At 39.6% G+C, this 72,089-nt stretch overlaps 1 protein-coding gene, 2 long non-coding RNA genes and 1 other non-coding gene across 5 annotated transcripts; 1 reads left to right on the top strand and 3 right to left on the bottom strand.

Annotated features, from left to right (window-relative positions):
* Positions 1–19,513: 19,513 nt before the first annotated feature.
* Positions 19,514–44,244, bottom strand: LOC134326649 (tripartite motif-containing protein 16-like). 2 transcript variants are annotated; one of them, XM_063008833.1, is made up of 7 exons: positions 42,884–44,244; positions 42,671–42,766; positions 37,866–38,099; positions 37,274–37,433; positions 31,582–31,629; positions 30,370–30,381; positions 19,514–20,304 (listed from the first exon to the last, which is right to left on the bottom strand). In XM_063008833.1, the coding sequence occupies exons 1-7, from the start codon at positions 43,484–43,486 to the stop codon at positions 19,766–19,768; spliced, it is 1,692 nt and encodes a 563-aa protein (XP_062864903.1). In that variant the 5' UTR covers positions 43,487–44,244; the 3' UTR covers positions 19,514–19,765. The 2 variants fall into 2 exon arrangements, with proteins under 2 accessions (XP_062864903.1, XP_062864902.1); XM_063008832.1 differs by lacking the exons at positions 30,370–30,381; positions 31,582–31,629 and adding an exon at positions 36,985–37,044.
* A 16,918-nt stretch (positions 44,245–61,162) lies between these two features.
* On the bottom strand, positions 61,163–62,551 carry LOC134326661 (uncharacterized). The gene is made up of 3 exons (XR_010014552.1): positions 62,448–62,551; positions 61,741–61,867; positions 61,163–61,242 (listed from the first exon to the last, which is right to left on the bottom strand). It is a non-coding gene; the product is annotated as an uncharacterized LOC134326661 (long non-coding RNA).
* A 435-nt stretch (positions 62,552–62,986) lies between these two features.
* Positions 62,987–64,411, top strand: LOC134326662 (uncharacterized). The gene is made up of 3 exons (XR_010014553.1): positions 62,987–63,090; positions 63,671–63,797; positions 64,293–64,411. It is a non-coding gene; the product is annotated as an uncharacterized LOC134326662 (long non-coding RNA).
* A 1,577-nt stretch (positions 64,412–65,988) lies between these two features.
* trnai-aau (transfer RNA isoleucine (anticodon AAU)) lies at positions 65,989–66,062 on the bottom strand. The gene has a single exon. It is a non-coding gene; the product is annotated as a tRNA-Ile (tRNA).
* Between the last annotated feature and the right edge of the window lie 6,027 nt (positions 66,063–72,089).

Below are 72,089 nucleotides of genomic sequence, written 5' to 3'. Positions count from 1 at the left end.
TGGAAACCTCCACACTGTTGGTCCTCTGGGGTGAGGTGTTCCTCAGAGGTGACGTGTTCCACAGGGATTAAAGATCCTTCACCTGAAATTCATCAATATGAGAAGAAGAAACTCAACAACTGGAGGAAACTGAAGGTTGTGGGTTTAGTTACCACAAATAAATACTACTTACATTTAATCCAGACTGGAGTGTATCAGCACTTCTCCACAGTATTATTAAAAGATCTGACAGGCAGACAGACAGATAGACAAATGTACTTTATTCCCTATTAAAGAGAAATCCAGGAAAACTCTTTCAGACTGTTTTAACTGTTTATTTTTAATGCTGTGAGGCTGTAAACAGAGTGAAAATGTTGAAACTATTGTGGGACTGAGCAGCATCAGGCAGAAAATACTTCTAATAGAACATTTTGGGTTGGTTTCACAGACAGGGATTAAGCCTAGTCCTAGACTACACAGCATTTTGAATGGAGATTCTCTATTTAAAGCTAAATGTAGTCCTGGACTATAAGCCTTAATCCCTGTCTGGGAAACAACCCTTTGAGTTTGGTGGAAGTGGTTTTGTGGCCCAAAGTGAAATTATTAAGTCTGATGTTCTTTACATCTAGTTTCTCATCCACTCCCAATAACAGTGCTGTACTAATACTTTTAACTTTTACTATAAACCTGTAAAACAACCTGTAAACAAAGCTACAAGAACTCGCTGTTTCTATCAAACATTACAAACTGTAAACAAAGTAAATGTGACGTGTTTATATAAAAATGTTAGATTTAATAATGAATAAACTCTGAATCCGTTAAAGATTTGAGGAGTTAAAGCTCCTCAAATCCTCACAGTGATGTTTTATTATAAACTCTAATTTTATTATTAATTAGAATGTAGTTAATTAAATATAAGGGTTATAATTAAATACTATTTACTTACAGATGAGGTTCTACAGTACAAACAGCAGCTTCTTGTTCTTCTTTCTTGTTTTCTGTAACAAAGTAATGTAACGCATTACAGTTAAATCCACAAAGTTGAATCAGTTAATCAATACTTAAGAGAAACGTTTCGTCACTCAATCCGAATGACTTCTTCTGAGCTGGTGGTGAAGAACCCCAACCTTATATGCAGTTGATTTGCATAACGACCGATCACCGCCCATTGCATAACAATGGAACTGGTGATCAGCATGGCTGGATTACTGACCGGGCCAGTGGGGCCAGTGCCCAGGGGCCCTTGAGGTCAGGGGGCCCCGGGGGGGCCCTGGCCCAAAACATTTTGCGATGCCTATCAACATTTATGATACAACATATTTTTATTTCCGAGGGCCATCCATTTTAAGGATCCTCTGACTATTAGGGACTTCGACCCCAGGGCCTCTTGGGGGGCCTAGCCATGCTTTTGGGGCCCCTAGCCATGCTTTTGGGCCCTAGCCAAATTACTTCTCTGTTATAGTTGACTCCACTCCAGACCTTGCTCATGTGGACCAACTTACTTTAATTTTCAGGTTTGTTAATAATGACGGACATGTAGTTGAGCGTTTTCTAGCTTTTGAGCCTATTGAAAACCATAGTGGGGACAGTTTGGCAGAGTGTGTCGTTGCTATGGTGGAGAATCTGGGCCTAGACTTATCCAACTGTAGGGGCCAGTCATATGATAATGCAAGTAACATGTGGGGAAAGTACAATGGAGTCCAAGCTCATCTTAAACAAAGAAACCCTTTGATTTGTTATGTCCCCTGTGCAGCACATTCACTGAATTTAGTTGGTGTCAATGCTGTTGACAGTAGCCCAGAAGCTGGACGTTTTTTTGACTTTGTACAGGCAATGTACACATTTTGTGCATCATCTACACACAGGTGGGGAAAGGTTTTCCGTGATACTGATATCAAACTCACACTGAAATCACTGTCAGGTACTTGATGGAGCGCACGAGCTGAGTCAACTAAGGCTCTTTGGAAATATTATGCACAACTGAGAGAGGCATTGAATGATATGTCTAAAGATATGGAGGAGAAATGTGTAACTCGAAGTGAAGCCTCTGCACTCTGTGACAAATTGGACACGTTGGAGATGGCCTTCATGGCATACTTCTGGGACACAATACTACAGAGGTTCCAAGCCACAAGCCTGCAGCTGCAGAAGCATGATATTGACATATGTACAGCTACACAACTTCTCTTGTCTTTACGAGACTTTGTGGCAGCACAGAGAGATAACTTTGAGGTGTTTGAAGGGGCAGCTTTAAATGTCACCACTGCTGTCTCCCAAGAGTACAGGCATGACCTCCAGCGTACAAAGAAGCGCAAAATTATGTCTGATGATAGTGCAGAGCCAGGTGTAGCATTTAACGGAAAGGACAAGTTTCGGATCGAAACTTTCAATGTTGTCATTGACAAACTTGTGTCCTGTCTCAACCACAGTTTGAATGCATACACACACTTAACTGAGCTATTTGATGTTCTTTTCATGCCTGACAATATGTCCAACAGTGAGCTCACTTTAAAGGCTAACTCACTCGCTGCAGCATATCCTTCAGATCTGAACATGAGCCTGGCAGATGAATTGATACAATACAAATCATTCATAACAGAAAAAGAAAAATGTCCTAGTAAAATGCTCAAAACCATGATAAATTTGAATTTACAGTCAACCTTTCCAAATGTCTACATAGCACTTAGACTTTTTTTGACTGTGCCTATCACAAATTGTAAAGGGGAGCGTTCATTCTCCAAACTGGCTCGTATTAAGAATGAACTCAGGATCTCTTTGCTCAGGGGCCCAGACTATCCTTAATCCGTCCTTGGTGATCAGGTCCATATGCAATTCACAATGACCATTAATTACACATGATTGGGGTAAATGTGTGTCTTTTACACATGATTGGGGTAAATGTGTGTCTTTGTCTCATGTAGCTTTGATGAAGAAAAAGTCGCTGGGTCAGTGTCAGTGGTGTATAGTAATGAAGTAATAATACTTCGTTACAGTATTTAAGAAGTTTTTTGAAGTATTAGTACTTTACTGGAGTATAAAAATTTTCGGCAACTTTCACTTTTACTCCACTACATTTTCTAAAGAAATTGTGTACTTTTACTCCGTTACATTCGCTGTATGTAAATTCGTTACTCGTTACTACAGAATGAAAGTAAATGATGTGAGATGTGTGACGGACTGCAGCTGGTTTGGTGAATCTGCGCTTGTAAGTTAGACGGTGGTTAAACACATTAATGCGCATGTGCAAACGTTCTCTAAAAGCTATCAGAGTTTTCTAAAAGTGCGTCGTTCACATGCAAATATGGACATTTCAGAAGCTCCCTGTCCAACACACTGATGTAAGTTAACAATGATTAACAAATTAAAGCTGCAGCATCAGCAGTTTTTTATATTATTAGCATTAACATTGTTCATATATCTACCTACCATTTTTACCGATTACTAAATTTGTTTGGAATTCATTGACTGCAAAACAAATGAAGACACGTCCATTATTTTTAAAAACTCACCTGCGGACAAATATTTCCTCAGATAACTTCTGTATTAAACACTTTAATCATCTCAACAAGAAAATCAACTTATCCAACTTATTATTAATGCTTTTTCAGCTGTTGGCTTCAAGTTAGAAATGGTGTTTTCTTAAAGTAAGAATACCAATATTTTTTAGATTAACACATGCCATTCAGTGAGTAGATACAGCCCAAAGAAGATGATTTAAATACAGCTTATTTTACTCAAATATTTTGATTTAAATTAATGGTTGAACAGATCATTAAAGGGATAAAAGTGTCACACGTTTTGTTAAACTCTCCTGAGTTTTGCTTTAAATTAATTATGCCAAAATTATTTTTTTGTTATTGAAATATACTACCCAAATAAAAAAATGGGACTCGCATTCTAAAAACGTTGGAACAGGAACATTTAGGGCTAGTAATAAGTCATGATTAATGTCATGATTTCAAACAGGTTGACTTCAAACCGTTGATTATGATCATGAATTGGCATAAATCATGTACAGATGAAAGGAAGAAAACAGGTTAATTGTTAAGGTGGTTTACAGGATTAAAAGAACAATCTTTATATTTAAAACAACCACTTCCATTTATACTAACATTTACTTTTATTTCTACTTTTAATACTTAAGTACATTAAACATCAGATACTTTTAGACTTTTACTCAAGTAATATTCTAAAAGGTGACTTTTACTTCTATCTAAGTACATTTCTGGTAAGATACTTGTACTTTTACTCAAGTATGGCCTTCCGGTACTTTATACACCACTGGTTACTAGCCTAAAAATCTGCTCAAGTAAAAAGTAACTCATTTAAAATGTACTCAGAGTAAATGTTACTTTGTTACTTTTTTAACAAGACAAGTGGATATAAATCTCACAACAGTTGTTTTTAATTAAAATATATTAGAATAAACATGTTAATACAACATTTAAAACATTTAGGGATGTGTAATGTGTCATTTAAGTTCCATAAAACATTTTGAACTGTATAACCACTAGTGATGTGTCGTAGAATGATTCGATTCTATTGAACGGCCCTTTAAACTAAAATATTGGAACCGATCTGCACTGCTGGGAGTCATTATATACAGTGGGGTCAAAAAGTATTTAGTCGCCGCTCAGGTGGCGCAGCGGTAAAAACATGCGCTGCAACCAGAGCTGGATTTCGAAGGAGCGTCGTTTCGAATCCAGCTCTGCCTTCACCGGTCGAAAGGCTGGGCGGCTATATGAACAACGATTGGCCTGTTGTTCAGGTGGGGGGCGGGACTTTAGACCGGAGGGATACTCTCTCAGGAACGGGGTGGTTGCGCCCTCTGCTGGTTGGTTCGGGGCGCCTGCATGGAGACGGGAGGGGGTGCGGTGGAGTGTGTGATCCTCCGTGCGCAATACTCTGACGCGCTCCACTCGTCAAGTGTGGGTGATAAGACGGTCGATTGGCTGTGCACGTATCGGAGGAGGCGTGGATTGGCCTCGTCAGCCCCCAGTCAAGAGCAGGGACCGGGATAGTGAGAGATTGACTGACGGGGATGAAATTGGATGCGCTAAATTTATAAAAATAAAAAGTATTTAGTCAGCCACTGATTGTGCAAGTTCTCCTACTTAGAAAGATGAGAGAGGTCTGTAATTTTCATCATAGGTACACTTCAACTAAGAGAGACAAAATGAGAAAAAAAAATCCAGGAAATCACATTGTAGGATTTTTAAAGAATTTATTTGTAAATTATGGTGGAAAATAAGTATTTGGTCAATAACAAAAGTTCAACTCAATACTTTGTAACATAACCTTTGTTGGCAATGACAGAGGTCAAACGTTTCCTGTAAGTCTTCACCAGGTTTGCACACACTGTAGCTGGTATTTTGGCCCATTCCTCCATGCAGATCTCCTCTAGAGCAGTGATGTTTTGGGGCTGTCGCTGGGCAACACGGACTCCACAAATTTTCTATGGGGTTGAGGTCTGGAGACTGGCTAGGCCACTCTAAGACCTTGAAATGCTTTTTACGGAGCCACTCCTTTGTTGCCCGAGCAGTGTGTTTGGGATCATTGTCATGCTGGAAGACCCAGCCACGTTCCATCTTCAATGCTCTCACTGATGGAAGGAGGTTTTGGCTTAAAATCTCACGATACATGGCCCCGTTCATTCTTCCCTTAACACGGATCAGTCGTCCTGTCCCCTTTGCAGAAAAACAGCCCCAAAGCAGGATGTTTCCACCCCCATGCTTCACAGTAGGTATGGTGTTCTTGGGTTCTTCTTCTTCCTCCAAACACGATGAGTTGAGTTTTTACCAAAAAGTTCCATTTTGGTTTCATCTGACCACATGATATTCTCCCAATCCTCTTCTGGATCATCCATATGCTCTCTGGCAAACTTCAGACAGGCTTGGACATGTACTGGCTTAAGCAGGGGGACACGCCTGGCACTGCAGGATTTGAGTCCCTCTCGGCGTAGTGTGTTACTGATGGTAGCCTTTGTTACTTTGGTCCCAGCTCTCTGCAGGTCATTCATCAGGTCCCTCCATGTAGTTCTGGGATTTTTGCTCACCGTTCTCATGATCATTTTGACCCCACGGGATGAGATCTTGCGTGGGGTCCCAGATCGAGGGAGATTATCAATGGTCTTGTATGTCTTCCATTTTCTTACAATTGCTCCCACAGTTGATTTATTCACACCAACCTGTTTGCCTATTGTAGATTTACTCTTCCCAGCCTGGTGCAGGTCTACAATTTTCTTCCTGGTGTCTTTCGACAGCTCTTTGGTGTTGGCCATGGTTGAGTTTGGAGTCTGACTGTTTGAGGCTGTGGACAGGTGTCTTTTATACAGATAACGAGGTCAAACAGGTGCCATTAATACAGGTAACGAGTGGAGGACAGAAGAGCTTCTTAAAGAAGAAGTTACAGGTCTGTGAGAGCCAGAAATCTTGCTTGTTTGTGGGTGACCAAATCTATTTTCTTATTTTCCACCATAATTTACAAATAAATTCTTTAAAAATCCTACAATGTGATTTCCTGGATTTTTTTTCTCATTTTGTCTCTCATAGTTGAAGTGTACCTATGATGAAAATTACAGACCTCTCTCATCTTTCTAAGTAGGAGAACTTGCACAATCAGTGGCTGACTAAATATTTTTGGCCCCACTGTATCTTGTGATTTTGGGAAACTTTTACTGTAGGAATTTAAAATAATAGAATGGTACTTAAAGTCTCTATTTGATTGTGTTTAAAGTCCAATAAAATTAGCAAATCAAATTGTCATCAAGAGCCCCCCTTGTGGAAAGTTATTAGATTGTTTGTGCAGATGTTTAGACGTGGCGTGTGCATCTCTATCCACCGTCCGCTCTTCTAAACATCTAAGGAATTCCCACAAGAAAAACAAAAGCAAAATAATGAAAATAATTAACACAAAATGGACAAAACATTGTTTTTTAGGGACGGAACAATTGATACCGAGGCTTTGAAGCTTGTTTCACTTTTGTAACACTTGACTCAGTGTATCGGGGCTTGTATTACAGTTTTTCTCAGTCGCTTTGGTGCATTTCTCACATCACTATTAACATTTGCACAACAGTAAGTGCATTTCTCAAAACAATTAGTACAAACTGCAAAACCTAGTTGATAACCTGCAAAAGCGTGTCACTTCCTCAAAATAAATAGTTCATTTCTCAAAAGCAAGTATTCATGTCAATGAAAATGTCAGTGTCATCAAAATAAAAAGTCCTGACACCATTGTTTATGAACAAGATAGTCAAATGGCTTTGTCATGTTTTCATTGTGATAGTTCACTCTGTAAGTGTTTTTCAATGCAAAAAAGTCAGATCATGGTGACACTACCTGAAAATGCTCAAGACAGCACTATACACTATTAGCACACCCATTTGAAATCTACATTTAAGTTACACATTACTGTATTTAGTGAGGTAAATGAGTACAAGACACTCAATATGTATTTACTGCAATTCTACAACCCCAATTCCAATGAAGTTGGGACGTTGTGTAAAACGTGAATAAAAACAGAATACGATGATTTGCAAATCCGTTTCAACACATATTCAGTTGAATACACTACAAAGACAAGGTATTTAATGTTCAAACGGATAAACTTTATTGTGTTTTTCAAATATTCACTCATTTTGAATTTGATGCCTGTAACACGTTCCAAAGAAGTTGGGACAGGGGCATGTTTACCACTGTGTTACATCACCTTTCCTTTTAACAACACTCAATAAGCATTTGGGAACTGAGGAGACTAATTGTTGAAGCTTTGTAGGTGGAATTCTTTCCCATTTTTGCTTGATGTACAACTTCCGTTGCTCAACAGTCCGGGGTCTCCGTTGTCGTATTTTGCGCTTCATAATTCGCCACACATTTTCAGTGGGAGACAGGTCTGGACTGCAGGCAGGCCAGTCTAGTACCCGCACTCTTTTACTACGAAGCCACGCTGTTGTAACACGTGCAGAATGTGGCTTGGCATTGTCTTGCTGAAATAAGCAGGGACGTCCCTGAAAAAGACGTTGCTTGGATGGCAGCATATGTTGCTCCAAAACCTGTATGTACCTTTCAGCATTAATGGTGCCTTCACAGATGTGCAAGTTACCCATGCCATGGGCACTAACACACCCCCATACCATCAGAGATGCTGGCTTTTCAACTTTGCGCTGATAACAATCCGGACAGTCCTTTTCCTCTTTGGCCCGGAGGACACGACGTCCATGATTTCCAAAAACAATTTGAAATGTGGACTCGTCAGACCACAGGACACTTTTCCACTTTGCGTCAGTCCATCTCAGATGAGCTCGGGCCCAGAGAAGCCGGCGGCGTTTCTGGGTGTTGTTGATATTTGGCTTTCGCTTTGCATGGTAGAGTTTTAACTTGCACTTGTAGATGGAGCGACGAACTGTGTTCACTGACAATGGTTTTCTGAAGTGTTCCTGAGCCCATGTGGTAATATCCGTTACAGAATGATGTGGGTTTTTAATGCAGTGCCGCCTGAGGGATCGAAGGTCATGGGCATTAAATGTTGGTTTTCGGCCTTGCCGCTTACTTGCACAGATTTCTCCAGATTCTCTGAATCTTTTAATGATATTATGGACTGTGGATGATGAAATCCCTAAATTCCTTGCAATTGCACGTTGAGAAATGTTGTTCTTAAACTGTTGGACTATTTGCTCACGCAATTGTTCACAAAGTGGTGAACCTTGCTTGTGAACGACTGAGCCTTTCGGGGATGCTCCCTTTATACCCAACCCTGACATTTACCTGTTTCCAATTAACCTGTTCACCTGTGGAATGTTCCAAACAGGTGTTTTTTGAGAATTCCTTAACTTTCCCAGTCTTTTGTTGCCCCTGTCCCAACTTCTTTGGAACGTGTTGCAGGCATCGAATTCAAAATGAGTGAATATTTGCAAAAAAAACAATAAAGTTTATCTGTTTGAACATTAAATATCTTGTCTTTGTAGTGTATTCAATTGAATACAAAGTATTGGTTGAAAAGGATTTGCAAATCCTCGTATTCTATTTTTATTTATGTTTTACACAACGTCCCAACTTCATTGGAATTGGGGTTGTAATTTGTTCACAGCATTGTGCTAAAGCAAAGTACAAACTTATTTACAACCATCATAAGAAACACCCTTTGGGTAGAGCTGTGCACAACTGTAAACAATATTGCAGTACATATTGGAACTGAATTGGAACATACAACATACTGATTTTGACAACTAGTTCAACATTTTTGTATGTAATGATTCAAGCAATGAAATGAGGACTATTAGTTTCATAGGGAATGACTATTCAGCATTCATAAGTATAGTTCATTTTGACTGACATGACATAAGCAAATGATAATGTTATAAAACAGCAGAGAATTGTATGGAAGCAATTGATGCATGTCCAAAAGCATTTGCAATTTGTTGGAAGGAATGAGAAACTGCTACTATGATGTGCACAAATGACTAAATCTTGTGGAGGTTGAACTAACAGTTATGAGAATTTTAATTCTGATCAGAGAAATGCACCAAAGCAATCGAGAAAAACTGTAAACCAGCAGGAATGTCTGGGACTGATTGTAAGCTTTAGTACTGTGTTTTATCTTACTCACTATATAAGAGACAATCAAACCAGGGTTACCAACCGTCATGTAAAATACAGAATCCTTCTTTATTTGGAGACTAAATGCCGCGTTCAGTATTGAACTGATACTTTGTTCCGTATTTTTATCAATGGGAGATGGGGTGATGTGTATGAAACAGAAGGAAACTGCTGCTATGGGAATTAGAAAGTGTTTGGTTATTATATTAAGTAGTGTTCACTTTTATTCTTAGTAACGCGGTGTGTGCGCAACATAACCTGTTTAATACACCGCTGTATGAGTAGCGTAGTGGGCGGGGGGACGGGGGCACCTTACACAGTCATGAAAACAAAAGTTTTATTTATGGTGTTTAACATTTATTATTTTCATTCTTTATAATAATAAGTCAGAACCATATTTATGGCAAAAAACGCAGTCTGCCCAGTGCGCTACTCATACAGCGGTGTATTAAACAGGTTATGTTGCGCACACACCGCGTTACCAAGAATAAAACTGAACACTACTTAATATAATAACCAAACACTTTCTAATTCCCACAGTAGCAGTTTCCTTCTGGTTCATACACATCACCCCATCTCCCATTGATAAAAATATGGAACAAAGCGCATCCTGTATCAGTTCAATACTGAACTCCAAATAAAGAATTATTTATACAGAAGTATTTTACAGGACGGTTGGTGACCCTGGTTTGATTGTCTCTTATATAGTGAGTGAGATAAAACACAGCACCAAAGCTTAGAATCAGTCCCGGACATTCCTGCTGGTTTAATACAAGCCCCGATACACTGAGTCAAGTGTTACAAAAGTGTTACAGTGTTAATTTTCTTGTGGGAATTCCTTAGATGTTTAGAAGAGCGGACGGTAGATAGAGATGCACACGCCACGTCTAAACATCTGCACAAACAATCTAATAACTTTCCACAAGAAAAACAATAGCGGATCAACTGGATAAAATGATTTCCACAAACTAGACAAAACATTGTTTATCGTTACCATCACAAACTCGGTTCACTTTACCACTGAGAAACAGTTTGATTGACAGCAGGTAAGCAACACGCACTTCCGGTGTATTGTACCTACCTTTTCCGTCAGAAATCAGCGGCCGAGAAGTGCAAAACTAATTAACATTTTAGAAAACAAAATTACATATGCCGAAAACAAATTTACAAGTGCTGAAACACTTTTACATATGCCAAAACAAATTTACAAACACTGGATACCCAAGCACTTGTAAATTTGTTTTTGTTTTCTTGTAATTTTGTTTTCTGAAATGTAAAATTGTTTTGCACTTCTCAGCCACCGTACAGACTTGCTAATGGAGATATTTTACTGCTAAGCTGCTGTTCAACTCCAGTCCAGTTGGTGACGCTGGTGCGTCTTAAGTTGTTCTGCCAACCGCCATTAAACATCATAAGAAGAACAAGAAGCTGCTGTAAGTAAAATATGTATTTAATTATAACCCTTATATTGAATTATAACCACATTCTAATTAATAATAAAACTAGAGTTCATAATAAAACATCACTGTGAGGATTTGAGGAGCTTTAACTCCAGTTTTATTTAAACACACAAACTATTAGCTGCTCCGCTAACTGTTAGCACCACACATGATTCAGTACTGAAGAACCGATTCATTTGAACCGATCCATCAAAATGAATCAATTGAGCGGAACTTTTTCATGATTAAATCTCACATTTTTATATAAATACGTGATATTTTTGAACTTTTTTATATAATTGAACTTTGTTAACAGGTGAATTTTGTTTATAGTTGAACTTTGTAGTTAAACTTTGTTTACAGTTGAACTTTGTTTACAGTTGAATTTTGTTTATAGTTTAACTTTGTTTATAGTTGAACTTTGTTTACAGGTGAACTTTGTTTATAGTTGAACTTTGTTTATAGTTAAACTTTGTTTACAGTTGAACTTTGTTTACAGTTTAACTTTGTTTACAGTTGAACTTTGTTTATAGTTGAACTTTGTTTACAGTTGAATTTTGTTTATAGTTGAACTTTGTTTACAGTTGAACTTTGTTTATAGTTGAACTCTGTTTACAGGTGAATTTTGTTTATAGTTGAACTTTGTTTATAGCTGAACTTTGTTTACAGTTGAACTTTGTTTATAGTTGAACTCTGTTTACAGGTGAATTTTGTTTATAGTTGAACTTTGTTTATAGTTTACAGTTGAATTTTGTTTATAGTTGAACTTTGTTTACAGTTGAACTTTGTTTACAGTTGAATTTTGTTTATACAGGGTGGGCCATTTATATGGATACACCTAAATAAAATGGGAATGGTTGGTGATATTAACTTCCTGTTTGTGGCACATTAGTATATGGGAGGGGGAAAACTTTTCAAGATGGGTGGTGACCATGGTGGCCATTTTGAAGTCGGCCATTTTGGATACAACTTTAGTTTTTTCAATGGGAAGAGGGTCATGTGACACATCAAACTTATTGAGAATTTCACAAGAAAAACAATGGTGTGCTTGGTTTTAACATAACTTTATTCTTTCATGAGTTATTTACAAGTTTCTGACCACTTATGTGTTTAAATGTGTTTAAAGTGCTGCCCATTGTGTTGGATTGTCAATGCAACCCTCTTCTCCCACTCTTCACACACTGATAGCAACACCGACTGGCCCACGACGACCAATCCACTTTCCAGGAAACTGTTCATCTAGGAATGCTCGGACCTGACACCCATAATGTGGTGGTGCACCATCTTGCTGGAAAAACTCAGGGAACGTGCCAGCTTCAGTGCATAAAGAGGGAAACACATCATCATGTAGCAATTTCAAATATCCAGTGGCCTTGAGGTTTCCATTGATGAAGAATGGCCCCACTATCTTTGTACCCCATATACCACACCATACCATCAATTTTTGTGTTCCAACAGTCTTGGAGGGATCTGTCCAATGTGGGTTAGTGTCAGACCAATAGCGGTGGTTTTGTTTGTTAACTTCACCATTCACATAAAAGTTTGCCTCATCACTGAACAAAGTGTTCTGTGTAAACTGAGGGTCCTGTTCCAATTTTTGTTTTGCCCATTCTGCAAATTCAGTGCGCCGATCTGGGTCATCCTCGTTGAGATGCTGCAGCAGCTGGAGTTTGTAAGGGTGCCATTTGTGAGTAGCTAATATCCGCCGAAGGGATGTTCGACTGATGCCACTCTCCAGTGACATGCGGCAAGTGCTACGCTGTGGGCTCTTGCTGAATGAAGCTAGGACAGCCACTGATGTTTCTTCATTAGTGACAGTTTTCATGCGTCCACATTTTGGCAAATCCAACACTGAACCAGTTTCACGAAACTTGGCAAGCAGTTTGCTAACTGCAGCATGGGAGATGGGTGGTCTCGTAGGGTGTCTTGCATTGAAATCTGTTGCAATGACCCGGGTACTGCATTCACCAGACATCAACACAATTTCTATCCGCTCCTCACGTGTTAACCTCTGCGACATGTCAATGGCTGTAAACAAAGAGAAGCTTGTAAATAACTCATGAAAGAATAAAGTTACGTTAAAACCAAGCACACCATTGTTTTTCTTGTGAAATTCTCAATAAGTTTGATGTGTCACATGACCCTCTTCCCATTGAAAAAACTAAAGTTGGATCCAAAATGGCCGACTTCAAAATGGCCGCCATGGTTACCACCCATCTTGAAAAGTTTCCCCCCTCCCATATACTACAGGAAGTTAATATCACCAACCATTCCCATTTTATTTAGGTGTATCCATATAAATGGCCAACCCTGTAGTTGAACTTTGTTTACAGTTGAACTTTGTTTATAGTTGAACTTTGTTTACAGGTGAACTTTGTTTATAGTTGAACTTTGTTTATAGTTGAACTTTGTTTACAGTTGAACTTTGTTTATAGTTGTACGTTGTTTACAGTTGAACTTTGTTTACAGTTGAACTTTGTTTACAGTTGAACTTTGTTTACAGTTGAATTTTGTTTACAGTTGAACTTTGTTTATAGTTGTACGTTGTTTACAGTTGAACTTTGTTTACAGGTGAACTTTGTTTACAGTTGAACTTTGTTTACAGTTGAATTTTGTTTACAGTTGAACTTTGTTTATAGTTGTACGTTGTTTACAGTTGAACTTTGTTTACAGTTGAACTTTGTTTACAGTTGAATTTTGTTTACAGTTGAACTTTGTTTATAGTTGTACGTTGTTTACAGTTGAACTTTGTTTACAGTTGAACTTTGTTTACAGGTGGTTTGTAGAGTTTTATAGTCACAGTCAGGTGAAAAGTGTAAGCGAGTGTCCTTAATTGTGTACTTAATTATCACTGCACCATCTACACTAAACATGTTACTGTACCTCTAAACCATGTATTACGGTACCCAAAGCGTTAAAGAGGGTAAAACTGCTGTTTACAGTTTAATAAACATTATTTACCGCGTTCTGATGCACAAAATCCACTCAGTTCAAGAAGAGCATCGACTCTGTTATTAATGAAATACATTTCAGACATTTTTACTGGAGGAATTTGATGTGATCGGATCTCAAACTCATGTGAAGTGTCTGTTCGGTTGTTAATACCACTTTTTGAAGAGCAATAAAATAAACAAAACAAATTGTTATCAGGTGTCACCCAGACATCCATGAAGAACACTTACTCTAGTACTAATCTTGTGGTTTTGAGATAATTTTACTGTAGGAATTCAAAATAACTTTTTGCTGCCTGGTGCCACAGTAGCTTCAGTTTATAACAATAACAACAGCCCATTACAACAGTCTAAAGCAGGGGTGCACAACATACGGCCTGCGGGCCAGATCCGGCCCGGCAAAACTCTCGATCCGGCCCGCCAAATAAAGTGCTGATGCATTTTTAAATAAATGATGCTGTCACTTTAAATTCACCGGGTAATTCCATGAACTTGTAAATGATGTAAATACAAGTTACCTCAGCGGTACCGTGTGTTTGTCCAAACCAAGTACGAGTAAAAAAAGTAAAGTGGATCTCGAGCAGAGGAAATTTAACCCTGAATGGACATACAGGTATTTTCTCATGTCTGCTGTGCTTGCGACCACATTAATCAGCTGGTGTCAGAAAGATGCTGCAGTATCTCCCACTGACCAACACATTTCTTCTAACTACCTGATTTGATATAACTGTATTTAGTGCTGGGCGATTTTCACAATTAATTCGAATGAACGTTTTCACATGATGTTAGAAATGTGACAATCGCGATTGTTTACATACTTTATATTTTAATTAAAATACCAACATGTCATGAAGCAGAAACTGACCAGACGCTCGCGGAATATAAATCAGGGAAAGTTTAATATCAAAAGGGCAAAAACAGTGTACAAAATCCAAAACCAGAGGATAAACAGACAGGCAGGAAACGGAAGACAGCAAGGATTATACACGGTAATGGTTAGATTTGGAAATAAGGACACAAACACGATCGGCAAAACTTCACAACGAGACTCAAACAGAAGAGTTTAAATAAGATTCATGGAACCGAACACAGCTGAACTGAATCAAAACTCCGGAGACGGTGAGCGCGATCAGGATTGGCTGACCGGGGACATGTTATAGTCACGTGACAGTCCAGGGGCTCATGGAAATTGTAGTTCATATGGTTAGACGTGGAATGTGCCCCCTCCATCCACCCCCCAATCACAAGAGGACAAAATCAAAGCTGAGCTGGGTGTTTACTTGATGTCCCCCAGTGTAGATACTGATACAGACTCACTTATATGGTGGAAACAGTAAACAAGCTCGAGTTCCTTTTAAAAAACCTGTAAAGAACTGTTTGTGGTTTTGCACTTTTCTTATGCTGCACATTATTTAAAGTGAGTTGTTTGTGAGTTTTTTATATAAAGGATATAGCTAATTAAGATGTCTATTTTGTTCAAATTATTGTTAATTATTGTTATATTGTTATAAAGTTTGATTTCCTTGAAAGGATAATTATAGGTGGTGCTGTTACTATTTTTGCATTTCTGCCGTCTTTTAAATAAAAAAATTTCAATTGCACTATACAAAAACAAAAAAGAAATTGCAATCGAGACTCGATAATACACTTGAAAATAATCGAATTTTTTTTTTTCAGTATCACCCAGCCCTAACTGTATTACAAATTCATGTGGACAGATCTGTAAAAATGAAATGTGTGGCCCTCTGGTTTAGGTGTTTATGTGAAATCGGCCCTTGGTATAAAGAAGTTGTGCACCCCTGCTCTAACCAATTGAGCTAATCCATTAAGTTTTTTTTTTTAAATCTTTGTACATAATTCTACACTAACTACATTCAACCAGCTGCATGGCAGCATAAAAAACATTTGAGAGTCTGCACACTTTCAGTGAAGTAGTGATGGGAATTTCGGCTCCTTTAAGAGAGCCGGTTCTTTTGGCTCGGCTCACTAAAAAGAGACGGCTCTTTCGGCTCCCAAGTGGCTCCTTAGATTTTTTTGTTGCTTAAATTAATTTATTACCAAATTACATGTAAAATGAATTACTAATGTAAAAAAACAACAACATTGTATTAAATGTTTATTATTTAAATTGCTTTATTTATATACTCAACATGGAACAGAGTGCTCCAACAATAAATTATAAAATACAAAAACAAAGACCCATCTCAATTAGACAAAAAGATCTGATTGTGTATATTAATTGTACATTTGCATCTAGAGTGGGACGGCACGGTGGCTAAGTGGTTGGCACTGTCACCTCACAGCAGGAAGGTCCTGGGTTCGATCCCCAGGTGGGGTGGTCCGGGTCCTTTCTGTGTGGAGTTTGCATGTCTTTCCCATGTCCATGTGGGTTTCCTCCGGGTGCTCCGGTTTCCTCCCACAGTCCAAAGACATGCAAGTGAGGTGAATGTTCCTGTCATGAATGTAACCAAAGTGTAAAATGTGACGTTAAAATCCTAATAAACAAAACAAAATAAACAAGCATCTAGAATGAAACAGCATAACATCAACGAAGCATCACTCACACTCAACAAAATATAAATGAAAATGTGCAAAACAAAAAGAAAATCCAGGTGACTGTATTTGTAAGTATTTAGTGAAGATTAGCATTCAGAAAAACCAAGGAGCTCATCTTTGATGGGTTGATCCTGTTTCTCCTTTCTGTTATGATCTGCCCTGTTAAAAAAGATTCTCTCTGAGGGGACAGATACACAGTCTATGTGCCATCACATGTAAACACAAACGCCACCATGGATCTTGACCAATCACGTGCGGTTTTGACAGAAAAAAAAATGGGAAAAAACTAATCGGCTCCCAATCAGGAGCCGGATCCCGTCGTTCACTTTAAAGAGCCGACTCTTAGAGCCGGATCGTTCGCGACCGACCCATCACTACAGTGAAGATCTGCAGAAATGAGCGGCTCCTAAACTGAATTTGTTTGTTATTGCACCAGAAATGCAGCAGTTTCATGTTATTTTAATGATCCGAGATCTCAGTCCTACTTCAGACATCACTGTCTAGTCATTTCTTATGTTCAGACTTTCTTAATACACATCTACGAGGTATTGTGGGTTCTTATATGTGTGTTCTGTTTAAACTATATATTTCTTAAAGTTCTTGACTGAGCTTAATGCCGCCAACCATTGACTGGAGCAGATACGACTCAGGTCCTAGGATTTGTACGTGTAGATTCTGGGTTTTAGGAAGTTGAGCTACTGTTAATTTTTTTTTTCCAGTTGAACTAAAAACAACCTGAATTGATGTTTTAACTGTTCATTAAGACTTCACTAAGAGTTATTACCATCAAGCAAATGTAAAGCATATTTCTGTATGAAGAGCATCTGTTTCTAGATAATATACACTGAGGTTTAAAGCATAATGGAGCGGGTTCAGTAATTGTGTAGTAGTTTAAAAGTGACAGTAAGTCTGTGTCTGTTTCTGTTACTTATTCTGAATTGTGTTTGTTTGTAAACTGTGAATTAGTTCTTAATCTGGTCGTGATGTTAGTGAATTAAACCTACATCACTCTGATGGTCTGACCGATGAGCTGTCTGTTCTGACCTGCTGCTTAAGCCCGGCTAGCTCAGTCGGTAGAGCATGAGACGCTTAATCTCAGGGTCATGGGTTCGAGCCCCACGTTGGGTGAGTAGCTTTGTTTAACATCTACGCAAACCAAAAGAACATTCTTCCAATTTGGACAGAACTGAAGGGCTGTCAGTGTAGAATCGGGTATGTGGGTATATGCACTGCACTTGGACATCAGTTGGTTAGAGCGTGGTGCTAATAACGCCAAGGTCGTGGGTTTGATCTCCGTACGTACACTTTTGGACTTAAACTAACGAACGAGTGAGCTTTCTCTAACTAGCAGGTCCGATTGACCTGGGCTTCAAACGTTGTCTCTGACAAGTGTGAGCTCTGTGTACTTTGGTCAGTGGAAGTAGTTTTATAGCTTTATAAAAACATTGTACTTACTTACTATTTCCATTCTTGCAGGACTGTGGGTTTACCTTCCACTTCAATAGTGAGGCGTGTCCAGCCCTGCTACACAAACTGTCATTTGTGTCCCTGTTAAAAACTTTAGCTTAGTTAAAGCAAATAAAGACACATTTAAAATCTTTATCTTTAATTACAGATTTAAAGTTGCATAAAACAAATGTTTGTACAAATAATATAAAACCAAAGTACAAAATAAACATTTCACTTATTTTAATTATCTCACAAATCACTTCTCAGTTTTAAAGGTCAAAGGCAGCAGCATCTTTTAGATCAGAACAGATATTAACATGAAATATCACTAAAGAGGAAATCCTGAAGACAGCAATGTAAACCTTTCATTTAAATACAAGCTGCAGTAAAGTTACATAGTTGACCCATTGTAAAGAAAGAACCTCACATTTGGGTTGTTGTAATAACACAATGGTTAAACTGCACAACACAACAACCTTAAAACATTTTCACCTGCATTCGGCCTTTTCTTTCCTGTATACCAAAAACAGTCACAAATCAGGTCTACAACACGTTACAAAAACACTTGGGACATTTTTATTTTTGCTTTCTTTATCTTGAAAGTTTACATTGTATTGAAACTAAAATAACCAAATAAGTAATTAACATTTATGTTCATTCATCATCTTAACACATATTACAAACTAATCAAGCTCGTCAAATTTCAGACATTGTTCGTGGAAGCACAAGATTCATTTATTTATAGACGGTGCTGTTTATGGTTTTACACTTCAAAACATGAACAGTTTTCAAAAAAATAACAACAAACCCAACAGGAACATTTAATAATTAAAAAAATAAAATAATAATAATAATAATAGCAATAATAATAAGAATGTCACAAATCTGTACCCAAGCAACAAGCTGTAATTTATTTATTTATTAATTTATTTTGGTTTCAATACAACATCACATCAGCAAGAAAAAATGTGATTTGTAAGGTGTTGCAGGCAGCAAAGACGACTTTTCTGGTACATAGGAAAGAACAAATAAATATTACAAAATATTACCACCGATATCAGCAAGTAACTTTGTTTAACTGCCTTTGAAAATCAAAGGTCTCCTTGTTCTGAATGTATTATTAGCTAAACTTAAAAAAGCCAAATTACAATCTTTACTGTTTAACTGACTTTTAAAGTGGAGTTTATAATCATGTGGAGATCATCATCCTCATCTAGTGGTGCTAGAATACATTACATCTTGTTCAATAGGTACAGATTTGTGACTTTATTATTATTATTATTAATGTATTTTTTATTCTTTTTAATAGTATTTGCATTATTTTATTTGCATTTTTCATACTGTCTCAACTTTTTCTGATTTGGGGTTATAACAGACTTGGGAAGAAAGAAGTTTAAGGTGTAAATGATCACATTTACCATTTTGTAATGTACAGAAATTTTCTCTTTTATGTTTTTAAATATTCAGTTTGTCTTTTATTTAATTTAGTTTTAATATCTGAATCCATTTAGATGATAAATATTTAAGAAAAGAAGAAATCAGATTAGATTAGATTCAACTTTATTGTCATTGTGCAGAGTAAACAAGTACAGAGCCAATGAAATGCAGTAATACACGCGATGTACACGCGCCGCCATCTTGCCAAATCAGGAAAGGGGGTAAATACTTTTTCACAGCACTGAATAAATGGTGGTTAATAAATTGAAAAAGAAAATCTTCATAAATGTATCACTGCCTCACAGATTCTAAAATCACTCAAACAGTTTAATGTTACACTTTCATGTAAATTTTACATTTAATTTGTTAAATCTGACAGTTTCACTTCTGATCCATAATCAAGACAAAACCCTGGGTAGAGGGGCTGAGTGAACGTGGTCTGAACTCTGTGGAGGAGCTTCATTCTATCAGAGATGCTGTAGATGGACAGAGTTCCTGCTTCATAATCCACATACACTCCTATTCTAGAGGAACTCGGCATTATGGGAATTTCAGTCCCTTTGTTATTGTGCCAGAATGAAAATCTGGATGGAGAACAGAACAAACTCCAGGACTGATCATTACATCCAAACACACACTCATAACCATCTCCCTTCCTGCTGATGCTTTTATATGACACTGTTATATAAACCCCATCATTCCCACTCCACTCAACCTCCCAGTAACAGCGTCCACTCACACTCTCTCTACACACAACCTGGAAACAAAAACCATCAAATCTATCTGGATGATCAGGATACGACTGTAATGTTCCACTGCAGGTCACCACTTTGTTCTCCTCAGACAGACGGAGGTTTTTATTTACTGTGTTTGGATCCAGTGTGAACCGACAAACATCTGGAGAGGAAACACAAAATAAACCAATTAACATAGAAGAGAGAGAGAGTGTGTGTACAGTGTGTGTGTGTGTGTAGTGTGTGTGTGTGCGTGTGTGTGTGTAGTGTTCGTGTGTACAGTGTGTGTGTGTGTAATTATACATAGCAACACACAATCCAAACACACACAAACCCTACACATACACACAATCACACACACATTACACAAACACTACACAAACACACACATTACACAAACACCACACACACAAAATACACAAACACACATTACACATACACACAAATACTACACAAACACACATACACATTAAAAAAACACTACAAAAATGCATACAAACCCTACACAATCACACAAACCCTACACAATCACACAAACCCTACACAATCACACAAACCCTACACAATCAAACACTACACAATCACACAAACCCTACACAATCACACAAACCCTACACAATCAAACACTACACAATCACACAAACCCTACACAATCACACAAAACCTACACAATCACACAAACCCTACACAATCACACAAACACTACACAATCACACACTACACAATCACACAAACCCTACACAATCAAACACTACACAATCACACAAACCCTACACAATCACACAAACCCTACACAATCACACAAACACTACACAATCACACAAACCCTACACAATCAAACACTACACAATCACACAAACCCTACACAATCACACAAACCCTACACAATCACACAAACCCCACACAATCACACAAACACTACACAATCACACAAACCCTACACAATCACACACTACACAATCACACAAACCCTACACAATCACACAAACACTACACAATCAAACACTACACAATCACACAAACCCTACACAATCAAACACTACACAATCACACAAACCCTACACAATCACACAAACCCTACACAATCACACAAACCCTACACAATAAAACAAACCCTACACCATCACACAAACCCTACACCATCACACAAACTCTACACAATCAAACACTACACAATCAAACCCTACACAATCACACAAACCCTACACAATCACACAAGCCCTACACAATCACACAAACCCTACACAATCAAACAAACCCTACACAATCACACGAACCCTACACAATCAAACCCTACACAATCAAACACTACACAATCACACAAACCCTACACAATCACTGCACAATCACACAAACCCTACACAATCACACAAACCCTACACAATCACTGCACAATCACACAAACCCTACACAATCACACAAACCCTACACATTCACACAAACCCTACACAATCACACACTACACAATCACACAAACCCTACACAATCAACCCCTACACAATCAAACCCAACACAATCACACAAACCCTACACAATCACACAAACCCTACACAATCAAACAAACCCTACACAATCACACAAACCCTACACAATCAAACACTACACAAACACTGCACAATCACACAAACCCTACACAATCAAACAAACCCTACACAATCACACAAACCCTACACAATCAAACACTACACTGCACAAACCCTACACAATCACACAAACCCTACACAATCAAACAAACCCTACACAATCACACAAACCCTACACAATCAAACACTACACGATCACACAAACCCTACACAATCAAATACTACACAATCACACAAAAACTACACAATCACACAAACCCTACACGATCAAAATCTACACAATCACACAAACCCTACACAATCACACAAACCCTACACAATCAAACACTACACAATAAAAAAAAAACCTACACAATCACACAAACCCTACACAATCACACACTACACAATCACACAAACCCTACACAATCACACAAACCCTACACAAACACTACACAATAAAAAAAAACCTACACAATCACACAAACTCTACACAATCACACAAACCCTACACAATCACACAAACCCTACACAATCAAAATCTACACAATCACACAAACCCTACACAATCACACAAACCCTACACAATCAAACACTACACAATAAAAAAAAAAACTACACAATCACACAAACATGTTGCTGCCGCTACCGTTACCGTGTTTTACCGTATTTTATTGTATTTTTATCGTTTTTCGTTTTCATCTTTTTACACACCTTGTGGATCTATTTCTTTTATGTTACTTTTGATACTTTTATTTGTGCTTTTGATACTTTTTGTTCTTTCTACTGTACATCGCGTCTGCGGCCGGTGGTGAACGGTGGATGAGTTTTCCTGGGATCGGCACGATGTTGAACTATTCCGTTGACCAGCTGAGGAAGTTCAACAACTGCACTACTCCATCGTGTATTTCAGTCATCAAACAGCTTGGACTCCTTCGCCGGCCTCGTTATATTCACAGGGGCTCCCGGAGAAAGCTTGTTTATCTTCGAAACGGTAACGCTATTCCATCCTTCTGGTCAGCCGTGCGCACTGTCGCTCCGCTAACACGTCATCAGAGCGCTGCTGCCTTGCACACCAGTAGCGGTGTAGTCTCCATGACAACGCTGTCCACGGAGTGGGATGGGAAACCCGGAGTGGACTTAGCAAATCTCCGTTCTCTTCCTCGTTCCTCACAGCCAACTACACAACAATACCACTTGAAAATGGCATTGCTTAATGTTCGTTCACTCAACACAAAAAGTACTGTACTTAGTGAATTTATATCTGACAGTGAACTAGACTTTTTCTGTCTCACTGAAACTTGGCATAAACCCTTGGATTATTTTACGTTAAATCAGACCACGCCAATGGGATACTCGTATATTGATGAACCTCGTATGGAAGGGCGAGGTGGTGGTGTTGCTGCAGTCTATAGGGATGATATTAAAATAACCACTTTGTCTTTTCCTGCTGCTCTTTCTTTTGAACACCTGGCTTTCAAGTTGTCAGGGCCTACTCCTCTGGTCACTGCTGTAGTTTATCGTCCGCCAAAGCCAAACGCTTCCTTTCTCTCTGACTTTTCAGATTTTTTAACCCAGCTTAGTGCCCTCTCATCCTCTGTACTGCTTATGGGTGATTTTAACATCCATATTGATGACAACAACTGTAAATTTGCCAGGGAATTTTTGGAATTGTTACAGTGTTTTAATTTCACACAACATATACATTTTCCAACTCATAAAAAAGGTCATACTCTTGACCTTGTCTGCTCTACTGGTGTCCTAGTTCATCAGCCGTCCAGCCATGACCTTACTGTCTCTGATCATTTGACAATCATCATGGACATTGAGGTCACTAGGCCCATCACTAGAGCTAAACGTAAAATATCCTTCAGGAATCTTCAATATATCTCTCCCTCTGCTTTCTCAGATTCTCTTGTTAAAAAGATGTCTGTCTGTCCTGTACTGTCTAGTAATTCATCTGACCTTGTCGATTACTATAATGACATACTCGCCTCATGTCTTGATGAGCTGGCTCCTTTGAGAACCAAATTTGTTTCATTTAGTCATTCTGCACCATGGTACACAATTGAGCTTCACCAAATGAAATCCCGTAAACGCCAGCTTGAAAGACTTTATAAGAAAACCGGTCTAACAGTACATTATCAGATTTATTCTGATTATCTTCAACATTACAAAGACGCTCTTACGGCAGCCCGATCCACTTACTATTCCGAACTCATACATGCTGGATCAACAAATCCTAAGACTCTCTTTTCCACAATAAATAAACTTCTCAAACCAGTTGACAATACTACCAATTCCTTTACAGTTGACAAGTGTAACTCTTACCTCTCATTTTTTCAAACAAAAGTTGAGAATATCCACAATTTTCTGACAGTTTCCCCTGTCATCTCTGTTTCTCCGCCTATCTCACCTCAATTTATTACCCAGCCTCTGTCTCAGTTCTCACCTGTGTCTCTTTTGGACCTATCTGAGATCTTAACAGGGATGCGAAGCTCCACTTGTGTTTTGGATCCTGCTCCATCAAAACTTGTTAAGGGTTGTTTTCCAGTTATCTCATCACTTATCACAGAGATAATCAATTCCTCTCTTAGTTCTGGCTCAGTCCCTCAATCACTCAAATTGGCTGCTGTTACTCCCATACTTAAAAAACCTGGACTTGACTCTAACATTATGAGTAACTTTCGGCCCATTTCCAATCTTCCATTTCTGTCGAAAATACTGGAACGTGTTGTTGCCTCACAGCTCAAAGATCACCTAAATTCCAATAATCTATTTGAATCATTTCAGTCTGGTTTCCGCCCCCAGCACAGCACTGAGTCAGCCCTCCTCAAAGTCACAAATGACCTTCTTCTTTCCTCAGACTCTGGACAAATTAATATTCTCGTCCTCCTTGATCTTACTGCAGCTTTTGACACCATTAATCACTCCATTCTTCTGTCCCGCCTTGAATCCTCTGTCAACATCACTGGTACTGCCCTTTTGTGGTTAAGGTCATATCTCGTAAACAGACAACAGTTTGTTAATATCAACAATTGTAGTTCTGCCATTGCTCCACTGTCCCAAGGCGTTCCCCAAGGCTCAGTGTTAGGTCCCCTTTTGTTTATTCTTTATATGCTCCCCCTTGGTGACATCATACGTCGGCATGGTTTACATTTCCACTGCTATGCTGATGATATTCAGCTTTACATCTCCTCCAAATCCATTAATACTGAACTTCACTCCACTCTGACAAATTGCATCACTGAAATGAAATTGTGGATGAAAGCTAATTTCCTCAAATTAAACTGTGAAAAATCAGATATGATCATCGTAGGTCCTACAACCCTGGCAAAAACCACAAAAAATTTTCAAATTACCATTGATAATGACACTTTGTCTCCGTCTTCTAACATCCGAAATCTTGGTGTAATTTTTGATAGCAACCTCTCTTTTGACCGCCATGTAAATCACATCACCAAAACTGCTTTCTTTCATCTAAAAAACATAGCACGTCTACGTCCATCACTCTCCTTTTCTGCCGCCGAAACCTTGATTCATGCTTTTATTACATCCAGAATTGATTATTGCAATAGCATCCTTTATGGTACATCTAACAAAATCCTAAAAAAACTTCAGTATATCCAGAATTCAGCTGCTCGCCTCCTTACTCATACTCGCTCCCGTGATCATATTACACCTGTTCTACAAAAACTTCATTGGCTTCCCGTTGCTCAACGCATTCAATTCAAAATTCTTCTATTCACTCACAAAGCTCTCCATAATCAGGCCCCATCCTACCTCACCGACCTGCTCCATCAGCACATTCCCTCCCGTAGCCTTCGCTCTTCTGAGGCTAACCTACTGTCCATACCCTCTAGGACCAAGCACCGGACCTGGGGTGACAGGGCCTTTTCCATAGCTGCTCCATCTTTATGGAATGCTCTCCCCAAACACCTACGAGATTGTCCTGACCTGTCCAAATTCAAGTCACTTCTCAAAACTCATCTATTCAGAGTGGCATTTAACTTGTAACAACACGAAATAAATGCTTTTATTTTTGCTATTCTTTTTAATAGTTTTTATACTTAGATCACGACAGAAATGTGAAGTCCTAGATCCTAAAACTTGTAAAGTTTTCAGTTTCCTGATTGCATGTAAATCTGTCCTGTTTCTGTCTAATTTTAAGAAATTGTTCTATATTTGTTGTTCTCTCTCATAATTTAGCTAATTTTTAATGAACTGTCTTATGCTGCTCTCTTTGTTTTTATCTTAATTATTCTTGATGTTGATGTACTATTTTGATTTTGTACTATGATTTGTTTTGTATGGTGTATGTACGTATTTGTTTTGATTATTTGTCTTATGTAAAGCGTCTTTGAGTATCTTGAAAAGCGCTATATAAATAAAATGTATTATTATTAAACACTACACAATCACACAAACCCTACACAATCACACAAACCGTACACAATCACACACTACACAATCAAACACTACACAATCAAACAAACCCTACACAATCACACAAACCCTACACAATCAACCAAACCCTACACAATCACACAAACCCTACACCATCAAACAAACCCTACACAATCACACAAACCATACAAAATCAAACAAACCCTACACAATCAAACATTACACAATCAAACACTACACAATCACACAAACCCAACACAATCACACAAACCCTACACAATCAAACACTACACAATCACACAAACCCTACACAATCACACAAACCCTACACAATCAAACATTACACAATCAAGCAAACACTACACAATCACACAAACCCTACACAATCAAACCCTACACAATCGAACAAACCCTACACAAACAATACACAATCACACAAACCCTACACCATCACACAAACCCTACACCATCACACAAACCCTACACAATCAAATAAAATCCACACCATCACACAAACCCTACACAATCAAATAAACCCTACACCATCACACAAACCCTACACAATCAAATAAACCCTACACAATTACACAAACCCTACACAATCACACACACCCTACACAATCAAACAAACCCTACACAATCACACAAACCCTACACAATCACACAAACCCTACACAATCAAACAAACACTACACAATCATACAAACCCTACAATCAAACAAACCCTACACAATCACACAATCCCTACACAATCAAACACTACACAATCACACAAACCCTACACAATCACACAAACCCTACACAATCAAACCCTACACAATCAAACACTACACAATCACACACAAACCCTAAGCATACACACAGACACAATCACATAAACTCACACATACACACAAACACATACATTACACAAATAATACACAATCACACAAACTCACTTACACACAAACCCTACACAATCACACAAACCCTACACAATCAAACCCTACACAATCAAACACTACACAATCACACACAAACCCTAAGCATACACACAGACACAAACACATAAACTCACACATACACACAAACACATACATTACACAAATAATACACAATCACACAAACTCACTTACACACAAACACTACACAATCACACAGATATTACACAATCACACACATATACATTACACACACATTACACAAACCCTACACAATCACACAAACACATACACACAAACTACACAATAACACAAAACTACACAGATACACACATACATTACACAAACACTACACAAACACACACATACATCACATAAACACACAAACCCTACACATACACACAATCACACAAACACTACACAAACACTACACAATCACACAAACACTACACAAACAGTCCACAATCACACACATACATTACACAAACACTACATAATCACACAAACACTACACAAACACACATACATTACACAAACACTACAATCACACACAAACCCTACACATGACAAGAAACACACACATACATTACACAAACACTACACAATCACACACAAACCTTACACATGACAAGAAACACAAACATACATTACACAAACAGTACACAAACACACACATACATTACACAAACACACACATATATTACACAAACTACACAATCACATACAAACCCTACGCATACACACAAATACAACACAAACACACACATTAAACAAACACTGCACAATCACACAGACACTACACATACACACAAACACTACACAATCACACACAAACCATTTGCATACACACAAACCATTCGCATACACACAAACAATACACAAACACACATACATTACACAAAAACACAATCACATAAACTCACACATACATTACACAAACACACACATTACACACACAATGCACAAATACACACAGAAACTACACATATACACAAATACTAAAAAAAAAAAACATTACACAAACAGAACAAAAATGCATACAAACCCTACACAATCACACAAACACTACACAATCACATAGAAACCTTACACAATCACACAAACACTACACAATCACACAAACACACACACATTACACAAACACTACACAATCACACAAACACTACACAATCACATAGAAACCCTACACAATCACACAAACACTACCCAATCACACAAACACACACATACATTACACAAACACTACACAAACACACAAAAACCTTCGCATACACACAAAGACTACATAAACACACACATGCATTACACAAACACTACACAAACACACACAAACCTTACACATACACACAAACACTACACAAACACACACATACATTACCCAAACACTACACAAACACATACAAACCATACGCATACGCACAAACACTACACAATCACACAAACACTACACAAACACACACATACATTACACAAACACACACATACATTACACAAACACACACAAACCCGAATTCGAGCAGCATGGCCCAGCAGCACCGGTATTGGACGAGCGACGTAGACGGCGAACAGAGCGGCCAAAACGGAAGCGTGGCAGGAGAGGTGGGCTTCATGCTAGGCTAAAGGCTAGGGCTACACGACCACCGCTACCTAACATGTTGCTGGCTAACGTTCGCTCCCTCGAAAACAAGCTGGATGAGCTGAGAACCAGGATAACAACACAACGTGAGATCAGAGACTGCTGTGCTGTAACTGGATACTAGATTTTCTATCTGACCGATCTCAGTCAGTCAGGATTGGCACGCGAACATCCAGCACAAAGACCATAAACATTGGGACACCTCAAGGCTGCGTGCTGAGCCCTCTTCTGTACTTGCTCTTCACACATAACTGTGTGGCCTCTTATAACACCACCAGTATTATTAAGTTTGCTGATGACACCACCGTCATTGGTCTTATTACTGGGGAGGATGAGACGGCGTACAGGAAGGAGGTAGCAGATCTTGTGGGCTGGTGTCAGAACAACAATCTTTCATTAAATATCAACATGACAAAGGAACTGATTGTGGACCCCAGGAGGAGAGGAGAACAGCATACACCACTGTATATAGGTGGAACAGTAGTGGAGAAGGTGAAAACCTTCAAATTCCTGGGTGTGCACATCAGTGAGGATCTCACCTGGTCCTGCAACACACACCACATCATCAAAAAGTCACAACAGAGACTGTACTTCCTAAAGAGACTAAAAAAATGGCATGTCAACCAAAATTCTCAGCAACTTCTACAAAAGTAGAGTGGAAAGTGTCCTTACCAGCTCCATCACAGTCTGGTACGGAAACTGCACTGCAGAGGACAGGAAGGCACTCCAGCGTGTAATAAAAACTGCACAAAGAATTTCTGGAACGTCCTTCCCTGCACTACAGGACATTTATCAGAACTGCCTTAGTTTATTTTTATATAGTTTAAATTTAAATATATTTTTTTAAAGTTTTATACTAATTCTTTTATTGTGTTAGTTTAATTTTGTTTTATGTACAATACTTATTGATGTTTGGAGGATGAACAAAGTAAGAATTTCATTGTACATTGTAACTGCTGGTTCTTCTGTGCACATGACAGTAAAACTCTTGAATCTTGACATCACCACACAAACATACATTACACAAACACACACAAACCCTACACTAACACACAAACACTACACAAATACACACAGACACTACACATACACACAAATACAACTCAAACACAAACATTACACAAACACTGCACAATCACACAGATACTACACATACACACATACATTACACAAACACACACAAACACAGACACAATCACACAATCATTAAATAATCACATACAAACCCTACGCATACACACAAACACTACACACACATACATCACACAAACACATACAAACCCTACACAATCACACATACATCACACAAACATTACACAAACACATACAAACCCTACGCATACACACAAACCCTACACTAACACACAAACACTACACAAATACACACAGACACTACACATACACACAAATACAACTCAAACACAAACATTACACAAACACTGCACAATCACACAGATACTACACATACACACATACATTACACAAACACACACAAACACAGACACAATCACACAATCATTAAATAATCACATACAAACCCTACGCATACACACAAACACTACACACACTTACATCACACAAACACATACAAACCCTACACAATCACACAAAAATAACACAAACACATACAAACCCTACGCATACACACAAACACTACACAATCACACAAACACTACACAATCACACACAAACATTACACAAACACTGCACAAACACTACATATACACACAGATACTACTCAAACACACATTACACAAACACTGCGCAATCACACAGACACTACACATACACACATACAGTATCTCACAAAAGTGAGTATGCCCCTCACATTTTTGCAAATATTTGATTATATCTTTTCATGGGACAAAACTATAGAAATGAAACTTGGTTATAACTTAGAGTAGTCAGTGTACAGCTGATATAGCAGTGTAGATTCACTGTCTTCTGAAAATAACTCAACACACAGCCATTAATGTCTAAATAGCTGCAACATAAGTGAGTACACCCCACAGTGAACATGTCCACATTGTGCCAAAGTGTGTCGTTGTCCCTCCCTGGTGTCATGTGTCAAGGTCCCAGGTGTGAATGGGGAACAGAGCTGTTAAATTTGGTGTTTTGGGTACAATTCTTTCATACTGGCCACTGGATATTCAACATGGCACCTCATGGCAAAGAACTCTCTGAGGATGTGAGAAATAGAATTGTTGCTCTCCACAAAGATGGCCTAAGCTATAAGAAGATTGCTAACACCCTGAAACTAAGCAACAGCACGGTGGCCAAGGTCATACAGCGGTTTTCCAGGACAGGTTCCACTCAGAACAGGCTTCACCAGGGTCGACCAAAGAAGTTGAGTCCACGTGTTAAGCGTCATATCCAGAGGTTGGCTTTAAAAACATAGACGCATGAGTGCTGCCAGCATTGCTGCAGAGGTTGAAGACATGGGAGGTCAGCCTGTCAGTGCTCAGACCATACGCCACACACTGCATCAACTCGGTCTGCATGGTCGTCATCCCAGAAGGAAGCTGATGCACAAGAAAGCCAGCAAACAGTTTGCTGAAGACAAGCAGTCCAAGAACATGGATTACTGGAATGCCCTGTGGTCTGACGAGACCAAGATAAACTTGTTTGGCTCAGATGGTGACAAGAATGTGTGGCGGCGCCCTGGTAAGAAGTACCAAGACAACTGTCTCTTGCCTACAGGCAAGCATGGTGGTAGCATCATGGTATTGGGCTGCATGAGTGCTGCCGGCACTGGGGAGCTGCAGTTCATTGAGGGAAACATGAATTCCAACATGTACTGTGACATTCTGAAACAGATCATGCTTCCCTCACTCCGGAAACTTGGCTGCATGGCAGTTTTTTAACACAATAATGACCCCAAATACAACCTCCAAGATGACAACTGCCTTGCTGACAAAGCTGAAGGTAAAGGTCAGAGGTGGAAAGAATACTAAAATATTGTACTCAAGTAAAATTACTATTACTTTGATGATTTTTTACTTAAGTACAAGTAAAATTACTAGTCTAAAAATCTACTCAAGTAAAAATTAACTCTTAAAATTTAAACTGTACTCAGAGTAAACGTTAACCACTTTACACACCTAACAGACTGCAACTGCTGTTATCAATTAAAAACAGCATTATTTCTGTTTATTCTCAATAAATCGCTGTATTTTATAACTAGTTGGACTTGACGCTAACTAACTTGGTTCAGGTCAATAGTGCCAACTAGGGTTGCCAACTTTTAGAACTGGAAATAAAAAAAAACACCATGGGCTGGTGGGTTGGTGGAAGACATAGTGTGGGGGGTGGGATGTCAGGTGTTTACCTGTGTGTGAGGGGGGGGGGGGGGGGGGGGGGGGGGTTAGGGTTGCACTTATAAAAAATATAACGGGTCTTACACCGTCGTAGGAACATGATCAAAAACAAACCAGCAGAATCTTACAATCACATTTATGCTGTCCGTTTTACTTAAAAAAATCACAATATTTCATAATGCTTTGCTATCGTTGCAAAATGAAAGCCAACCGTAAACAGCAGAACCGCGACCCAGATCAATCACACAACAGCAGAAAATCATAACCACTTATCTGCTTACCGATCTATATCCATGTGTTGTTCCATTAAATATATAATCCACTTTATATAAGACCATCTTGTATGTTTCCAGAATATATAAATCCATACCCACCTTATAAAAACTATTGTAGATCATTTATTCTCTCGGCTTTCCCGGTAAAAAGCTTACATTGGTTATTCGCTCACTAAACTGGCATTTATACAACAACCAATGAAGAGAGAGATTGAAATTCCACCTAGAATGTGAATTCGGAAGCTCTGATTGGTTTATACATCTGAATCTCTTCACCAAATGAACTGATTCATAGAGTTGTTTATGGATCTAACAGTTTAGCCACCACTGCTCTACATTTGCGCAGGTTTGATGTCGAGTTTTTTATTGTTTTCTTTTTTTTACTCAGTAACGAATGTTATTTAAAATGTAGCGAATTACAGTTCTTAATACAAAACATACTTAAGTAAAAGTAAAATTACTGGCTGTAAAATCTACTTTAAAAAGTACAAGTGCACAAAAAAACTCTATTATAGTAACGCGAGTAAATGTAATTTGTTACTTTCCACCTCTGGTAAAGGTGATGGACTAAATCCAATTGAGCACCTGTGGGGCATCCTCAAGTGGAAGGTGGAGGAGTTCAAGGTGTCTAACGTCCACCAGCTCCGTGATGTCATCATGGAGGAGTGGAAGAGGATTCCAGTAGCAACCTGTGCAGCTCTGGTGAATTCCATGTTCAAGAGGGTTAAGGCAGTGCTGGGTAATAATGGTGGTCACACAAAATATTGACACTTTGGGCACAATTTGGACATGTTCACTGTGGGGTGTACTCACATGTGTTGCAGCTATTTAGACATTAATGGCTGTGTGTTGAGTTATTTTCAGAAGTAAATCTATACTGCTATACAAGTTACATCCAAGTTTCATTTCTATAGTGTTGTCCCATGAAAAGATAAAATCAAATATTTGCAGAAATGTGTACTCACTTTTGTAAGATACTGTACATTACACAAACACTACACAAACAAACACACATATATTACACAAACTCATACAAACCCTACACATACACAAAGACACTACACAATCACACAAATACTACTCAAACACACACATACTACTCAAACACACACAAATACTGCACAAACACACACATACTACTCAAACACACACATACTGCTCAAACACACACATACTACTCAAACACACAAATACTGCTCAAACACACACATACTACTCAAACACACAAATACTACTCAAACACACACAAATACTGCACAAACACACACATACTACTCAAACACACACATACTGCTCAAACACACACATACTACTCAAACACACAAATACTGCACAAACACACACATACTACTCAAACACACACATACTGCTCAAACACACACATACTACTCAAACACACAAATACTGCTCAAACACACACATACTACTCAAACACACAAATACTGCTCAAACACACAAATATTACTCAAACACACAAATACTACTCAAACACACACAAATACTGCACACACACACACATACTACTCAAACACACAAATACTACTCAAACACACACATACTACTCAAACACACACAAATACTGCACAAACACACACATACTACTCAAACACACACATACTGCTCAAACACACACATACTACTCAAACACACAAATACTGCTCAAACACACACATACTACTCAAACACACAAATACTGCTCAAACACACACATACTACTCAAACACAAATATTACTCAAACACACAAATACTACTCAAACACACACAAATACTGCACACACACACACATACTACTCAAACACACAAATACTGCTCAAACACACACATACTACTCAAACACACACAAATACTGCACAAACACACACATACTATTCAAACACACAAATACTGCTCAAACACACACATACTACTCAAACACACAAATACTGCACAAACACAAATATTACTCAAACACACACATACTACTCAAACACACAAATACTGCTCAAACACACACATACTACTCAAACACACAAATACTGCTCAAACACACAAATACTGCTCAAACACACACACTACTCAAACACACAAATACTGCACAAACACAAATATTACTCAAACACACAAATACTGCTCAAACACACACATACTACTCAAACACACAAATACTGCTCAAACACAAATATTACTCAAACACACAAATACTGCTCAAACACACACATACTACTCAAACACACAAATACTGCTCAAACACACAAATACTGCTCAAACACACACATACTACTCAAACACACAAATACTGCTCAAACACACAAATACTGCTCAAACACACACATACTACTCAAACACACAAATACTGCTCAAACACACAAATACTGCTCAAACACAAATATTACTCAAACACACAAATACTGCTCAAACACACACATACTACTCAAACACACAAATACTGCTCAAACACACAAATACTGCTCAAACACACACATACTACTCAAACACACAAATACTGCTCAAACACACAAATACTGCTCAAACACACACATACTACTCAAACACACAAATACTGCTCAAACACACACATACTACTCAAACACACAAATACTGCTCAAACACAAATATTACTCAAACACACAAATACTGCTCAAACACACACATACTACTCAAACACACAAATACTGCTCAAACACACAAATACTGCTCAAACACACACATACTACTCAAACACACAAATACTGCTCAAACACACAAATACTGCTCAAACACACACATACTACTCAAACACACAAATACTGCTCAAACACACACATACTACTCAAACTAGGGCTGGACGATATGGCTAAAATTTGCACCTGCGTGCAAAAATGCTTCCGCAAAAAAGTAACACCGGCTCCGCCCCTGACTGTGGATGCTCGTTCCCTCACAGCTGTTGAACTAATATCCACCGTGTTGTAGGTAGCGTGTTGTAGTGTAATCAGAGCGGTAACGCTGAGCACTGGCTTCGTGCCTGTGGCGTACTTCATCACGCACTTACAAAATGTATATCGATCGAATTTGTTTAAAAATCATATCACCGTTATTGAAACATTTTCTATCGCGATATATATCGATATCGAATTATTGTCCAGCACTAACTCAAACCCACAAATACTACTCAAACACACAAATACTACTCAAACACACACATACTACTCAAACACACAAATACTACTCAAACACACAAATACGACTCAAACACAAATATTACTTGTAGTATTGTACACTACACAAACACACACATTTGTTACAAACACTACACAAACAAATACACAAATACATTACACAAGCACAGACAAACCCTACACATACTCACACAGACACTACACAAATACACAGACACCAACATTTACAAATGCACACAAATGCTACACAAACTAATGAAAACTACACAAACACACAAATGTTACACAAACGCACAAAAACACTACACAGACATATAGAAACACCCCACAAACATGACACATTCACAAACAGTACACAGACACACACCAGCAACATACAATCCAACAACAAACACAACGTCATGCTAATAAAGCTTTTTGAATTGTGTTTCAGTGTGTGTGTGTGTGTGTGTGTGTGTGTGCACATATGAGTGTGTGTGTGTCTGTTAATGTGTGTGTAAGTGTGAATGTGTGTAAACGTGTGTGAGAGGGTGTGTCTGTGTAAATGTGTGTTGGTGTATGTTAGTGTGTGTGTGTGTGTGTTTCAAGGGTTTCTGTGACTGAATCATTAAGATTTATAAAACCTCCTGGAGCAAAAATATACAGACAGCAGTTTAAATGGTTGTTTTACTTGTTTTACCAAGGGACCAAAAATGTTGTTTTACTTGTTTTACCATTTTTTAGGGACCAAAAATGTCCCTAATCTGAGGCATGATCACTGTCAGAACCACTTCACCACTGTCCAAACAAATTCCAAAATAGATCAAAAAAGTAATTGTAATACAGTATATCAGTCTGGAAAAAGTTACAAAGTCAATCCTAAGATTTTAGTACTTTAGCGAACCACAGTAAGAGCCATGATCTCTAAATGACACTTGGAACAGTTAAGATTGCTTCAGGAGCTCATCAATGTCTCATCAAGGAAAACATACAAGAACCCAAACAAACATTTAGGAAACCGCAGGACCTGCTGACCTCAATTTAAATCTGATTTAATGATTCCAGTATTAGAAGGAGACTGAGCACAAATAAAATCCATGGGAGAGTCACAGGGTAAAATCACTGTTAACTAAGAGGAACATAAAGCCTCGCCTCTCATTTACCAATATAAGAACCTTAATGACCCTCAAGCTTTTTGGTGATGATGTTCTGTGAACTGATGAGTCCGAATTCTTATACTTGCAATGAAGCTAAAACAGCATTTTACAATAAAAAACATCTCACTTAACAGTCAGTCATGGTGGTGGTTGTGTGATGGTGTTTCAGGATTAAAGAAGAACGTTTGGTCATCAGTTCATGATTTAAAGATTAAACACTCGTGCAATATAAAAACACAACAATTCCAAATAACAAGAGCAGATCTTTGTTGAAATAAATCTGAGGAAATAAAGTTTAGGTTTTGGACCTAATCAAATCTGGACTTGAACCAAACTGAGCTGCTGTAGCATCTGAACTAGTAACGTGTGACAAATATGTAAAAATACAGATAACTGGGGGGTGTAAATACTTTTTCACTGCACTGTGTATGTTTGTGTGTTTGGAAGAAACTTACAGTGTAGAAAATCTTCTCTGATTTCAGGTTCAGGAGGTGAAGTAATCCGGACTTTCTTTACTGCAGAGAGAGTAACAGTACAATCACTTATCACAGTAAATAAATATCTGCACTAGAAAGTGTCGCAGGTACAGCCAGTAAGAAGTTTGACATGTTCCTCCAGTGTTTGTCTAAAGTGACTTTAAGTCTGAGAAACTACAGTGTGAGTGTATTTCATTTTACCCTGGACTCACTGTGACCATGACCAGTACTGGGTTAATAAGTAAATGAATGATGATCCTTCACTCACCTTCATCTGGTATCTTCTCACACTGATCTTTCCAGAATTCTTCTACTTTCTCTCTGAGCTGAGATACAGACTTTGTAACATCATTAAATGAGAGGAAAGGACTGATTGTGATGGCGGCTGATTCTGCAGATCCAGCAGGAGCCGAGAGAGACTGAAAATTCTACATCCAGACAGATAATGTTCACAGAGAAACAACAAGATGATGATGAATCACAAATGATGGACGATTTCTCAGAACCCCGAGTGTTATGACTTTATGGGTCATAATGTGTTTTGTGTAGTGGGGTTTTCTCTATGTTACAGATTTGTGGAAGATGCACAAAGCTACCACCAGGGAGAGACGCCTATAAAAAGGGGACCTCTGGGAAGACAGGAGAGGATGCTTTGCTTGTGACGGGTTTTCTGTTGCATTTCTGACTCTCCCAAACATGTTTGAATGAATTCTAACAATAATCGAGTTTAAGGGAACAAATTTCTCAATAAAAGGCATCAGGTTTCAAAGATTTTGAGTTTAGGGGATGTCAAGTTACAAGGTACTGCTGTATTTTATTAATTGGTGCAGCAATAATATACTTATTTTTAGTGCTGTTACCTGGAGGAAATGGACGGGATCCTCTGTGTGTGAAAGCTGTTCCAGTTCAGCATCTTTCCTCTTCAGCTCTACAATCTGCTGTTCCACCTGTTTCAGGAGTTTTTCTGCTTGACTTACTTCTGCTGCCTCTCGATCTCTGATCAGATATTTTAGCTCAGAGCATCTTCTGTTAATTGAGTTGATTAGTTCAGTACAGATCCTCTCAATGTTCTTCACTGCTGTCTGTGCAGAACACTGTGAGAAGATTCAGAAAGAGGAAACGTTTCTCACTCAGATATTTGTCCATTCTTTACATTCATATGTGGCTACTGACCAGACTAAGACTTTCATCACTCATAGCTTGGTGATGGTGCTAAATGGCCTGATTTTTCATACCATTGAAAATGTTACTATCATCATGTCCACGTGATGCAGTATTTGATACTCTACTTCCCAAATATAAGAAAGAGTTCCAGTCTTCTACCTTCCACCTTAAACTCCAGCACTTCTTCAGTGTTCATCATCACTTTAGTTGTTACTGCATTTATCAGCATGTTATACTTCCTCACAGATTTTTGATACAACACACCTGCTCCTGTATGTCCTGAATTCAAAGTTATATGTGTGGATGAAATCTTATGAAACCTAAAAGCACCATATATACTGTAAAATGTGCTAGTGGTAGCATACTGTTACAGAAATTCTTTTAAGGATCAGAAAACAATAGCCTGGCCAGGACTGGGAAATTCAATGTGGTGATCTTCTCAAGTCTTTGCCAGAAATCTTATACAGTCATTTATGTTTAAGCATCTTGATCCAAAGCAACAATAAATAATAATAATAATAATAATAATAATACATTTAATTTGTAATGCACTTTACATTTGTGTACAAATCTCAAAGTGCCACAAGATAAAAGACATCACTACAAATAATTACTTAATAAATAAATAAATAAAATAGCTGCAATCACTACATAAATTAAGAATTATTCATAAGTTCTGCTAAAAAGAAAGGTTTTGAGTCTTTTTTTTAAAAGTCCCAACTGTCTGTGGTGCCCTCAAATGGTCAGGGAGGGCATTCCAAAGGCGAGGGGCAGCAGAACAGAAGGCCCGATCACCCATGGTACTGAGCTTGGTTCTTGGGAGGAGAAGGCAATTTGAGTTGGTAGAGCGGAAGGATCGGAATGAGGTTTGAGTGGTGAGCAGTTCTTTTGAATAGGTGGGAGCATATCCATAAATACACTGGTGAGTGAGGAGAGAGACCTTGTATTCAATCCTAACAGAGATGGGAAGCCAGTGAAGAGAACGTAGAATCTGCGTGATATGCTCATATTTTCACACTCTCATCAGGATCCTAGCAGCGTTGTTCTGAATGCTCTGTAATCTATGAAGACTTTTGCTAGAAATCCCAACGAGAAGTGCATTGCAGTAATCCAGTCTGGAGGTGACAAAAGTGCGGCGAAGTTTAGCAATATTTCTCAGATGATAAAAAGAGATCTTGCAGAGGTGTTTAATATGGCAATCGAAAGTGAGATGTGAGTCAAATCTTACACCAAGATTGGTGACTGATGAGGAAATGGGAATATTGTGACCAAAGAAAGTAAAGCTGTTTATGGAAGATGACTGAATCTGATGCGGGGTGCCAACCAAGATTGCTTCAGTTTTGGCACTGTTCAACTGGAGAAAATTGTGTTTCATCCATGACTGTATCTCCCCCAGACCGGCAGTAAGCAATGTCAGAGAAGATGATGAAAATAATGATGATGAAGAGGGTGTGTTGATTTTCAAATACAGTTGTATGTCATTAGCATAGCAATGAAATGAAATTCCATGGTAAGTAATGACATGACCAAGCGGGAGCATGTACAGATTGAAAAGGATGGGGCCAAGAACTGACCCCTGTGGGACTCCGCAGGTCACAGTATGTGTCTGGGACCTTGCATTACCGAGGGAAACATACTCTGTTCTGTCACTGAGGTAGGATTGAAACCAGGAAAAGGCAGTGTCTGTGAGGCCAATGGTGTGATGTAGCCAATTTAGGAGTATTCCATGGTCCACTGTGTCAAATGCAGCTGATAAATCAAGAAGGATGAGCAAGGAAGGTGAGCCAGCATCAGCTGCCATTAACAGGTCATTAGTGACTCTGATCAGTGCTGTTTTGGTGCTGTGAGCAGAACAAAAATCAGACTGGAACTTTTCAAAAAGATTATTGTCTCTAAGGTGGACCTGAAGGTGGGCAGCAACCATTTTTCCATTACTTTGGAAAGAAAGGGAAGGTTAGAGATGGGCCTATAGTTTGCAAAAACCTCAGGATCCAGAGTGGATTTTTTGAGAAGTGGTCTGATAATGGCAGTCTTTAGAGCAAAAGGAACATGTCCAGCCTGGAGAGAGTGGTTTATTACGGTGGTGATCAGATGACTTATGGCAGAAATATTTGCTTTGACTAATTGTGTAGGAAAGGGATCTGAGGCACATGTAGACGGTTTCATCCTCCTAATGATGTCTTCGACTTCTTGCTGTGAGGCTTCTGGAAAACAGTTAAGGGGCTGAGAGACCTCAAACTGTAAATGGTTAGTCTGCATGGACAGAGGGGAGGAGCCAGGAAGGACAGAACGAATTGACTCAGTTTTCATTCTGAAAAAGGTCATAAATTTATTACAGTGCTCTTCTGTCATTTCCGCAAGTGAGGGAGCTTGTGGATTGAGGAGATGATTGATGGTGGAAAACAGCTGTTTGGAATTTCCTGGACTGTTTTTGATGATGTTTGAGAACATGTGCACTGTAAGGCCAGAAGCTTTGAAACGCCGTTCAAGGGCACGCCCAGCTGTCTTCATATCCTGTAGCTCATCAGTGTACCAGGGTGCTGAGCGAGAGAAAGTCACAGTTCTGGTTTTAACTGGAGCATGGATATCCAAAATGCTACTCAGATCTGCATTATAAGAATCAACTGCACCCTCAACTGAGGAAAATTTTGTATGATGAATATGCTGCAGATCAACTGTCATGGTTTCTGGATTAATGTTCTTTAAATTTCTGAAACTAATTTGACATTTGGGCTTGATGCGGGTGGACGTTAAAGGCAACTTCATTGAGACAGCCTTATGATCGGAGACACCCACATCATATATAGATAGATTGCTGATGGGTGCAGAATCAATGATGACCAAATCAAGAGTGTGCCCTTTGGTATGTGTGGGGACATCAACAAGTTGTCTAAGATTAAAACAGTCCAATAACTGGAGAAATTCAGCTTCACGACGGCAGGAGGGAGAATTTACATGGATGTTCATGTCCCCAAGTATCATAATGTTAGCAGAGGTTGTACAAAAAGTTGAGAGAAGATCCATCTCAGAGATAAAGAATGAGTTAGGTTTGGGGGGCTGGTAGATGAGAAGTACTGTCACAGGAAAAGGGGCATTACATTTAAAAGCCAAGCATTCAAAAGAAGACAGCTCAGGCAGGGGCAGAAGGAACAAATCCAGATCACTGCGGTAGATGACACACAGACCACCACCACGACCGGTGTTGCGGGCGATCTGAAGATAGCTATAGCCGGAGGGACAGGCCACATTTAGAGCAGAAAAAACATCCGGCTGATGCCAGGTTTCTGTAATGCACATCAAATCCAAGCACTTGTCCAAGATGTGTTCGTGTATGAGGCAGGATTTTTTTGTAAGCGATTGTGCGTTAAACAGCTCAATTTTGATCTTAGATGAAGCAGTTTCTCTCTGTATCGGCCGAAGAGTATTGAAATCCACTCCACGTTTTATATCCCGCTCCGCATGTAGTGTTGCCATGGAAACATCACCGCTACTAGTTCGGATAACAGCAGCGTTCTGATGACGTGTTTGCGGTGCGGCAGTGCGCACAGCTGACCAGAAAGATGGAATCACGTTATCAGACTGGGAGTAAACAAACTTTCTTCGTGAACTCCTGTGAATGTAGTGGGATCAGCGAAGAAGTCCAAGTTGTTTTATTACTAATAAACACGATGGAGTAGTGTAGTTGTTGAGTTTCATTAGTTGGTTGATGGAATAACTCAACATCGTGCGCAATTTATGCCCAGGTAAAAAGTTCCTGTTGTATAACGCTGACAGCAGATACGTAGAAATCCAAGAGTCGGTAGGAAATTAAAACATTGATGAAAACACTGATAAAAACAGGCAGACTTAAATAAACTTGGCGAAACATACCACCCCAGCATCCTCTCCTCTTTCTCGGTTTCAGGTCTGAGTTTTAGATATCTTGATGAAAGTACAAAGCCGATGGCGGCTCGGGGGACGGAAATCGGAGTTTAAGCAGTACCATAGCTGAATATTGTAGTCCAGTCATCACCGTTTCAGGATGTGAAGAAAAGAAACCAGATGAAAAACCGACCACAGATTACCTGTTTGTTTGTTTGTTTATTAGGATTTTTAACGTCATGTTTAACACTTTTGGTTACATTCATGACAGGAAACAGTAGTTTATCTTCACACAGGGTTAATCAGTCACAAGGTTATATCGAACACAGTCATGGACAATTTAGCATCTCCAATTCACCTCACTTGCATGTCTTTGGACTGTGGGAGGAAACCGGAGCACCCGGAGTAAACCCACGCAGACATGGGGAGAACATGCAAACTCCACACAGAAAGGACCCGGACCGCCCCACCTGGGGATCGAACCCAGGACCTTCTTGCTGTGAGGCGACAGTGCTACCCACTTAACCACCGTGCCGCCCGCAAAGTTACCTGAGATATAAAATATCAAATTTTTAATGGAGATTGGTTTAATGGAGGAGATTCAGACTGATCCTGAGAGCTTTTTGTTTATAAAACTTACCTTGTGAGACTCCACAGCGTTTATCAGCTCACAAAGTTCCTTCTCTCTGTTCTGGATTTTCTCCTGGAATTTTCTCTGGATCTCCAGCAGCTGCTTCTACACAGAATAACAATTCAGAATTTACTTGTATTGTGTACGAGCACCACATAAACATCGTCAGTGTAAATAATAATGAGTAGTTACTTGTTAAAGAGAGCTGTATAATATTTTTACCTGTTTCTCAGTTCTTTCTGCTGCAGCTGATATTGTATCATGTCCTTTATGATCATCCATGATACACATCATGCAGATACACTGCTGATCAGTACGACAGTAAACCTCCAGCAGTTTATCATGCTGAGAGCAGATCTGCTCCTGGAGTCGTCTGGAAGCTTCAACCAGCTTGTGCTTCTTATAAGAAGGAATTCGATAATGAGGCTGAAGGTGAGTTTCACAGAAAGAGGCCAAACACACCAGACAGGATTTAACAGCTTTGTATTTTTTCCCAGTGCAGGAATCACACTCCACATCTTCAGGTCCAGCAGACAAGTGACCAGGATGTGGAGCTTGAAGTTCTGTTTTCTTCAGTTTCTCCACAACTCCAGCCAGAATTGTGTTTCTCCTCACAGCAGGTCTTGGAGTGAAGGTTTGTCTACACTGTGGACAGCTGTATGTTCCCTTATCATCCTCCTGATCCCAGCAGTTATTAATACACACCATACAGAAACTGTGTCCACAAAGAATAGTTATTGGATCCTTCAGTGTTTCCAGACAGACTGAACAGCTGAACTCATCCTGAGTTACTGAAATTTTGGACTCGGCCATTTTTCTACACATAAACAGAAACACCAGTAAACACAGCAGGTTATTTACAGCAGCTCAGACTTCCTGGTTTAGTTTGTGAGCGTCATGTTCATGTTTACGTTTCTCAATTTCTGTTAATTAAATTTTTTTTCGATTACCTATTGTACTCATGCTGTGGGACTTTTAATTTGTAATGTTGTTGTAGTAAGTAGTATAAGACATAAGTTAACTACTACAACCTTCATCTTATCAAAACTTGTGTTTCTTAATTTTTCTTTAATCTTTTATATTTTATTATTACTGTACCTTTACTGTAGTACATTTTATGATTCGTTACTGTACCCATGCTGTAGGACTTTTATAATGTGGTTGTAGTAACTCGTACAGGTGACTAGTTAACTACTACCTTGGTTATATGAAAAAAATATGTTATTTTTTTTTACTTTTAATTTCTTATTACTGTACCCATACTGTAGGGTTTGTTTCTGTAATTTAAGTGTAGTGGGTGGTACATGTCACTAGGTAACTATTGCATCGTTTATTTTATTAAAATGATTGATTTTAGAATTGTTTACACTATATATGTTTACTGTACCCATACTGTAGGACTTTATATACAGTAGTTGTATTGAATGGTACATGCCACTGGGTAATAACTACACCTCGGCTTCATGCACTTTGTAGACGCTCCCTTAGCACTTCCTTATCATTTCAACTCAGATGAAGCTCACATTTACACAATAACAGAAAATAAACATTTACAAAAAAAACTTTTTAACATATTTGATTGTAGTTTGTTCCTTGTTTACTGCAGAATCAGTTGATGCAGTTTCACTCATTTTTGGATGTTTATTAGCCGAGAACGAGACGAAAGAAACTCGAATGTCAGGCGAATGTCCAAGACTTCCTGGTTTAGTTCGTGAGTGTTCTGTTCAAAACAAGTGTGTTTAAATCAAATCAACAATCTGAACTACATAAAGTAACAATACACAGTAATGTACAGAAGTGTGGAAATGTATAAACTCACCTGCGTTCATCAACTTCAATTATCAACAAAACTACAAACACGGAACAGATCCGCACTCGAACAGAACAGGATCAGATCAGTTTCACTTCTGCTGAACTAAAGGAGGGAGAGAGAGAGAGGGAGGGAGGGAGAGAGAGAGGGAGGGAGAATTTTTTTGAATTTTACAAAAACCTTTATTCAAACATTAAAAACCATCAGGTTGATTACAGAAAAACTAAAACAAAACATAAAAACACATTTTCAACACCTGACCATTAGCTCCATGGGCTAGCAAAGATCAACTCACCCTCTACCACACTGCATAGGACATCATTATAACACCATTCAGACTCAAATACCTCAGTATTGTTCATGTTCTTGTAAAACCCAAACTCAAAAACAATTCTGGATCTTACCAGAGCCATGAACAACTGTAAAACATTCTGACCAAATTTGCCTTCTATCTTGTTTTTCCTTGAATTATAAATAGCAAGTTTTGCTTGGCCTACAATAAAATTAAGCAATTGCCATTTAAATCGAGTTTTTTGACTGTAGCCAGCTCCAAAAATGAATGCAAGTGAATTAAAAACCTCCCCACATTTCAAAAACAGAACAGACAGGGTATTAAAAAGAGAGCTCAATCTCTGACATTCCATAAAACAGTGAAATATCGTTTCTCTAATTCCACAAAAAACACATACATCACTTACGCCTGGATTAATAACATTCACAAAAGAGTTAACAGCAATAACCCCATGTAATATTCTCCACTGGAGGTCCCCAGATCTTTTTGTGAGTGGCGGCTTGTACAGAACCCTCCAGACAGGTCGTCTGTCCATTTCCCCACCAAACTTGTCCCTCCACACTGTGTCCGGCCTGCCATCCAAAACGGACTTATTAAAAGCCTTAACCAAGCACCTGTATAAAATCTTGCCCGACACAGTGTGAAGGTCCAAGTCCCGTAGGTCAGAAATATCTAACAAAGGACCTGAGCCTTCGCCTAAGGCCGGTGTCAGTCCAGTTTCTGGGAAAGGATCTTCCCCGTTGGGCACTGCCCTGCCACTCCCATAGTCCTTTAGCAAAGCCATTTCTTCTTGTGAAAGCCTTTGTGTCCACAGCTCAAGTATGGTCCTGGTGTGGCGCAAGGACCTCTGTTTCAACACTGAGGACACAGCGTGCACATCATTCAGGTTTGATCCTGCCACAGTCACTAAATTCTGTAGTAACATAGTCCCAGATGCACAAAGTCTCTGAGTAAGCCCAGGTACTCCATCACCTGACACATCCAGTCGAGCTCCTTTAATTAAAGGTTCTTTCAGCAACCAGAAAAGTGAGGTGGTCAGTCGACGACTCTCAAAAAATCCCCATATTTTAAAAAGTCCACGGTAAAAAAGCGGTAATCCATTTAAATGCAATTGTTTGTAATCCATTAAAAACAAAGCAATGTCCAGTCCCAGGCCATCCACCCTGTGCAGAATAGAACAAGTGACCCTTCGCCACACCAGATCAGCAGGCCCAGTCAGGAAATCCTGCACAAACTGCATACGAAAAGTTGCCAGTCTACTCGCAAGATGCACTAGGCCTTGTCCTCCCTCTTCCTTTGGGAGAAAGAGCACAGCTTGAGGAACCCAATGAAGCCGGTCCCAAAAAAAATCCACTAATATGGTTTGCAGCCGCGACAGTAGTCCAACTGGGGGATCAACACAGGACAGCCGGTGCCACAGTACTGAAGCCACCAAATTGTTGACAACTAGTACTCTCCCCCTAAAGGATAGCTGTCCGTGAATCCATTTCCACCGTGCTAAACGACCAGCCATTTTCTCCACCACACCATCCCAGTTTTTAAGCTGTGTGACTTCATCCCCAAGATACACACCCAGATACTTTATCCCCCCAGTCTTCCATAACAGACCACCAGGTAAAACTGGCAACCCTTTTGCCCAGTGACCCACTGCTAAAGCCTCACTTTTTCCCCAGTTGACCCTTGCCGATGAAATAAGTTCAAAGTCCCATACAATGGCAACCAATCTATCAACATCTTGCTGTCCATTTACCATAATCATCACATCATCTGCATAAGCAGATAGGTGATGCCGATACAAATCACTTTTACTTAGAACTACCCCTTCACTCTGTGTGCGAATTTTATTCAGCATTGGTTCAATGGCAAGAGAGTATAACATGCCTGACAAGGCACATCCTTGACGTATACCACGACCAGCCTGAAATGGAGCACTTAAGCCCCCATTAATTTTCAGCAAACTTTCAATATTTTGGTACATTACCTTAACCATGCCCATGAAAACTGGGCCAAAGCCAAAAGCTTCAAGAGTATGCCAAAGATACTGATGTTCAATTCTATCAAATGCCTTCTCTTGATCGATAGAAATGAGACCCAAGTCAAACCCCAAAATCTTAGAGATTTCCAAAGCACCTCTAATTAGGTGAATGTTGTCTCTAATGGACCTACCAGGCACACAGTAGGTCTGGTCTAGATGAATGACCTGCCCCATCACATTTTTCAGTCTATTAGCCAGAGTCTTGGAAAACACTTTCAGATCAGTGCACAGGAGACTCACTGGCCTCCAGTTCTTTATGTCTTGCAGGTTACCCGCCTTAGGCAGAAGGGTGACAACAGCCCTCCTGCAACTTAATGGCAGGGAACCATCATCCAAACTCTCATTGAGAACAGCTAGCAGATCGGTCCCCAGCTCTGTCCAAAAGGCCTTATAAAATTCCACAGGAAGGCCGTCGATACCTGGGACAGTACCACCCTTCATGTCCTGCAGGGCAGCATACAGCTCCTGCTTGCACAGAGGCCGTTCCAGCTCTGCACATGAGCGCTCAGAAACCCTAGGTAAACCTGAATAAAAACCAGAGGCCAGTTCTCCATGATCCACATGCTCACCTCTGTACAATTCGCTGTAGAACCGTACAGCTCTCTTCCTTATCTCAGTGGGCTCTGTCAGCTCTAGTCCTTCCTCAGAGCGCAGAGAGTGAATGACACGACTCTGACCATTCTTTTTTTCCAGACTGAAGAAAAACTTGGATGGGGCATCCATCTGTGACAAGCTCTGATAACGCGATCGGACCAGAGCCCCCTGTGCCCTGATGCCCAAAAGATCTCTAAGAGCAGAAGTTTTTGATCTAAGAGTTGTGACATGACTTTGGTCTCTAGTTGTATCTATAAGGCATTGCAACTGAACTATCTCATGTTCTAATGTTTTCATTGATTTGGCAATATACTGTGACATATTGAAAGTATACTGTTTACAAAGTTGCTGTATTTCAACCTTGCCATAATCCCACCACTCACGCAGGTTACAGAACTGACCCTTCCTTATTTTGAAAGCATTCCAAAAAACTGAAATAACACGTTTAAAATTCATGTCACTTAACAGGGAGGTATTAAAATGCCAGTAAGCACTTTTAGGCCTAATGTTAGCAATAAAAGCCGAACATAAAATCAAGCTATGGTCAGAAAACCCAACAGGTGCAATCATACAACCCTTAACAATGCTAAGCTGGTGCTTAAAACAATAAATCCGATCCAATCTAGCCAGTGACATAAAACCATCCCTTGCATGGGCCCATGTGTATTGTCTTGTATTCTGATTAAAACCCCTCCATACATCATATAACTCACGAGCTCTAATTAGCTCACAAAGGGTACGCTGAGATGCAGCATGTGGTTCAGTGTGATTACGGTCCATGGTGTCATCTTCAGTACAATTAAAATCACCCCCCACAAACAGGTAGTCATCAGTGCTGCAGTTCTGCAGAGCTGTACTAACAGTACGTAAGAAGGCCACCCTGTCAACACCAGTCGTGGGAGCATAAACATTAAAAATAACAACTTTAAAATGTTCAAGTTGTGCTCGTACAATCATGCACCTGCCATTCATCACCTGCTCAATATCACAAGATGTTGTCCTGAGATTTTTAGAGAAGAGAACAGCCACCCCACCTCTGGTAGAACTCAAATGACTGAGGAGAACTTCACCTTCCCATTCCTTTTTCCATTCAACTTCATTATCATCATCACTGTGTGTTTCTTGGACTAGCATGATGTCAATCCCCTTCTGTCTGATCAATTCATATAACAAAGCTCTTTTATAGCTGTTCCGTGCCCCATTTAGATTTAAAGAGCCCACCCTTATCCTGCTCATGAGTGAAGAAAAGAGGAACAGTAGAAACAAAAAAAAGCTAAAGCTAAGAGGTTTCATAACCATCTTCATTCTTCAGTCCTAATTTCAATTTTGGAACAATTTTTTTTAATCGATAAATTTCCTGCACAGTAAACTGGTCCTCCCCTTCATTTCTCATAAGAGCCCGGACAGAGTCTATGAATAATTTCCTGTCAGGAAAGAACTCCTCAACAACTACACCTTTCATGTTTTTTGTTTTTGTCAAAAAAGACCTAATCTTGTCGAACATGTATGCACTTCGACAGCTCCTCTGACTTTTAACATCAGACAGATCACTGTCAGTGTCATCAGGGGTACCAGAACCAAGAACCTCCTTCTGCTGCTCACTCTTCTGCCCACCTGCCTTCTGTGTTTTCCCTTTCTTTTCCCCATCTTTAGTCCACTTTGTTTTCAATTTTCGCTTTCCAGAAGGAACTCTGAAAAGTGTCTCCTCTACCACGGAGTCAGTCTCCATGTCCTCCCCATCCAAACTATATTCTGCAGTATTAATAGCTGCAGCACCACCTTCAGCTACAATAGTAGCTGAGTCCCCTTGAGACCCTGAGCCTTCCTGCACATCATTTTTACTGTCCACACCAATGTCCCCAGCGCCACCAGGCCCAGCCACAGCATCATCCTCCCTAACCTGAGTCTGTGTGCCTGAGACAGTGTTCTCATCCACACTTTCAACCCTGTCCCCTTCTGCACTAGACCCAACATTCTCCCCATGTTCCCCAGTTCCAGCACTCCCAGGTCCAGCGTCTGCACCACCCGTGTGGTTTACACCTCCCCCGTCAGGTGCAGAATCTGAGGCCCGTGATGTACCTTTACTTGCCTCAAAAGGACACGAACGCCTCAAATGCCCCTCTTGCCCACACCCAAAACACTTCATGTTGTCAGAAGTGGCAAAAACAACATAATCAAAACCATCAATTTTGAATTTGCAAGCAATGTTCAGATCTTCAACGCCACTCTTCAAAACCATGTATACCTGCCGTCTATAACAGACAACATGCCGTGAACGTTGACTTTTTCCACCGTAGTGGATCATTTTTATGGTAGACATAACTTGACCATAACGTGAGAGTTCTACAATCAGTGCTTCATCAGACATGAATGGTGGAACATTTGAAATAGTTATTCTTTTAGCAGGTCTAACGAGGGGCATTACAGGTGTGAACGTGTCCTTAATCACAACACCGGTCTGTACCACAGAGTTTACTTTCTCTACACTGTCCAGAAAAATAACAACTGCACCATTCATCCTAGATGCAGCCAAAACACTGCTACAGTCAACTACATCTCCCACAGCCAAAACACAGTCCTCCACTGAGCACCTCATCTCAGGTGCGAGTCTAATCCCATGACGGCGACTGAGCTTCTCCAACTTAGCTTTATCTACCGCCGCCATGGCGACCGGTAAAAAAACGCCGGCACCCGGCGAGTATAAACAAAAACACCCCTCCCCCCTCTAACTACAACCCCACACCTCCACTAATACTGAAACAACTTTATAAACAATCTAGCACAGCACAGAAAGAAATAGAAAAGTTAGAAACTCACTCAAACTGCAGCAGTAGAGAACGCTCACACTCAGCTCCACTCACTCACGCACGCACACACGCGCTCACTCACTTCCGCTCAGAGAGAGAGAGAGAGAGACAGAGAGAGAGAGAGAGAGAGAGAGAGAGAGAGAGAGAGAGAGGGAGGGAGAGAGAGAGGGAGGGAGGGAGGGAGAGAGAGAGAGGGAGGGAGAGAGAGAGGGAGGGAGGGAGAGAGAGAGGGAGGGAGGGAGGGAGGGAGGGAGAGAGGGAGGGAGAGGGAGAGAGAGGGAGGGAGGGAGGGAGGGAGGGAGGGAGGAAGAGAGAGAGAGAGAGAGAGAGAGAGGGAGGGAGGGAGGAAGAGAGAGAGAGAGAGAGAGAGAGAGGGAGGGAGGAAGAGAGAGAGAGAGAGAGAGAGAGAGAGAGAGAGAGGGAGAGAGAGAGAGAGAGAGAGAGAGAGAGAGAGAGAGAGAGAGAGAGAGAGAGAGAGAGAGAGAGAGAGAGAGAGAGAGAGAGAGATTATAAATGATCAGGGAAACAGAAACAATTATGATCATGTTATTAACAAAAATGGTAAAGACCTCCTGCAGCTCTGTCGAACTTTAGGTCTGTACATCGTCAACGGTAGAACTCGAGGGGACTCATTAGGAAGATACACGTTCTAGACCCTTTCTCTCTCAGTGCATTTACTGTTAAACCTCTAACCCCTCTGTCTGATCACAGCCAAATTACTGTGTTCATCAAAAAGACAGAAACTAACCCCACCACACACACACGGCCCAGTAAGCTGTACAACATCCCCAGATCCTACAGATGGGCCAAGAACAGAGCAGAGGAGTTCCAGAAAGCAATTAGCAGCACAGAAATCCAAACTAGCTTAGATAACTTTCTGGACACTGCGTACATTCACAGTAAAGAAGGAGTAAATCAGGCAGTTAAAAATATTAATCAGATCTTTAAAGATACAGCAAATAAAGCTCAATTAAAAATTAAATCTAAATCAAAACCTAAATCTACAAAAGATGACAGCTGGTTCGACAAAGACTGTCAAATGTTAAGAACAGAACTCCGTAAAATATCAAACCAAAAACACAGAGACCCAAACAACAGTAACACACGACTTCTTTACTGTGAAACCCTCAAACAATATAAACGTACACTCAGAACCAAAAAAGCTCAGTACACCCAAAAACAACTAACAATTATTGAACAATCAATCAACACACATCAATTCGGGGACAATTGGAACAAATTAAAACATAGAGAACAGGAAGAATTGGCCATTCAGGATGGGGATATCTGGACAACCCATTTCCAATCACTCTTTAAAAATATAGAATTAGATTCAAATCCTGAACAAAATCAAATTATTAGTAAGTTAGAGGAACTGGAACGGGCTGTTAGAAACCACCAGAATCCTCTAGACTCTCTCATTACTGAGCAGGAACTTAAAGACAACATTAAAAAACTAAAAACAAAGAAATCATCAGGACCTGACGGGATCCTGAATGAAATGATCAAACACAGCAGCTCCAAATTTCACCTGGCGATGTTAAAAGTCTTTAACCTGGTTCTGAGTGTCGGTTCCTTCCCTGAAATCTGGAATCAAGGTCTCATAACACCATCTACAAAAGTGGAGATAAATTCGACCCTAATAATTACCGGGGCATCTGTGTGAGCAGTAATTTGGGGAAGTTATTCTGTAGTATAATTAACTCACGATTATTACACTTCCTTACCGAACACAACGTCCTGAGTAAAAGTCAGATTGGTTTTCTACCAAATTACCGCACTACCGATCATATTTACACCCTACACACCCTGATCGAAAAATATGTAGTTCAAAATAACTCTAAAATATTTGCATGTTTTATTGATTTAAAAAAAGCTTTTGATTCCATTTGGCATGAAGGATTGTTTTATAAAATATTAGAGAGTGGTGTAGGGGGTAAAACATCTGATCTTATTAAATCCATGTACACAGAAAACCAGTGCGGAATAAGAATCGGCAGTAAGAGAACACATCTCATCTCTCAGGAGCGTGGAGTGAGACAGGGCTGCTGTTTAAGTCCAACTCTATTTAACATCTATATTAATGAATTGGCCTCCATGTTAGAGCACTCAGCCACGCCCGGTCTCACTCTACACGACTCTGAGATTAAACTCCTGCTATATGCAGATGATCTGGTCCTGCTGTCCCCCAGCGCTCAGGGTCTCCAGCACAAACTGGACCTGCTGCAGCAATACTGTCAGACCTGGGCCCTGACAGTCAACCTCAAAAAGACCAAAATTATGACCTTCCAGAAAAGAGCCAGATCTCAGGGAACCAAACACACATATAAATTAGGACACCATGAAATTGAGCACACTAAAGATTATACTTACCTCGGACTGAACATCAGTTCCACAGGAAACTTTAATCCGGCAGTAAATGAACTGAGAGAAAAAGCTCGCAGGGCCTTCTACGCCATAAAACGTCAAACATTCGTAGAAATTCCGATTAGAATCTGGCTTAAAATTTTTGAATCAATAATTGAACCGATTGTTCTATATGGCAGTGAAGTTTGGGGTTCGCTTACACACCATCAATTCCGTAATTGGGACAAACATCCATTAGAGACCCTGCACACAGAGTTCTGTAAAAGCATCCTAAAGGTGCACAGACACACAACGAACAATGCGTGCAGGGCAGAATTAGGCCGATTTCCACTAATTATAAACATACAGAGAAGAGCAATCAACTTCTGGAACCATCTAAATGAGAGCGACCCCCAAACTTATCATTATAAAGCCCTGAAACACCAAGAGCTGAGCAAACATACCAGTCCCCTCATCCAACTGCTCCTGAGTCACTACACCCATACACCACTAACACACACAGATACACCACTAACACACACCGATACACCAGTAACACACACAGACACTGTAATAACACACGCCGACACACCATTAACACACACTAACACAATAAAGACTCAGGAACAGGAGAAATCTGTAAACCCAATTAGAATAAACCAAATTACACAAAAACTCAGAACTAAATATCTGAATTATTGGGAAACTGAAACTAAATCTCAAAGTAAAATGCAGTTATTTATTATTTGTTGTTATTTGTTATTTGGCCCTAAACAGACACTACAGTGCAGCAGATTATCTGAGCACAGTATCCGACCCTAAATTAAGAAACACCCTGACGAGGTACAGACTGAGCGCACACGACCTGGCCGTGGAGACGGGGCGACACACCCGGTCCTGGCTGCCCCGGGAGGAGAGGTTGTGCCAGCACTGCACTCTCAGTACAGTAGAGACGGAGCTGCACTTCCTCACCCGGTGTACCAAGTACCACCACGTCCGCTCCCAATTCTTCCCTAAATTTAACACCATCATCCCCAACTTCACCTCCCTCCCAGACCCCGACAAACTGCCCCACCTACTGGGGGAGCACAGAGAGAGCTGCACACTAGCAGCACTCTATACTCACACCTGCCACCAGGTGAGGGACAGTGGGTGACCATGTCTCATACACACACACACGCACACACACGCACAAACTGATTGTTTTACTACCTCATTAATGTAAATATTATAATTTTTATTGTTATTATTTTTGCACTGTTTTTATTAATATTTTATTCTATTTTATAATAGTTTTTGCACATGTAACTGTTCTGTATATTTTTGTTTTTCCTTATTGTTATTTTTATATTTCCCTGTAACTTGCTTTGGCAATACGAATGTCCTTATTTGTCATGCCAATAAAGCTTCTTTTGAGTTTGAGTTGAGTATGATGGTGTGTGTGAGAGTATGATGGTGTGTGTGAGTATGATGGTGTGTGTGAGAGAGTATGACGGTGTGTGTGAGAGAGTATGACGGTGTGTGTGAGAGAGTATGACGGTGTGTGTGAGAGAGTATGACGGTGTGTGTGAGAGAGTATGACGGTGTGTGTGAGACTATGACGATGTGTGTGAGAGACTATGACGGTGTGGGTGAGAGTATGATGGTGTGTTTGAGAGAGTATGATGGTGTGTGTGAGAGAGTATGACGGTGTGTGTGAGAGTATGATGGTGTGTGTGAGAGGGTATGATGGTGTGTGAGAGAGTATGACGGTGTGTGTGTGAGAGAGTATGACGGTGTGTGTGAGAGAGTATGACGGTGTGTGTGAGAGAGTATGACGGTGTGTGTGAGAGAGTATGACGGTGTGTGTGAGAGAGTATGATGGTGTGTGTGAGAGTATGATGGTGTGTGTGAGAGAGTATGATGGTGTGTGAGAGAGTATGACGGTGTGTGTGAGAGAGTATGATGGTGTGTGTGAGAGTATGATGGTGTGTGTGAGAGAGTATGATGGTGTGAGAGAGTATGACGGTGTGTGTGAGAGAGTATGACGGTGTGTGTGAGAGACTATGACGGTGTGTGTGAGAGAGTATGACGGTGTGTGTGAGAGAGTATGACGGTGTGTGTATGAGAGTATGATGGTGTGTGTGAGAGTATGATGGTGTGTGTGAGAGAGTATGATGGTGTGTGAGAGAGTATGACGGTGTGTGTGAGAGAGTATGACGGTGTGTGTGAGAGACTATGACGGTGTGTGTGAGAGAGTATGACGGTGTGTGTGAGAGAGTATGACGGTGTGTGTATGAGAGTATGATGGTGTGTGTGAGAGTATGATGGTGTGTGTGAGAGTATGATGGTGTGTGAGAGAGTATGACGGTGTGTGTGAGAGTATGATGGTGTGTGTGAGAGAGTATGATGGTGTGTGAGAGAGTATGACGGTGTGTGTGAGAGAGTATGACGGTGTGTGTGAGAGAGTATGACGGTGTGTGTGAGAGAGTATGACGGTGTGTGTGAGAGAGTATGACGGTGTGTGTGAGAGACTATGACGGTGTGTGTGAGAGAGTATGACGGTGTGTGTGAGAGAGTATGACGGTGTGTGTATGAGAGTATGATGGTGTGTGTGAGAGTATGATGGTGTGTGTGAGAGTATGATGGTGTGTGAGAGAGTATGACGGTGTGTGTGAGAGACTATGACGGTGTGTGTGAGAGAGTATGACAGTGTGTGTGAGAGAGTATGACGGTGTGTGTGAGAGAGTATGACGGTGTGTGTGAGAGAGTATGACGGTGTGTGTGAGAGAGTATGACGGTGTGTGTGAGAGAGTATGACGGTGTGTGTGAGAGTATGACGGTGTGTGTGAGAGTATGACGGTGTGTGTGAGAGAGTATGACGGTGTGAGTGTGTGAGAGAGTATGATGGTGTGTGTGAGAGAATATGATGGTGTGTGTGTATGAGAGTATGATGGTGTGTGTGAGAGAGTATGATGGTGTGTGTGAGAGAATATGATGGTGTGTGTATGAGAGTATGACGGTGTGTGTGAGAGAGTATGACGGTGTGTGTGAGAGAGTATGACGGTGTGTGTGAGAGAGTATGACGGTGTGTGTGAGAGAGTATGACGGTGTGTGTGAGAGAGTATGACGGTGTGTGTATGAGAGTATGATGGTGTGTGTGAGAGTATGATGGTGTGTGTGAGAGTATGATGGTGTGTGAGAGAGTATGACGGTGTGTGTGAGAGTATGATGGTGTGTGTGAGAGAGTATGATGGTGTGTGAGAGAGTATGACGGTGTGTGTGAGAGAGTATGACGGTGTGTGTGAGAGAGTATGACGGTGTGTGTGAGAGAGTATGACGGTGTGTGTGAGAGAGTATGACGGTGTGTGTGAGAGACTATGACGGTGTGTGTGAGAGAGTATGACGGTGTGTGTGAGAGAGTATGACGGTGTGTGTGAGAGTATGACGGTGTGTGTGAGAGTATGACGGTGTGTGTGAGAGAGTATGACGGTGTGAGTGTGTGAGAGAGTATGATGGTGTGTGTGAGAGTATGATGGTGTGTGAGAGAGTATGATGGTGTGTGTGAGAGAGTATGATGGTGTGTGAGAGAGTATGATGGTGTGTGTGAGAGAGTATGATGGTGTGTGTATGAGAGTATGACGGTGTGTGTGAGAGAGTATGACGGTGTGTGTGAGAGAGTATGACGTGTGAGAGTATGATGGTGTGTGTGAGAGTATGATGGTGTGTGAGAGAGTATGACGGTGTGTGTGAGAGTATGATGGTGTGTGTGAGAGAGTATGATGGTGTGTGTGAGAGAGTATGACGGTGTGTGTGAGAGAGTATGACGGTGTGTGTGAGAGAGTATGACGGTGTGTGTGAGAGAGTATGACGGTGTGTGTGAGAGAGTATGACGGTGTGTGTGAGAGTATGACGGTGTGTGTGAGAGTATGACGGTGTGTGTGAGAGAGTATGACGGTGTGAGTGTGTGAGAGAGTATGATGGTGTGTGTGAGAGTATGATGGTGTGTGAGAGAGTATGATGGTGTGTGTGAGAGAGTATGATGGTGTGTGAGAGAGTATGATGGTGTGTGTGAGAGAGTATGATGGTGTGTGTGAGAGAGTATGATGGTGTGTGTGAGTATGATGGTGTGTGTGAGAGAGTATGACGGTGTGTGTGAGAGAGTATGACGGTGTGTGTGAGAGAGTATGATACTGTGTGAGAGAGTATGATGGTGTGTGTGAGAGAGTATGATGGTGTGTGTGAGAGAGTATGACGGTGTGTGTGAGAGTATGACGGTGTGTGTGAGAGAGTATGACGGTGTGAGTGTGTGAGAGAGTATGATGGTGTGTGTGAGAGTATGATGGTGTGTGAGAGAGTATGATGGTGTGTGTGAGAGAGTATGATGGTGTGTGAGAGAGTATGATGGTGTGTGTGAGAGAGTATGATGGTGTGTGTGAGAGAGTATGATGGTGTGTGTGAGTATGATGGTGTGTGTGAGAGAGTATGACGGTGTGTGTGAGAGAGTATGACGGTGTGTGTGAGAGAGTATGATACTGTGTGAGAGAGTATGATGGTGTGTGTGAGAGAGTATGATGGTGTGTGTGAGAGAGTATGATGGTGTGTGTGAGAGAGTATGATGGTGTGTGTGAGAGTATGATGGTGTGTGTGAGAGAGTATGAAGGTGTGTGTGAGAGTATGATGGTGAGTGTGAGAGAGTATGATACTGTGTGAGAGAGTATGATGGTGTGTGTGAGAGAGTATGACGGTGTGTGTGAGAGAGTGTGACGGTGTGTGTGAGAGAGTATGATACTGTGTGAGAGAGTATGATGGTGTGTGTGAGAGACTATGATGGTGTGTGTGTGAGAGAGTATGACGGTGTGTGTGAGAGAGTGACGGTGTGTGTGAGAGAGTATGAAGGTGTGTGTGAGAGAGTATGATGGTGTGTGTGAGAGAGTATGACGGTGTGTGTATGAGAGTATGATGGTGTGTGAGAGAGTATGACGGTGTGTGTGAGAGAGTATGACGGTGTGTGTGAGAGAGTATGACGGTGTGTGTGAGAGAGTATGACGGTGTGTGTGAGAGAGTATGACGGTGTGTGTATGAGAGTATGATGGTGTGTGAGAGAGTATGACGGTGTGTGTGAGAGAGTATGACGGTGTGTGTGAGAGAGTATGACGGTGTGTGTGAGAGAGTATGACGGTGTGTGTGAGAGAGTATGACGGTGTGTGTGAGAGACTATGACGGTGTGTGTGAGAGAGTATGACGGTGTGTGTGAGAGTATGACGGTGTGTGTGAGAGAGTATGACGGTGTGTGTGAGAGAGTATGATAGTGTGTGTGAGAGAGTATGATGGTGTGTGAGAGACTATGACGGTGTGTGTGAGAGAGTATGATGGTGTGTGTGAGAGAGTATGATGGTGTGTGTGAGTATGATGGTGTGTGTGAGAGAGTATGACGGTGTGTGTGAGAGAGTATGACGGTGTGTGTGAGAGAGTATGATACTGTGTGAGAGAGTATGATGGTGTGTGTGAGAGAGTATGATGGTGTGTGTGAGAGAGTATGACGGTGTGTGTGAGAGTATGACGGTGTGTGTGAGAGAGTATGACGGTGTGAGTGTGTGAGAGAGTATGATGGTGTGTGTGAGAGTATGATGGTGTGTGAGAGAGTATGATGGTGTGTGTGAGAGAGTATGATGGTGTGTGAGAGAGTATGATGGTGTGTGTGAGAGAGTATGATGGTGTGTGTGAGAGAGTATGATGGTGTGTGTGAGTATGATGGTGTGTGTGAGAGAGTATGACGGTGTGTGTGAGAGAGTATGACGGTGTGTGTGAGAGAGTATGATACTGTGTGAGAGAGTATGATGGTGTGTGTGAGAGAGTATGATGGTGTGTGTGAGAGAGTATGATGGTGTGTGTGAGAGAGTATGATGGTGTGTGTGAGAGTATGATGGTGTGTGTGAGAGAGTATGAAGGTGTGTGTGAGAGTATGATGGTGTGTGTGAGAGAGTATGATACTGTGTGAGAGAGTATGATGGTGTGTGTGAGAGAGTATGACGGTGTGTGTGAGAGAGTGTGACGGTGTGTGTGAGAGAGTATGATACTGTGTGAGAGAGTATGATGGTGTGTGTGAGAGACTATGATGGTGTGTGTGTGAGAGAGTATGACGGTGTGTGTGAGAGAGTGACGGTGTGTGTGAGAGAGTATGAAGGTGTGTGTGAGAGAGTATGATGGTGTGTGTGAGAGAGTATGACGGTGTGTGTATGAGAGTATGATGGTGTGTGAGAGAGTATGACGGTGTGTGTGAGAGAGTATGACGGTGTGTGTGAGAGAGTATGACGGTGTGTGTGAGAGAGTATGACGGTGTGTGTGAGAGAGTATGACGGTGTGTGTATGAGAGTATGATGGTGTGTGAGAGAGTATGACGGTGTGTGTGAGAGAGTATGACGGTGTGTGTGAGAGAGTATGACGGTGTGTGTGAGAGAGTATGACGGTGTGTGTGAGAGAGTATGACGGTGTGTGTGAGAGACTATGACGGTGTGTGTGAGAGAGTATGACGGTGTGTGTGAGAGTATGACGGTGTGTGTGAGAGAGTATGACGGTGTGTGTGAGAGAGTATGATAGTGTGTGTGAGAGAGTATGATGGTGTGTGAGAGACTATGACGGTGTGTGTGAGAGAGTATAATGGTCACCTCCATGATAAGAAAACACCTGAACTACCACAATAGTATTTATTTATTTTTAAATGTAATTTTAAAACATGTCAGTGCAGTCTGTATTAGGATTTATATGAACTGGGTTTTATGCACTAGAAGATGGTGGGATAATTAAATGTAAATATGAGTATTTCTTTTAACAAAGGAGTTTAGCTACCACTAATTTGGTCTATAGATAAACACAAAGAACAAAGACTCATGATAGAACAATGCAACACTGTTCAGTCCACAGCCCTCCATTCACACCTTCTCATGTACATTCTGGTTGAGGACGGTTCATTATTTGCTAAGTGGAAATCATCTAAACACTAGAATTTTGGAGTGTAGACCTAGAAGTGTTAAAGTAAGAGGCTATTCATTTATGAAAACTTAGCATTCATAATATGAAGAATTTATGCAAACACCATAAAGACCAGGGTAAAATTCCTCCACTTGAAAGTAAAAGTTGTTCTGTGTTTATTCAGGTAGATTAAACTTTTCATTAAGAGTGAGCAGTCGTAGCCTAGTGCTTAAGGTACTGGACTAGTAATTAGAAGGTTACTGGTTCAAACCCCACTACAGCCAGGTTGCTGCTGACGGACCCTTGAGCAGTGTGGGAGCTGATTTGACTGAGCATTTTGAAGTGGAGGCTTGACCGCAGTAGCAAATCAAACAGTTCACAGACACACAAGTGCACAGTAAATATTTCTACACCATAAATACAGATAAATCTATAGGTGCGTGTTTCCTCTTCTAGTTTTCTTATTGTTCCTCATATACAGTAGAAACTAATTCACACAAATATACATACAGCATTTTACATGACTTACATTCTTATCATAAAAGCTTTATCTAAGTTCATGTCATTTCACTTTACAGAATAGCCTTTCAATTCCTTGTTTGTGTTTAGGATTAAATGTAAATAACTTCTCTGCTATGATAAATAGGTGTAGTTTGACTTCACCCATCATGCTTTGTGACTCCATCTACTTCATTTGCACACGTTCCATAGATAATGAGCTAGTACTTCACACAAGAAGGTGTGAATAGTTGGCTGATTATTGACCAATGCAGAGTTTTGAACTGGTCTTGGGTCTTTGTCCTCAGCTCTATTTAAGGACTAAACTCTAGACCTGTAGCTGAGTCACTTGGTAAGAAGGATCTTCTGCACGTTCTTCATTAGAAACGACCTGCTGGAGACACCAGCTTTGTTAAAGTGGCTGCCAGGATTCTAACAGGAAGGTAAAGGGTTTTCTTGTTTGTTTCTTTTACATTTACGTTGCATTTGTTGTTCTTTTTATTTTATTATGTTATTTAATAATATCAGTCTGCCTTATGTATTGATCTGAATTATTTACAGTCCATTTGCACACATGAAATGATTCTTATTGATTAATTAGCGGGGAAAAAATTGGGCATACTGGCACAAATGTCCTTGATTGTCTAAGTTATACATTTCTTCAACATATATTTCCCTACACTGTTTATTGTTTCTACATTTTAAGGCTATTGTTGTCCTTGAATTCTATACAGCTACCACTTTTTCACAGATGTTATTCAGTCAACAAAGTATTACATTTTAAATCATTTATTTTGTCTTACAGAATTGAAAGGCTGTTGGTTGATGTGTGGACAGCTGTGACCTCCACATATTATGATATCCTGCACAATCTTGAACAAGTTGAGATGCTGGACATTGCAAATACCCTGCACCTCTTTCTGGTACATCTTGTGTTTCTTCCCCGACCTTCAGATCTTTGTTAAAGGCTGGAACCACCATCCCCTTTTATGACCCCGGAACAAATGTGGCAAATGTAACTTTTGTACTGACTCTGACTTGTACTGACTCTATTCTCATAGATACTTGTACTGACTCTATTCTCATATATATTACATATAAATAAATAACAGTACACAGTTTGTTTTACTTATTTATTGAATGAGTACAAATATCCACAGACAAATACTGAGCCATTGAAAGAATGTTCTTGGACAAAGAGAGGGCAAACCAGCTGTCTTAACCATAGGTGGTAAAGTCTGCATTAGCCTGTTCAGAAAGAAACACCAAAAAGCTAAATAAGCATTGACTTTTGTATAGATTACAATGTTTCTTGTTATATACATGTACATACCACTCTGCAAATGTATTTAGAGAAGTGTAGTCAATCATATTTTTACAATAGCTTAAACACACACAAACTGGTGTTATTATAGCAGGTGAACAAAGCAGAATTGGAATTAAGGGCCATATTTAATGCATTAACTCAATAATTATAACGGTGTCCTAATATGATAGTATTGTCCTTATAATTTAATTATAGGAATAAGATAATGAATGAAGATAATATCAAATACATTGTTATCTTTCTCCACACTAGCTGGCATGAATTTCTATACAATCCAATGGAAAATATATTTGACACACTGAACATAAAGCCGAAATAAAAACATTAGTGTTAACAATATCAATACACAATAAGTGCACCATATTAAATGCAGACTGGTTGGTACTATGATATTGTTGATATTGCAGATATGTTTTTACCTTACTGCTTGGTGTTCTAACACTACTTGCTTCCTTGCTGGATTCTGGTGGGGGAATCTCAGCTACAATAGGGGAAAGCTGTCATTGTATGTGGCTTTTTCTTGAACACCGCAAATGATTCAGAAACCTACATTTAAAACATTACATTATGCATGGTAAATATGCAATGTTCACACTTTATATAATAGTAAATAAAGCAAAAGCCTGACATACTGTAAGGTGTCAAAAACTATAAAATTGTTGTAATAATAAAAAACAGCAAAACATTAAATTGTAAAACATTTTATTTTAAAGAGTTGAAGTTAAATTATTTAATGTGTCATGTTTGATATTCTAGTTTTGGTTGGGAAAGTGAAAATAATATGTCCACTGTTGTGTTAGAGATACTGTAATTCATCAAATCATTTAGGTGGCTATAGCTTCCTGATCTACCCACTTTGATTTACTAAAATAGTCAATTTTTGTACTGTGGCACTAAACTCGTGAGCACATTAACTTTACTGTATAAAGGCTTTACTTTATTAATTAACATGTACAATACACAAAAGCTATTTTATGTAAGTTAGGGGTACCGCTTTAGCTGGCTTTCCAAAGTCAAATTTGATCGAGTTTATATTCACATAATGACACAAAGTTAACTTTACATTCTCTTTAACACTTTTTTTAATTAAAAAATAAGTCTAAAATAAAATAATTATTAATCTTACCTGAGGTCGTTGATTGTCCATTTGTCTTCACAACGGTTCACTCTCTCCGACCAATGAAAATGCAGGGGAAGCTGGAGCTCATTGGTCGAAGCCGAAAACACATTCTGATTGGTCGACGACTTTTGGCACTGTTTTAACGTGCAAACTCCGAGCGCGAGGGCAAAGTGCAGTTATGAGAGCGAGCAAGAAATATCTGAGCGCGAGCGCAGTTTGTTTTGAGTGCATACGATTTGAGCGCGAGAGCAGCGTTTCGAGCGCGCGCATGCACATAGTATGGCGTCAGATTAGTGCCAAAAGTCGAGCGCACATTTTATTTGTGCGCGAGCAGGATTTTCTCTACTCTCGCACGAATTCACCCCGCTCGTTCACGAATAAGTGCATGCGCGCGCTCGAAACGCTGCTCTCGCGCTCAAATCGTATGCACTCAAAACAAACTGCGCTCGCGCTCAGATATTTCTTGCTCGCTCTCATAACTGCACTTTGCCCTCGCGCTCGGAGTTTGCACGTTAAAACAGTGCCAAAAGTCGTCGACCAATCAGAATGTGTTTTCGGCTTCGACCAATGAGCTCCAGCTTCCCCTGCATTTTCATTGGTCGGAGAGAGTGAACCGTTGTGAAGACAAATGGACAATCAACGACCTCAGGTAAGATTAATAATTATTTTATTTTAGACTTATTTTTTAATTAAAAAAAGTGTTAAAGAGAATGTAAAGTTAACTTTGTGTCATTATGTGAATATAAACTCGATCAAATTTGACTTTGGAAAGCCAGCTAAAGCGGTACCCCTAACTTACATAAAATAGCTTTTGTGTATTGTACATGTTAATTAATAAAGTAAAGCCTTTATACAGTAAAGTTAATGTGCTCACGTGTTTAACGCCACAGTACAAAAATTGACTATTTTAGTAAATCAAAGTGGGTAGATCAGGAAGCTATAGCCACCTAAATGATTTGATGAATTACAGTATCTCTAACACAACAGTGGACATATTATTTTCACTTTCCCAACCAAAACTAGAATATCAAACATGACACATTAAATAATTTAACTTCAACTCTTTAAAATAAAATGTTTTACAATTTAATGTTTTGCTGTTTTTTATTATTACAACAATTTTATAGTTTTTGACACCTTACAGTATGTCAGGCTTTTGCTTTATTTACTATTATATAAAGTGTGAACGTTGCATATTTACCATGCATAATGTAATGTTTTAAATGTAGGTTTCTGAATCATTTGCGGTGTTCAAGAAAAAGCCACATACAATGACAGCTTTCCCCTATTGTAGCTGAGATTCCCCCACCAGAATCCAGCAAGGAAGCAAGTAGTGTTAGAACACCAAGCAGTAAGGTAAAAACATATCTGCAATATCAACAATATCATAGTACCAACCAGTCTGCATTTAATATGGTGCACTTATTGTGTATTGATATTGTTAACACTAATGTTTTTATTTCGGCTTTATGTTCAGTGTGTCAAATATATTTTCCATTGGATTGTATAGAAATTCATGCCAGCTAGTGTGGAGAAAGATAACAATGTATTTGATATTATCTTCATTTTTATTATTCCTATAATTAAATTATAAGGACAATACTATCATATTAGGACACCGTTATAATTATTGAGTTAATGCATTAAATATGGCCCTTAATTCCAATTCTGCTTTGTTCACCTGCTATAATAACACCAGTTTGTGTGTGTTTAAGCTATTGTAAAAATATGATTGACTACACTTCTCTAAATACATTTGCAGAGTGGTATGTACATGTATATAACAAGAAACATTGTAATCTATACAAAGGTCAATGCTTATTTTGCTTTTTGGTGTTTCTTTCTGAACAGGCTAATGCAGACTTTACCACCTATGGTTAAGACAGCTGATTCGCCCTCTCTTTGTCCAAGAACATTCTTTCAATGGCTCACAGGACAGGAACACATCAGACCAGTTCGTCTGTGGATATTTGTGCCCATTCAATAAATTAGTAAAACAAACTGTGTACTGTTATTTATTTATATATAATATCTATGAGAATAGAGTCAGTACAAGTCAGAGTCAGTACAAAAGTTACATTTGCCACATTTGTTCCGGGGTCATGAACGGGGATGTTGGTTCCAGCCTTCAACAAAGATCTGAAGGTCGGGGAAGAAACACAAGGTGTACCAGAAAGAGGTGCAGGGTATTTGCAATGTCCAGCATCTCAACTTGTTCAACATTGTGCAGGATATCATAAAATGTGGAGGTCACAGCTGTCCACACATCAACCAACAGCCTTTCAATTCTGTAAGACAAAATAAATTATTTAAAATGTAATACTTTGTTGACTGAATAACATCTGTGAAAAAGTGGTAGCTGTATAGAATTCAAGGACAACAATAGCCTTAAAATGTAGAAACAATAAACAGTGTAGGGAAATATATGTTGAAGAAATTTATAACTTAGACAATCAAGGACATTTGTGCCAGTATGCCCAAATGTGGCCAGTGGGAATCCTAGCATGGATTTAAGTTCAGTCACTTGTGGAACTGTCTGTACTCTGATGGATGACATTCTGGTTTCCACATGTTCACTCACCAACATGTGAATTTGCCTGAGGGCATTTAATATATCTTAAGGAATATGATTTTTTCCGCTAATTAATCAATAATAATCATTTCATGTGTGCAAATGAAATGTAAATAATTCAGATCAATACTTACTACATACTGCTATTTATGCAGCTACCCCTCCAAAGCTTTATGTCTTAGTAAGGCCTAGACAACAAAAGAAACCTAAGATAATTAGACATACAGGTTAAAAGATGAGTATAGTCAGAATATGCCTGATTGTTAAAGCTTTAACAAATTCTACCCTTTTAACATGATGATTTTATGTACTCTAAAATAAGTCTAAAATTAAAATAATTAATAATCTTACCTGAGGTCGTTGATTGTCCATTACTCTCTTTACAATGGAAAGTTGGGGCTCATTGGTCGAAGCTGAAAACACATTTTGATTGGTCGACGACTTTTGGCACTGTTTTAACGTGCAAACTCCGAGCGCGAGGGCAAGTACAGATCTGAGAGCGAGCAAGAAATATCTGAGCGCGAGCGCAGCTTGCTTTGAGTGCGCGCATATGATTTGAGCGCGAGAGCAGCGTTTCGAGCGCGCGCATGCAATTTCGTGCGTGAGCACAACTCATTCGTGAGCGAGCGGGGTGAATTCGTGCGAGAGCTGAGAAAATCCTGCTCGCCCACAAATAAAATGTGCTCTCGACTTTTGGCACCAATCTGACGCCATAGAGAGATCTCAAATAACATGAACCTGAAGGTCTGAACTTACATTGTAGAAAAGAAAAACAAGCCAGTAGCAGCAGTGTGCACATTAAACCATTTACAGAAGGGTCATTAAGTTTGGCTAATTGAAATAATGGCATGTTTCTGACTTGAATGAGAGGGGCATTAAAAAGATCTCACACTTGTCAGAGACAACGTTTGAAGCCCAGGTTAATAGGATCTGGTAGTTGGAGAAGGCTCATTGGTTTAAGTCCAAAAGTGGGTGAGGCCCGTACGGGGATCGAACCCGCGACCTTGGCGTTATTAGCACCATGCTCTAACCAACTGAGCTAACCGGCCAATTCATGTAGTCACTTTAAATCTTTGTATAACATAATTCTACACTAACTCCATTCAAGCAGCTTAAACGGACTTTAATAATACACATCTAAGAGGTTTTGTGGGTTCTTATATGTGTGAACTATCTAAACTATATATTTCTTAAAGTTCTTGACTGAGCTTAATGCCGCCAACCAGTGACTGGAGCAGATACGACTCAGGTCCTGCACACAGTAAGTAGTGCTGATACACAGTACCAGTCTGCACACCAGAGAGGCTCCAAACATCAAGTTTTCACTCATTAAATCATGTTTGTGAACTTTGTGGAATGAATGTAGGATTTGTACGTGTAGATTCTGGGTTTTAGGAAGTTTAGCTACTGTTAATATTTTTTCCCAGTTGAACTAAAAACAACCTGAATTGATGTTTTAATTGTTCATTAAGACTTCACTAAGAGTTATTACCATCAAGCAAATGTAAAGCATATTTCTATATGAAGAGCATCTGTTTCCAGATAATCTACACTGAGGTTTAATCGTTTGATCAACAGGCAGGTTGTGCAATAAAAGACACTCGTCCCTGGGTGGGCTCGAACCACGAACCTTTCGGTTAACAGCCGAACGCGCTAACCGATTGTGACACAGACATGCGCACAGCTAACAGCACAGCTGTTTCATTGGACGGTATACAAAAAATCAAATCTCTCTCTATACAGGCTCACTGTGGAGGCAAATTGGTGGTTAAGTGGGCGGGTCTAAACTGATGAAGACTGAATGAATGTACCACAATACAGTATAGTTTAGATAGTTCACACATAACCCACAAAACCTCTTAGATGTGTATTAAGAAAGTCTGAACATAAGAAATGACTAGACAGTGATGTCTGAAGTAGGACTGAGATCTCGGGTCATTAAAATAACATGAAACTGCTGCATTTCTGGTGCAATAACAAACAAACTCAGTTTAGGAGCCGCTCATTTCTGCAGATCTTCACTGTAAGTGTGCAGAATCTCAAATGGTTTTTGTGCTGCTGGTTGAATGGGGTTAGTGTAGAATTATGTACAAAAATCTGAACAGAGAACAGATGAACTGGCCGGTTAGCTCAGTTGGTTAGAGTGTGGTGCTAATAACGCCAAGGTCACGGATTCGATCCCCGTATGGGCCACACCCTCTTTAATGATTAAAGGTAGCATGGCTGAGAGAGAGTCAGGTGAGCATGTGCTGTGTATCAGGACTTTCTAACCTGAGTAATTTAATAACTGAAAGTAAGAATATCACCCTGTTCTTCTACCATCTTTAATTCTGGCTTCATCTCACACGAAGATCTGTTCTGCTCAACAACAGTAAAGCTCTCCATCGTTTCTGTGTGGCAGGTCCTTAACTGAAGGGCTGTCAGTGTAGAATCAGGTATGTGGGTATATGACCTGCCCTTGTACATCGGCCGGTTAGCTCAGTTGGTTAGAGTGTGGTGCTAATAATGCCAAGGTCGTGGGTTCGATCCCCATATGGGCCACACCCTGTCTCTTGGACTTAAACTAACAAACAAGTGAGACTTCTCTAACTAGCAGGTCCTATTGACCTGGGCTTCAAACGTTGTCATTCTGGTAGGACAATAAAAGCGATATACTACTTTTTATTCAATGTATTTAACTACATAGTGTTGTACAACATGACATGTGTACTTAATACTTTTGTATTTGAATACTTGCAAATTTGAATACTTGCATACTTTAATACTTGATTACTATAATACTTTGCATTAATATATATTGAGCTGCTGTAATAAATGATCTATCTATAGATTCATTTAATTTTATCTGTAATGCTAGTGATGGGCTATCCTAAACTATCTTTAGGAAAGTAGATATATCTAGCTTTGGGGTTGTTGAGGCTAAATATTCATGATTGTTGTAATGTTGCTACACAGTCACATTAGAAATCCCTTTTAAAACTAATGTTTGATATTGCAGTGTCTGATGAAGACACTAAAAATCTTATCTGGTGGAGAGTGGCCAACCAGGCCCTCTTCACCGGAAAACAGAATGCAGCGGTTCGAGGGTTTGAGTAAGTGACTGTTTGTTTGACATAACAAAATTTGTGTTACATCTTATGCATAATATTAATTACAAAGGGTGGTATAAAGACAAGTTTTAGTATTCAAGTTTTGCAAACTTTTTCAAAGCATTAAAAACTTTTAATGACTAAACTTTTTTTGAAGCAGTGTATGCTATAAACATTAATAACTGTTATGTGCATTATATTGTAGAGGTGGGAGAACCTCAAACAAAAATACAAAGTAAGCTTCGTTTGTTGGCAAGATCTTCAGTAAAAATATCAGAAAAGATTTGTAATCCAAGTTAAGATCCTTGTACTGTGTCTATGAATCTTGTAGGAACTTAAGTGTCCACCTACTGGGGTAAGTACAGAGGGTGGTGAAGCAACAGCAGCATCCTGGAAATGGTATGCGGATATGGATGAGGCAATAGGTGAGAGACCATCAATTGGCCCACCGACCCTTATTTCCTCATCCGGCCAGGATGCTGCTGAAGCTTCACCATCCTCGAGAAGCATGGAAACCCCAGCCAAAAAGAGATGAGGGGAGAAAGATTTAGTTGAGTATCTGAGGGAGATGGAAGAAAGTGAAAATGAGAGGGAGATAGAAGCAGCAGAGAACGAGGAGAGAAGATGGAGAGAGGCTGAGGAGAGGTAGGAAAGAAGAGAAAGGGAAAGAATAGAAAGAGAGGAGAAGAGAGAGCAAGAGGCGCACCAGAGAGAGGAAAAGCGAGAGCAAGAGACGCGAGAGAGAGAGGAGAGACCAGGAAGCAAGAATGAGGGAGGAAAGCAGAGATAGGGAGGCAAGAGAGAGAGAGAGGAAAGGTTTATTGAAATCCTACAGATTCTAATGAAAAAATAAATAGTTGAAAATCAAAAAGTGTTGTAGTATTATTGCATGTTGTGAGAAAGAAAATGTGTTGGCAAATAATGGACATAAAGAATTTTCTTTTTCATTTAATCTTAATTAAAAATAGAAAAACTGGAAAAATTGGAAAATTGGAAATTGTAATTAAAAAAATATTCAAGTTTTACTTTTAAATAATGCATAAACTGTTAATGTCAAGAGACAATCAAGAACTGTAGAACAAAACGTAAAAACAAACAACATGAACCTATTAACAAAACATTTTTCTAAACATAATCATGCTCATAAAGAGCTGGTATGCTGTGGTGCTGAGACAGCTGCAGCCAGATGCTTTCTTGCATCTTCACCTGATGTAATGTCATTAATTACAGGCTCTGGTTGGTCAACATGCACCTCTGTTAATTCTGGCTCAGTGATGTCTCCATGAGCGATACAGAGGTTGTGGGGCACCGCACAGCATGTAACAACCTTCGGGGCGAAGACAGGGCTCACCTCAAGGGCTTTAAAGAAAATGGAACGCCATCTTGTCTTCATCATTCCAAAAGCCCTTTCCACCACATTCCTGGCCTTGGACAGTTTGCTGTTAAAACAAGCCTGTACAGGGTTCTGCACAAGCTCTCGATAGGGGGTCAGGAGCCGGATGAGTGTATTAATGCAGGGATAACCCCCATCCCCAAGAATGTATTGTCCTGCAGGTGGGTATAAGCACTCTTTATACACAGGGCTGTTCTTTAGTACCCTTGCATCATGAACCGACCCAGGGTAACCAACAAAAATGTCTCTGAACTTCCCCTGGTGGTCACAGATGGCTTGAAGCTGTATTGAGTGGAACAGCTTCCTGTTTAGGTAGCACTGTGTGTTGGCAGATGGGGGTTTTATTCGAATGTGGCACCCATCAGTAGCACCAACTGCCACTCTAAAACATTCGGATCCGGCCAAGTGGGCAAACTCAGCTCCTACACACTCAAGTTCATCACCAGTTGGTAGGGTGATGATCCTCCTGACGAGCCCTCTGACAGCCCTACTCATTCTGTGTACAATGTTGTGCACAGATGATTTTCGAAAAATTATTCTACTGTAATTATTAATGTGTCAGATCTATCATTTTGTCATTTATTTTCATTGTATTAGTCTAATCATGGTAATGTAGTATACTGTTGCTAAAGAGGTACTTACATTATTTCTGAGGTAAAAAATTAATAACTTTCTTAGTTCTCTTCTGTGATTTACTACTCTCTGCCATTTCAGTGTGGAGTCGGGATACATGACTATAGATTAATCAGTAAGTGGCGCAAATAAAGACGATAAATACCCAAAATTTTGGCGAGTGGAGCTTGAAATGAGCATGCGGTCTGTAACTACGGTCACTTGAAGCTGGTAAGATGGCAGACGTCAGGCACGTGCACAGACATTTTTGGGGGCAGGTGCTCAAGCCAAAAAAAGGGCACCCATCGCCAAAATTATTAGTTAAATAAAAAAAAACAGTAGAATATTTAACTTACATATTTATTTTGTTAACACAATCAATACACATCTAATCAAATAACTCAAATTATCAAATTGCATAAATAAATGAAAAACAGGCAAAAACAAGGCCATATTGTGCACGCGTTTTAATAACCAAACATCTCATACTGATACATCTCCCTCATTTGCTTTACTGGTAGATGGCCTAATCCAGGATAAAAGAGAGCTGCTACCCTGAGCTGCTTGTTGTAGTTCCTTTTCTTTCTGCTTTTGTAACTTTTCTTTTCTTGGCATTATGCTGCAAAATTTGTAAATGAGATAAATCAATGTTGTGCATAATAATCAACAGTGACTTACTGAATCTCCATAAAGGGTATACATCATTTTACTGTTTTCTGACAGAGTTGAAGCATTACACTAATAATATACCATTACTAGTATCAATTTACCTCATCAGTCTGTCATGTAGCTCAACTTAAGACCTACCTTTGATTTCAAATCAGAAACCCACTTTGGGTACTTAATGTTAACAATGGGCCTATTATTATGCCAATAAAATCAAATAAACAGCTAAAAAACATTTTCCTATTTATTCATCATTGTTTGTATGCTGTTCTATATCATAGAGCGTTTTATTTAGCCTTCTACATATATTAGTTTGTAATGTTAATTATTCTTCATTTGTAAACCTCAACTGTTGAAGTATAAATGCTTGCATGAAAATAACTTGTTTGTATCTATTTTCAAAACTTTACTGTGAAAGCTACTTGACTTGAAATAAAAGCAGTATTTATAAAACAAAGTTTGTAGGTTGTGAGGGACATTAATAAGTGTATATTAAAAATAGTTTGACATTATTATAATAAATAATCTTAGAGTTTAATAGATTTATTTGTCTCTAATATAAAAATATTATGGATTTACTGATTTTAACTATAAATTAAAATAAAATTAAAATAAAAGCATTATCTATAAATCAAGGTTTGTAGGTTGTGATGAATATTAATATGTGTTTATAAAAATAGTTTGACATGATTCCATCAATATATTAAAAGACTTGAATGGATTTATTTCTCTGTAATAAGTGCAGAGTAAATGTTTCCTACGTTTTTCTGTTAGTTTGATGACGCTCTCTAACGCGTTAGCTGGACTTGGCGCTTGATCAGCGGTTTCATTTAAATTTTTCTTTAAATAAATACATTTAACCCTAAAATTATTATAAAATAGTTTTTGTAGTAAGTAGCCTACTTTAATCTGTGTGAGAATTCTTAAAATAAGTAGGTGTTAGGTGTTTTATATAGATAGGAATAGCGAATGTTAAACGAATGTTAAACAGCTGGACAAGGCTTTGAAATCACGTATTTCATGACTCATGAGTACAGAACATGTAGGCTATGTGTTATGCATGGATGCTCTTTGTATGAAACACTGTCAGTACCTGTCTGTAGTAAGTGTGTTGCAGCGGTTTGGCCTGGAACTTAGCACTGCATGAGTGTAACCGGAGGAGGAGGAGGAGGAGAGAGGGAGAGGGAGGGGGAGGGGGAGGGGGAGGGGGCAGGGCGGGAATCAGATCGGGGCAGAATTCTCACAAGAACTCAAATAAATGCCCGTCAGATATCAAAACACTTTTGGGGGGAATCTTATCTAATCTTCTTCTTGCA

This window comes from Trichomycterus rosablanca, chromosome 14, assembly GCF_030014385.1.
Source record: "Trichomycterus rosablanca isolate fTriRos1 chromosome 14, fTriRos1.hap1, whole genome shotgun sequence".
NCBI lineage: Eukaryota > Metazoa > Chordata > Actinopteri > Siluriformes > Trichomycteridae > Trichomycterus > Trichomycterus rosablanca.
Note: the sequence above shows the minus strand (reverse complement) of the source record. Positions and strands in the feature narration are given on the sequence as shown.

Excerpts from the sequence above, each read along its gene's own strand:
- LOC134326649 (XM_063008832.1), bottom strand. The coding sequence starts at position 43,486 with ATGTGTAGAAAAATGGCCGAGTCCAAAATTTCAGTAACTCAGGATGAG. Across the intron at positions 37,434-37,865 it reads ATCCCGTCCATTTCCTCCAG|AATTTTCAGTCTCTCTCGGC; the intron begins GTAACAGCACTA and ends GTCTGGATGTAG. Across the intron at positions 37,045-37,273 it reads TGAGAAGATACCAGATGAAG|TAAAGAAAGTCCGGATTACT; the intron begins GTGAGTGAAGGA and ends CTCTCTCTGCAG.